Source organism: Capra hircus, chromosome 12, assembly GCF_001704415.2.
Source record: "Capra hircus breed San Clemente chromosome 12, ASM170441v1, whole genome shotgun sequence".
Taxonomy (NCBI): domain Eukaryota; kingdom Metazoa; phylum Chordata; class Mammalia; order Artiodactyla; family Bovidae; genus Capra; species Capra hircus.
The window spans coordinates 61,492,112-61,564,200 of NC_030819.1; the positions used below are offsets into that span (position 1 = coordinate 61,492,112).

The 72,089-nt window shown below is 39.2% G+C and overlaps 1 protein-coding gene across 2 annotated transcripts; it reads right to left on the reverse strand.

Annotated features, from left to right (window-relative positions):
- On the reverse strand, window positions 469-33,923 carry SPG20 (spastic paraplegia 20 (Troyer syndrome)). 2 transcript variants are annotated; one of them, XM_005687509.3, is made up of 9 exons: window positions 33,785-33,923; window positions 24,215-25,026; window positions 16,366-16,563; window positions 13,889-14,044; window positions 10,750-10,873; window positions 10,025-10,219; window positions 8,956-9,114; window positions 8,788-8,878; window positions 469-2,118 (listed from the first exon to the last, which is right to left on the reverse strand). In XM_005687509.3, exons 2-9 carry the CDS (start codon window positions 25,022-25,024, stop codon window positions 1,845-1,847), a joined length of 2,007 nt encoding a protein of 668 aa, XP_005687566.2. In that variant the 5' UTR covers window positions 25,025-25,026; window positions 33,785-33,923; the 3' UTR covers window positions 469-1,844. The 2 variants fall into 2 exon arrangements, with proteins under 2 accessions (XP_005687566.2, XP_017912147.1); XM_018056658.1 differs by lacking the exon at window positions 33,785-33,923 and adding an exon at window positions 33,461-33,661 and having other exon boundaries at window positions 1,227-2,118.

The following is a 72,089-nucleotide window of genomic DNA, read 5'->3' on the forward strand; positions in this document are numbered from 1 at the left end:
TGTCTGCCTCTAATGCTGCTTCCAGCATCACCACACGCTTCCATCTTCACGTAAAAACCCACTCCTCTGATACGCCATCTTGGGTGTGACACCATCTACTTTGCCCCTTGCTTCACCCAGACTTACTAGTCACACCTGTCTACTGACTGACTAAAAAGGTAATCTTTCCACCGTCAAGTCTTTCTTCACCCTTCAGTTTGCAACTCTCAGCACTTTAATTTCCACCCCACTTACACAGTTACAGACTGAATCCTGTCATCAGTGTGGTTTTGGTTCAAAAGCCTTAATTTAAAAATGGCTGTTTATCTGAAACAGCAACCCACAAACAAGTGAACAGTATAGAATGAAGCGAAAGGGACAACTAGGTTTCTGTTGACAATCCAGCTTTGCTGACCTCTGCTTTAAGATAATTTTTTAAACTGGCTCCATTAATTGTCATTCCATTTCTTAAATAAGGCAGAGACTGACTGAAAGCTACTTACTAATTCAACTTTATTTCCATTTCAACTAGAACATTATCCTTGACCCCAGGAAAAGGCTCCAATTCTGTGTTTCTGAAATACAAGCCCATGAATACATGTGAGGCCGAGGAAATCAAAGACAGTTTATTCACAAAGTGCACTCTTTAGTTTCAAAGTCTAAGGAAGTAAATAGCAATTGGAGATTCAGAAATATCAGGAAGGACTATAGTATGAAAACCATCTTTTAAAATCAAGAAACAAAAATAAAATGCCATTAGCTATTTTAATTACATGTTTGTAGCTTACAGGTCTGTGAATATCCTGTCTTCTACCAAAGTGGACACCATTATGCCATTGTCGATGGAAAAATGCCTAAAGTCTTCACATTCTTTACCTGAATTATGAAAAAATCTTTCTAATAATTTAATTCATTGGTTTTTTAGTATATACAGTTTTAATCACCGAATCCCAAAATAAAAAATTTTCATACATTAACTCAACTGTTTATATTTTAGTTTTCACTAAATTTTAGCCTTTTGGAAAAACTTGCAATGGCAGTGATTACATTTTTGTCTAACTGAACTGATAATAATCACTTTGAATTGTTATAATACCAACCACAGTCCCAAATTTCCTAGGCTCCTAATAGATCAGTAACAGGATAAATCTAGAAGACTTAATTCTAGAAGACTTAAAAATCTGTTTGTAATCATTTAAAATCAAAAAGACTGTCCCATTTTCTAACAGAGATAAGCTATCAAATTATTTTATAGAAACTCATTTTAATTTTCATGATTAGTCTATTCCTTGTTTTGAAAAAGTCTTTTAAATGTTATGCAAGAATTCTTTTCATTTAGGATCACAGTTTTTGTTTAGCTTACATACTGACAATTCTGACAAGCACCCTAAAAAAAAATCCACAATTAGTGCAAAAAGAGGAAACATTTTAAGTCATTCCTTCCCAGTACACACAGAACTAAGGTTACTAACTGCCAATTTTATGTATATGTGAATATATATAATAATTTCCTACTTCATTTTCTGAAAGACAGCAAATACAAAAATAGTTTAACAATAGGTTTAATGAGGTTTATAGCACATCTATTATTAGTCTTATTTTAACTGCAAAAATATTTTAGCCACATTTAGAAAAAAATAAATTCACAGAGAATGTTAACTATATTTCTAAAGATCAGATGCAAGAATACTGATTCTTTTCCACAGAAGTAGAATACATGAAATAAAGCTTATGAAATAGTCACTTTGTAGGAATGAATACATTTTTAAAATCCTGGTTAGCCTGTGAGGATTACCACATTAGCATATTTAACAAAACTGCATCCGTCTGTAAGGCTTTGGTATAGGCAATGCATAGCACCTCCATCACTTATCTTTCTTCTTTGCTCCATTCTCCTCTGGTCCCTCTTTCTGCTCATCTTTCTCCCCTTTCAGGTTTGCACTTGCTCCTCCTCCTGGATTTTCCCCCTTAGAATTATCAATGATTTTATAGTCCTCAAGCAGTGTGTGTCCTGTTTGTTTTGCAGTTTTCTTCACCATTGCTTTGATGCCAATGTTGTCAATATTATAGGCAGTTACACCAACATTGATAGCAGAATCTACTGCGTTGTGCGTAGCTTCTCCTGCAGTATGTCCATATCTTTAAAAGAAAGATAGAGAAAGCACAACAAAATTACAAATATAAATCAAAGTCTTCTGAATTACTGTTAAATAGGTCATGTGATTCATATGTTATCCTTGGAAGCAAAATCAAAGATTATGTTTCAATTTGATTAATAACGTAAAACAGTAAAAAATAAAATCACACTGTGCCAACACTATTTTCTCCTTCAGTAAAAATAATATGAAAATAAACTGAGGCTGAGATTAATGCAATGAAGACTGTTTATGCTGAAGAACAGAACGTAAATTTTAATAAAGGTTGTTAATCAGACATTATTTCCTTTTTTCTCTCTTTCTGGAAATATAAATTTTAACTGAAACAACTATCAGTTCAGTTGCTCAGTCGTGTCTGACGCTTTGCGACCTCATGAATCGCAGCACACCAGGCCTCCCTGTCCATCACCAACTCCCAGAGTTCACTCAAACTCATGTCCATCGAGTCAGTGATGCCATCCAGCCATCTCATCCTCTGTCGTCCCCTTCTCCTCCTGCCCTCAATCCCTCCCAGCATCAGTCTTTTCCAATGAGTCAACTCTTTGTATGAGGTGGCCAAAGCATTGGAGTTTCAGCTTTAGCATCATTCCTTCCAAAGAAATCCCAGGGCTGATCTTCCGAACGGACTGGTTGAATCTCCTTGCAGTCCAGGGATCCTGTCCATAGGTTTCCCCAAATAGAGGACTGCTTTAACAACAAACTAGAACAAAAAGGCAAAATTTTACAGTCTTTTTTCCAGAACATACTGAAGTTTCCTAGATGCTTTGTGACCAGTATCTGGACATTTTTTCTTATACTGGATCAGACCTCCAAATTAACAAGTCCTCTATTACTACTAGCCAGGCCTTCTGGTTTGTGACCCTATTGGTTTATTCATGTTTTCTGTTTTATTCCAACTTCAGTGCTAAAAATATGCAATAATCTTATAATTCTTCTGAATATTTCATTCAGAAAGTTAATCAGAACCAGAGCACAGCAGAGCCTACAATCTGTCAAACCTTATGTCTGTACCACTCTTGATTGGGGCTTTTGCAACAGTCACCCAATGGAAAAGCTCCTGACTGCTTTCTGCCAGTCCCTGCTGCTTTGCAACCCCTCGTAATTCCACAGAATTGCTGATGTTGCAAAAGACATGGGGCCTTCTCACACTCAATTAAGCCTCAGTCACAAATACAGTCATCACGTGGCAATGGCTCAGGCTCAATGAAAAGAAAGGGGCGGAGGCAGTTTCAGCACTGGAAGGGTGCCCAAAACTCTTGGTTGAGCAGGTCCCTCTCAGGGCCTCTCTCTCCAGGCCTGGGTTAACTGCAGTCAAGTGACATGATGACTAAGAATGTGGCCATGTTAGTGTTTGGAGAAAACTACTAAACTGGGAGTCAGGAAATTAAGATTCTAATATCAAATGGGCCAACAATTAGCCACGTGACCCAGGTGAAGTCCCCACCTCTTTGTACCTCATAAAATTTCCTCTCCTTTATCTTATGAGATATGTATGTGAAAGCACTTTGAAAATTCCACAGGACTAAAGATATTTTTAAAGACCCTACAGAACAGTTTTTCAGAAGTTGTGTTTATTTTTTAAATATCTCCTCACTCATCACCTCTGCTTCTCAACATGCTCAGGAGCCAGGATTCCTGGCACACATCCCTTTCTCCTCTCTTGCCTTAGTACCTGTTCAGTTCTTCTCTTTATTCAGACTTAAACTACATTGTTAAAGACTCCTAGAAAGCCTATCTCTGGCCAAAAAAAAAAAAAAAAAGCTTATATTTTATTCTTCCTGTTAAAAAAGTTAACTATAATTAGCTAATTGAATTACATTTTATATACTGAATACTACCAATTTAACAAAAATAAAAAATGAATATAAAGAATGCTCTAAATAAGTCAATGGGATTCAGATGTCAATTTGAATGAGACTTTTCAGGAATTTCTCCAATGTATTCAGTAACATATAGCAAAATAGCACCCTGGCAGTGATTCCAGATTTCACTCATTAGAGCAAAATATCATCACAACTTTCTAATAAATCTGCCTAAAATTCAATTTACATGCAACCTTCAAAGTTATTCTTAAAAATGTTAACCTTAAATATTTAAAACATTGAAAATATCTTCTTAATAGTTCTCAAATACAGATGGGTTACAAGCAACCTTATAGGTGAAGCTAAGCAGTTTAAACTTTATCTTGAAATCAGTAGGAACGGTATGACCAAATTTGCATTTCAGACGGATCTATCACAGGTTGCATTGTGAACTGTAAGGGTTTAAGACTGAGGAACCAGTTAGGAAACAAGTTTTGAGCTGGATGAAAAATGATGAAAATCTATTCTAAGGTAATGTTAATGAGGCTGGAGCTAAAGGGATTAAAAAAAAAAAAGACTTGTGGACTGAATGGCTGCAGTGGTATGCAGCTGGGATGTATGAGCCTGTAGATTAAAAGTTAAGAGGAAATACAGATCTAAGAGTTGCTGAGATATAGGTGATAATTGTGGCCATGGGGGGGCGGGTAGTGATGGTGGTGTGTGTGGGGTGTGTGTGTGTGTATGTGTGTGTATGTGATATTCACAAAGAGCAGAAAAGGGAGTACAGAGTAAAACCATAGGTAGACAGAACCAATATTTAAGAAATGAGTGTGGAAGACAACCACCCTAAGAAGTATCTGTAAGACAAAACTGAAAGGTGGGAAATGACAATACTGTTAGGAGATGTGTAGACAGCTGACCCACTAGTCTCAGTAAGTATTAAATCTTGGATAAAGATCAATCCGGAAGAAAGGCTACAGTAAGCATGTGATTTGACTTTATCCACACACACACACACAAACACCTGTGGAAAAAAATCTCAAGACATAAGAAAGAACACATCTTTCAACCTACAGGTAACTAAAAATGCAAGGCTAACATGGCACACATCAAAATCTGAAGCCAAAATGATAAGACAGAATTAATGATGAGTCAAAACCAAAATCAACGAAGTACAATTAAGCCAGAATAAATGTAAAGTTTTTATTTAGGTACAAATATCAACTATATAAAAATAAGGCAAAGGTTCAGATTGTAAAACAATTATAATTCAGTCAAGAAAAACAAGTTTGATATGGGTCAATAAAGTAACAGCTACTATAAAGACATAGCCTTTGTCTTCTATTCCAAATTTATCACATGCTAAATATGACCAAAACAAGGGAGACAACCCCACTGTATTCAAGCTGGTTACGATACCTCTAGAATATTAGATTCAACTCTGGGTTCCATATTTTGAGAACAACATTCATGAAGGAAAGATCTGGAAACCATACTATATATGGAATTGTTAAACTGGGAGTATTTAGTAGAAAAGAAAAAATAAGCGAAAGACATAATGATATTTGAGTATTTATACAGTTACCATATTGAAAAGACAAGACTGATCCTACACAACTCCTGAGTAGATGTGATATAGAGTTTTATGGATAATATGACATCTGCTAAAGGGGATACCTTCAAATGGATTTGAACTTGTCCCTTCACCCAGTGAAAATTTAAGGGAAACTTTAATTAAAATTTACTAAATAAATCAGTTAAATATTACATCTTAAAAGAGTTAATTTGCTACAGGAAAATATTTTTACTAAGCTTATTCTTCACAAATATATGTTCTAAGATAAAATATTACTGAGGGGGAAACAAAAATGTACCTAACTTACTAAAGTTATATTATTTTCCTCTAAACAATTTAAAGTGGAAAAAAGGAACTTAAAGGTGAAAGTTAGAAGCTATGTAGAAGAGTGATGAATTATTTAATAGATACTATACTGCAATTAGGTATAGTAGATTTAAAGTTACTCAATTGCTTTTTCCTTATTCCTGTAGGTCTTCTTGCTCCTAAATCTATATAACAAAAGTAGTAATATAACTGACAAAAAATAGTCTTAACAAATTTTTCTTATACATTTACCTCAAAAAATTAGTAGGAGTGTATTTAATCATATAGGTCATTAGGTTGGAGAAGGCAATGGCACCCCACTCCAGTGCTCTTGCCTGGAAAACCCCATGGACACAGGAGCCTGGTGGGCTGCAGTCCATGGGGTTGCTATGAGTTGGACACGACTGAGTGACTTCACTTTCACTTTTCACCTTCATGCATTGGAGAAGGAAATGGCAACCCACTCCAGTGTTTTTGCCTGGAGAATCCCAGAGACAAGGGAGCCTGGTGGGCTGCCGTCTATGGGGTCACACAGAGTCGGACACAACTGAAGCGACTTAGCAGCAGTAGCAGCAGGTCATTAGGTAAGTCATTCATAATGAATGAACACAGTCCTGAATCAGATCAAAACCATAAAAGGCATGGAGAATATACTTATCTAATACAACCTGCCTTTAAATATACCTAAATTTTTTAAAAAAGTAATTCTTTGTATTCGTTTATATTACAAGAAACCTGATATGGAAATTTATATAACATATTTTTCTCCTAGGCATAGTGCAAATAATTAATGCAGATTTGAAACAACTACTTGGGAAAGTAATTTCTCATAGGCAATAAGAATACACATGTTCAAAAAATATTAAGTTTTCTTCATTATACCATCATCAGTTGGATTAGAGTAGAAAAATACAAATGTTCCATGTATCAAATAGCTTTCATAGTATAAACAGGTATAAATTCATAAATGTAAACAAATATAAATTTATGTCAATTATGGAGAACTAAACTAAATGGCAGAACTAGATTTTCCAATTCTTCAGTGATAAATATGATTGAATTATTACTGGTTTAATACCTGCAGTTTCTTCTCCTAAAAGGCAATTTCTACTTCTGGGCAAGATTATTCTTAAGTGAGAAAACAGTATTACTTGGACAAAACCTGTTATTTCCCACTGTCCCTCCCATCTTTCCAAGTTTCTAATTAAGTTACTGCTAACACTAAGGTATCCTGATAATTGGAAATACAAATCTAATTAAATCCTCACCTGCTTCTTTTCTGAATAAAAGAACTGAATCTTTGGAGGAAAGGATAAAACTAGCAATATACACCATAACAGAAATAAATTAGCTCCAAACCACAGTAAAAATACTCTAATATCACATTAAGTTCTCCTCACTAAGGACAAGAAATACAAAATCTACACCAAAACCTTGTACTCCTTGGTCTAGGTGAATTTCAAACTTTTTAAAAGACTCAACTTAATTCAAGTACTTAGGTACATTTTTTTTTTTAAGGAGTACGAAATGGACAAATGCAATAAAGCAATTCCTACTTACTCATGTGACCACCTACTTAGCCATGCTAGCACATAATAATCTAAAAATAATCCACTTTTGGTCTAAAAGACACCTGAGTTTCTCCTTCGCTTGTAACAAAAAAAGAAGCCATTTTTCTAATGATGACTAATCCATTAAAAGTAACCTAAAAGGCATAACAAAAAGAGTATTATATTAGAGGTCAATGCCAAGAGTAGCAAGAAGTCAGCTGGGAGACTTGGGTTTTACATTTCCATCAAAATTTCAGATCTACTCTGCATCTGCTTTTCCAAATCCTCTGGTAAAACTGACCCTCCTTGATGACATGCCATGTTACTTTTACTCAAAGGTATGTTTGCCCTGGACTGAGCAGACCAAACCAACTTAGGCTGGAAATTAAGTTAGTAATTTACTCGTTAGCTAATTTACTATGATGGGAGGGAGTCTAAACATATTGATGTAGTGCTGGAAAAGAATTCCAGATACTAAACTCACACAGATATCCCATCAAGGAGAGCGGTGGCCCGGCACTGCATGAAAAAGACCTGGCTTACATCTCAGCTCTACCACTTACTAGGGTGCAATTCTTAATCAGGTATTTAACGCTCTATGGTTTTGGTTTCTTCATTTATAAAATGGAGATAACAGCATTAAAAATTAAACACTACATATGGAAAGCACTGAACACAATGTCTGATGCAGAAGTATGAACTTGAATGCTGTCAGTGAGTAAATAATTAACACATAACCAAGAGCTGAGAACACGATTAATTTTTTCTTCTAAATAAACATTAACTATTAAGATCTAAACAAACTCAAAGTTAAAAAAAGCAACTCAAGTCCTTCATACTAAATTTGAGTTTAGCCTTCTAGTACTTATAAAGACAGAATAAAAAGCTAAAATCCTGTTTTTAAGTCTCATCTTTAATACCACTTATCAGATGAACTTGGATAAATAATTCCAGTTCTATGTTTGTTCATTTCTTAATGGCATGTCATACCATCTGTCTGTTCCAATACCTATGCACAGTGGTACATTCAAATAAGATGTGAAAATTTAATATTCTTTGTATATAGAAGGGGCTAGTACTAACAAAGTGTAATACTTTAAATATAATTCAACTTTTCCCCACCAAAATCACAGACAAGAACATGATGGCATATAGAACTCCAGGCATTAAAAATAACATGAATCTATTCTTTCCATTGATGATGAACAAATATAACAATTAGTAATACAAGGCAAAGTCACAGTAATACTATTGATTTCTAGAATCTTTATTCTTCTATTTAGAAATAGCAAGTGGAAAAAAAACCTGTTTTATCAGATATTTAATAAAAAAAAAGCTATACAATCATTTTAATTATCCCCAGAGTTTAACAAATGCTATAAGAGATCTCATTATTAAAATGATAAAATTCAACTTACTTGTATCTGACAGTTTGTACAGTTTCCGCTGAAACATTGTTAACAATGCATTTAGCTGCACATTCCAATCCTTGCCAGACAGTTGAGAATCCTGAAAATACATTCAAAAGTAAGTAAAACCAACCCTTGGCAAACAGACCTTCCTAAGTTTTCAGAGTTTTATGTTACCTTGAACACTACTTGCTGCTACAACCATAGCGCCATCCAGGGTAGATTTTCCATTTCGGTCTTTTTTAAGAGATTCTGGAACAAGTTTGCTTCCGTGCTTCTTGACGTGTGGAGCTAATTCCTTCCCAACACAATTTGCCACAGTACAAACTCCATCAACTAATATAATCATTTAAAAGAAAAAAAACTTAGAAAAACATGTATTTTCCCCTTGATTTTACCATTCTCACTAAGCAAAATTCTTTCATGAATATCTAAAGTTGTTTCATTGTATAATGTTACCATTCCTATTTTAAAAGGATGAAAACAAGGCTGGTTATTTTTTTAAACAAAGGCTAATGTTTGGTTTAAGGATGTGTTTGCAGAGCTTCAGTTCAGTTCAGTTCAGTTGCTCAGTCCTGTCTGACTCTGCGAGCCCATGAATCACAGCACACCAGGCCTCCCTGTCCATCACCAACTCTGCGTCTTAAATATAATGTTTCATCACTTTGCTTAGAAGAGAATCATTCACCTTTTCTATTTGCAATGCAAGACTGGTAGATCCAACTATCATGTTTTCCAGCTAAGCGAATTTGTACTTTTTCTCCCTATCAGCAAATACTCAACTGAAATAGTAATAAAGTATTTAAGTGTACATAAAAGTAAACACACCAAAACTCTGATTCAAATGCAGTGACTTGTCCTTCAAAGCATGTGTCATACTCCAGGATGGTAAATACACTTGGCAAATACATTCCCTTTCAAAGGCACAGATGCTCTGCTCTCCAACCCATCAAAGTAACCTTTAACCAGTGCTTCTCAAGCTTTAATAAGCAAATAAGAATCACTGAGACAGCTTGTGAACTGGAAATACCCAATCAGTAGGTGTATCAGTGCCTGATGTACTTCTAAGACTGTCAGGTGGGTGCTGCTGATCTACAGATCCCACCACAAGTAGCAACGTAAAACTGCTTTGTGCGAATTCTTTACCCTCAAAGTTAAACCATCTAAATGAGATTAGATTAATCTGGACTAAAAGAAGATTTTTAATTTAAGTAAAAAGTAGTAAAGGAATCTAAAGTCACTTTACCCAGAAACTGACTGACTTTGGCTGCTCCTCCAGTCGCCTGCTTTGCCATGTAAAGTCCCTTGGTCACAGCTGGACTAACTTCCACAGGCTTTTCTTCTGGTTGAATCCGTTCTCGAAGTTTAGATGCTCCTTTCTGGATGGCTTTGCCAGTAAACTCAGCACCTTTGACCAAACCCCAACTCACCCAGGAAGCACCTTTTAAAGGGAAAAATAACTGGATAAAATTAGGACTGATCATCTGGGTTCGATCCCTGGTTTGGGAAGATCCCCTGGAGAAGGAAAAGGCTACCCGCTCGAGTTTTCTGGCCTTGAGAATTCCGTGGACTGTGCAGTCCATGGGGTCACAAAGAGTTGGACACAACTGAGTGACTTTCAATTTCATACTTTCATTGTATACATTTAATACCTATACCAAGATTAAGAGGGGATTTCCAAGCGGAAAGGAAAATAACTGATTTTATGTTTAGGGTTATTCTGAAAGCTTCGGATTTCTTGAAGCTTTTCACTACCAATTCTCCCAAGAGTAAAAAAAGAGAAAAATAAACCAAGAACTTACACCAATATGACAAAATGCAACATTCGAAGAGATAAGTTCTATTTTTGAGTATTTATAAACTGATCATTTAAAACCAGAAGATAAAACAGTATCTTTCCAAGTATTCTCTAATGGGACCCACCCAAAAGCTTCACATCATAAGCAAAAAAAGTTATCATTACTGTAATACCTGACAAAATGTTGTGAGCCACTTTCTCACTCCATTCAGGTAACTCCTTCGCTTTTTCTTCTGAAACTGGCTCGCAGGGTACCATGTGACTCAGATTAACTTCTTCACTTGAAGTACCTTTGGTCTAAATGGTAAAAATGTTTCAAGAAGTGAAAATAATAAAAACTAAGATGAAGGAAAACCATAAGCATTTTGTAATAAAATACTAAGCCAATAAATACTAATGAATGAAAGTATTTCCAGCCAACCTAATTATTAGTACATTTTAGTACATAAAACACAATACCCACAACCACCATGAAGCTGAAAACTGTTCTGGTCTTATGTTAGGTCCCACTGGTAAGTAAGATTTAAATACCAACATACCTCCAATACAGCATTTATCAGATTATATTTAAATTGATTTTTTTCTTTCCTTGACTAGACCGAGTTCCTTCAGAGGGCTATCATTCCCCTAAATACCCATACTCATACAGTCCTCAGTAAGGTTAAAAGATGTGTTAAATAACTCAATCAGTAATGAAGAATGCATCCAAATGAACTAGTTTTGATAGACTTCCAGTAAAAGCAAATAAAAATACATAAACACAGAATCTGCCATTCCATTTGAATGGAAACAGGAAACACAGAAATACTTGCTAATTCAATGGCTAGGGCCAACACTCAAAATGTCAAAGCTAAATTTATTTTTTCATTATAAATACTTAGCAGTAGGCTAACTCAGACCTCATAATATTATAAAACAACTTGAAACTCAAAATTTTACCCAACAGAAATATAACCTGATTTAAAATATAAAACATTAAAAACAAAAACTCCTACATGTAGGGAAAAGCTACTCATAAATAAAACCTAAAGACAAAATGAACAAAATACTTGCAAGCTCTATCTTTGACAATGGGCCAATGTCCATAATATATAAAGAGTTCTTAGAAATTGAGAAGGACTGGCAACCCAGTAATAAAAATGGACATGCCTAGACATCACAGAGGGAGAAGGCAATGGCACCCCACTCCAGTACTCTTGCCTGGAAAATCCCATGGATGGAGGAGCCTGGTGGGGTCGCTAAGAGTCAGACATGACTGAGAGACTTCACTTTCACTTTTCAATTTCATGCATTGGAGAAGGAAATGGCAACCCACTCCAGTATTCTTGCCTGGAGAATCCCAGGGACGGGGAGCCTGGTGGGCTGCTGTCTATGGAGTCGCACAGAGTCGGACATGACTGAAGCAACTTAGCAGCAGCAGCAGCAGACATCGCAGAGAAAGGATATGACTAGACACCACACAGAAAACAAAACTCGAACTACCCTTATACCTCTGCTCAACTTTACTCACAAAAAGAGCAATGCAAATTAATATATTCCAGTATATTTCTCTCATCATTGCACTGCCAAAATACAGAAAGCACAACCATCCACTCTGCTAGCAGCCTGTGGGGAGACAGGTGTTCATTTACCCCTGGTAGCATCTGAACTGTGTAATCCTTAGGAAGGGTAATGCAGCAAGATCTATCAAAATCACAAATGCATTTATCTGTTGACAAAGTAACCCCACCTCTAAGAAACTGATGAATTACCTACAGATGTATGAGTCAATAGCTCTACAAAGTTATTCACTGATGCACTGTTTGTAATAGCAAACAACCACATCAAATACCTCTCAATAAGAGGCTGATTAAATAAACTGTGATCTATTCATACAATGAAATACAATGTAAAAAAGACTGAGGAAGTTCTAGGACACTCTATATGATGCCACCTTTTGTATAAGAAAGAGAGAGAAATAATAACAGATTTTGTTTGCTTTTATCTACCTCAAAAAACCCAGAAAAGAAACAGAAGACACTAATAAAATTACCTACAATGGCAGAAGGAAGGTGTAGAAAGGGATGAAGGTGGAAGTAAAGCTTTTCAAAGGTATCTACCATCTTATGTAATTTGATTTTTTTAAATCAAAAAATTAAATTAAAAAAAATGAACTTCTAACTTCCATTTTGAATGCCCATGTCCTCATAAAGCTGGTCTAAGATGCTCAACATAACCCATAGTGACAGTTGGTGTGTGAAAGTACAATATTCATGTGACATTCATTAATTCCAAAGACAATTACCAAGCACTTATGAGTTACAACAATGAACAGTGCCAAATTGTTTACAATTCAATACTCACACAACGGTACTTTCCTTCCTCATAGGTTTGCTTACTTCACCTCAGGACTCATCTCAGCCATAATGACCTCCAGGAGGAGCCTCCTCAGTCGCTTCCCACACCACACATCTTCTTGGAAGGTACAACTGAGCCTTCTATACAACTTGTGTACTTTCATCTAACCATCACGTTGGGTAGAAATTCTCTCTTTGCTAATCTATCCTCCCCACTAGATGGTAAATATTTGAGATGAGGAATTTCAACTTTTTTCCATTATACTCAGTTTTCTCAGTTCAGTTGCTCAGTCATGTCCGACTCTTTGCTACCCCATGAATCGCAGCACACCAGGCCTCCCTGTCCATCGCCAACTCCTGGAGTTCACCCAAACTCATGTGCGTTGAGTCGGTGATGCCATCCAGCCATCTCATCCTCTGTCGTCTCCTTCTCCTCCTGCTCCCAACCCCTCCCAGCAGCTTTCTAGCACTCAATAAATACTTACTGACCTCTAATCCAAATTCAACATTTGGTAAATAACACAGAATCTAAGAAATGAATGAAAAAAATGCTAAATATTTATTTTTTAAAGCCCATTTTCTCTGTTCTGCTGACTACATGAAGAAATAAGGAACTGAATAAAAATGGCAATATAAGGAAAAGGATACCTAGACCCAAGATCTTGGTGTATATAGGAAGGTAGAAGATAATACAAAACAAAAAAGCATATTCATCATTAATGTGAATATAAAAATCTTTCCAATAGTTGAAAAAGATGTATCTTCCAAACACAGACTATCGTTTAAGACAGTTTAAATGAATACTTGGAAAGGGAAACATTAATACTGATTCTAATGACTTGACCAGTGATCACTCCGTTATCTGCAAGCTGCTCTGCTTTAGTAAATGGGGATCTTATAAATAATTTAAACTGGTGAAAGGTACCTTTAGGCTAGAACACACCCTCATACCTTGTTGATTTTTCACTTTACTTACCTTTTTCCCTCGTTTTCCCTTATGACGCACATCTTTATTGCCCGGGTCCAGCTGTCTCAAGTCAGTGCCGCTGGCTTCCTTCAACTGGTCAGAGGCAGATCCTGATCCTCCAGGAATCTGGAATTCATTTTCTCCTTCTGCCCGGTCCCAGTTGGTCTAGGAATAAAGGACTCAGTTTAGTTCAAATTCACATTTCTTCTGCTATGGTATACATCATGCTGCAGTAATATACTTATTCAAATGACAGTGTTTTACAACTACTTTTGCTAGTCTTTCTCTATATTTTTATCTCATCACCAAATCTCAAACCTTTTTGAGTTCTCTGGTTCACAGGACAGGCCTAAAGTAAATTTCAAAAGACAAGAAGGTATGCGAGATAAACTTATAGCAGTTGCTGGTATAAGTGACCACAAAATCAGATGCAGACACATTTGAATTTAGTTAAATAATAAATAAGTTTTAGGAAACACATATAGGACTAAATGAGTTTAAAGGAACTCATATCCGGTTTAATTACTCTGCATTGTTGGAAGGCTGCTTTTGTTCTTTTTTCACTTCTGCACTCAACACTGAAGGTAATCTACTTACATACACTTTGCTGAATGAATGCTTAAGAGTAAAGACAAGTCAAAAGTATAGCGAGTAACTAAGCTATTTTTTTTACTGTTGGGGAGTTCTAGGACAATACAGAAAACTAAAAATAACATGCAACTGAAAAATAAAACTGAACAGAGGACACAAACAACTAAACTAAAGGTCAGTTTAATTTCTTGCCTAGAGCTTGGTAATACAAGTCAAATGAATGTAGGGGTGAAGAGCAACAGCTCCATAAAAAGTCTGGATCACTTAAGAATGTCACTGTCTTCACCTAGGAAACAGCAAAGCTTAGATTTGAACCCATACCCATTTGACCACAGTGCTGTCTTTGTAAACTTTCCTGAGCATACTGAGGCTACACGCACTTCCGTATGGGGGTCACAGGTTTTGTTTGCCTACCTTACTGGCATTTTAGTTCATACTGGTCATCAGGTCACTCTCATATACAGTTCTTACAATCTAAAGTTGAGATGACTCTCTGACCTATCTCATACCTGGTGATCTGCTCCCATCACCTTTGCCCTTAAATGTCTGATATAGGTATGGACTGAAGATATATTCTACTTTCTGAGATAAAAGGAACAGATCTTTCATAACTGAACTCAAAACTATTTTGTGAAATCCTCCCTGACCTCCTTTCACTTTTTTACATCATCGATTACACTATACTGTTGTTATTTAATGGACTATTAACATGCTCAAGAATAGAAGCTGTTATATATGTCTTTTTATAGCCCTCTCTATTCTTTCTTACCATCCCATCATTTAACACAGAACCAGGTTAAATAATTTTAAATATCTGTTGATGGAAGGAGAAAATAAAAGGTTTTCTATATATACTATATATATATCTATTACCAGGCTATCAATCTTCTTCAAACTCTAATAACTGTCAATATGCACAATCAAAAATGGTTTCCTCCCTTGTCCTACATTAGGATGGGCAAGAACACTTAAAGAAAATATCTCCATTATACTCTATTTCAACTTCCTAAAACAGATCAGTATTGGGCAGAGAAAACGGGTTAAATGAGGCAAGTTCACAGGATGACCAACCACTTTTTAAATCACATTTTGCCTTCATTCATAAGAACAAAGACAATTTCCTCGGATAAAACCTAGTCCTCATACCCCTAAAACGTCTAACACTATCCATCTGCTAATGCTGAAATTAACTTCCCTGGTGGCTCAGACAGTAAAGCATCTGCCTGCAACACAGGAGACCCTGGTTTGATCCCTGGGTCAGGAAGATCTCCTGGAAAAGGAAATGGTAACCCACTCTAGTACTCTTGCCTGGAAAATCCCATGGAACGAGGAGCCTTGTAGGCTACAGTTCATGGCGTCGCAAAGAGTCGGACACAACTGAGCGACTTTACTATCAATGCTGAATTACCTCCACTTCACCACTGAGTCCCATTTTTGGGCTCTTTGAGCCCAATTTTCCAACTGAGAAGTAAGACAGTGGTCATAACAAGAGCTAATACCCACACTACTTGCTAGCACTGATATAAGTGTCTTAAGGCATTAACTTTTAATCTTCATCATAGCCCAATAAAGTGGATGTTATTATCTTTATTTTATGATAAAGAAACTAAAGCATAGGGAAGATCAACATTCAGGTAACATTCAGATATAGATTAACTTGAATTAGACAGCTATTAAGTTCAAGAGTTCAAATTCAAACCGAGACAATTTGATTTCAGAGACCACCATAATCACTATTTACAGCCAATTCCCAATGTGTAGTAAATATTTGTGAAGACACAAGCAAATTATGTACTATTTCCTACCGATCAAACTGGAGCTTATTACAATTTCTTTGAAAGCAGGAGTGATTATGTTAAAGTAGGTTTTCATCCTGAAGGTGTCACACAAGTTACCTGGAGCCGAAGGTCAGACATTTGTCTTAATAGATCCTCGAAGAGTTCTCTGTCATCTTCTGGTAATTCAGATGACAAGACGACCCCCACAAAGCATCCTGATGCTTGTAACATCGTATCAGGAAACATGTAGGCACCTACAGTACATTTAAGAACTGGAGACCTATCAGGAACTAGAGGATACAACCAGTCACAAACCTGAAAGGATTAATTGAAAATAAATCAATTAACAAAACAAGGTTTTCACTGAGGTTTTAAATATTGTTTCACTAGCAAACACACACTTGAAGGTTTGACATGCATTTTATAAGGCTTTGTAGAACCATCGGCATCAACAAACCCCCAATAAAAATCAATCATTTGCTAGTCTGATCCCCCTGCGAAACACAGGAACTGTGCTAAAAATCTTACTGCTCCTCTAATTAAACAGTCTTAAAACCAGTGCCCTGAAATAGCCCCCACTGTTAACCGATAATGAGTCTAGCTTTAAATAAATAATGGTCAAAGTAAATTAACCTTTTATTATTAAACATCCTTTTGTGGAAATTAAGTAAAATCAAACTGTTTCTAAGTACTCCACATATATTTACTGATTTAATCCTCAAAACAATTCCATGAAGTTGGTGTCATTTTTTTTGTTTGTTTGCCACTGTTCTTTTATTATTTATTTTTTAAATTTTTACTTTAATTTACAATACTGTATTGGTTTTGCCATACATCAACATGAATCCGCCACGGGTGTACACGTGTTCCGAATCCAGAACCCCCCTCCCACCTGCCTCCCCATACTGGGTCATCCCAGTGCACCAGCCCCAAGCATCCTGTATCCTGCATCAAACCTAGACTGGCGATTCGTTTCTTATATGATATTATACATGTTTCAACGCCATTCTTCCAAATCATCCCACCCTCTCCCTCTCCCACAGAATCCAAAAGACTGTTCTATACATCTGCGTCTCTTTTGCTGTCTCGCATACAGGGTTATCATTACCATCTTTCTAAATTCCATATATATGCATTAGTATATTATATTGGTGTTTTTCTTTCTGACTTACCTCACTGCGTATAGTAGGCTCCAGTTTCATCCACCTCATTAGAACTGATTCAAATGTATTCTTTTTAATGGCTGAGTAATACTCCATTGTGTATATGTACCAGAGCTTGCTTATCCATTTATCTACTGATGGACATCTAGGCTACTTCCATGTCCTGGCTATTATAAACAGTGCTGCGATGAACACTGGGGTAAACGTGTCTCTTTCAATTCTGGTTTTCTCAGTGTGTATGCCCAGAAGTGGGACTGCTGGGTTATAAGGCAGCTCTATTTCCAGTTTTTTAAGGAATCTCCACACTGTTCTCCATAGTGGCTGTACTAGTTTGCATTCCCACCAACAATGCAAGAGGGTTCTCTTTTCTCCACACCCTCTCCAGCATTTATTGCTTGAAGACTTTTGGATTGCAGCCATTCTGACTGGTGTGAAATGGTACCTCATTGTGGTTTTCATTTGCATTTCTCTGATAATGAGTGATGTTGAGCATTTTTTCATATGTTTGTTAGCCATCTGTATGTCTTCTTTGGAGAAATGTCTATTTAGTTCTTTGGCCTATTTTTTGATTGGGTCGTTTATTTTTCTGGAATTGAGCTGCAGGAGCTGCTTATGTATTTTTGAGATTAGTTGTTTGTCAGTTGCTTCATTTGCTATTATTTTCTCCCATTCCAAAGGCTGTCTTTGCACCTTGCTTATAGTTTCCTTTGTTGTGCAGAAGCTTTTCATTTTAAGTAGATACAATTTGTTTATTTTTGCTTTTATTTCCAGTATTCTGGGAGGTGGGTCATAGAGGATCCTGCTATGATTTATGTCGGAGAGTGTTTTGCCTATGTTCTCCTCTAGGAGTTTTATAGTTTCTGGAATTATGTTTAGATCTTTAATCCATTTTGAGTTTATTTTTGTGTACGGTGTTAGAAAGTGTTCTAGTTTCATTCTTTTACAAGTGGTTGACCAGTTTTCCCAGCACCACTTGTTAAAGAGATTGTCTTTAATCCATTGTATACTCCTGCCTCCTTTGTCGAAGATAAGGTGTCCATAGGTATGTGGATTTATCCCTGGGCTTTCTATTTTGTTCCATTGATCTATATTTCTATCTTTGTGCCACTACCATACTGTCTTGATGACTGTGGCTTTGTAGTAGAGCCTGAAGTCAGGCAGGTTGATTCCTCCAGTTCCATTCTTCTTTCTCAAGATTGCTTTGGCTATTCGAGGTTTTTTGTATTTCCATACAAATTGTGAAATTATTTGTTCTAGCTCTGTGAAAAATACCGCTGGTAGCTTCATAGGGATTGCATTCAATCTGTAGATTGCTTTGGGTAGTATACTCATTTTCACTATATTGATTCTTCCGATCCATGAACATGGTATATTTCTCCATCTATTAGTGTCCTCTTGGATTTCTTTCACCAGTGTTTTATAGTTTTCTATATATAGGTCTTTAGTTTCTTTAGGTAGATATATTCCTAAGTATTTTATTCTTTTCGTTGCAATGGTGAATGGAATTGTTTCCTTAATTTCTTTTTCTACTTTCTCATTATAAGTGAATAGGAATGAAAGGGATTTCCGTGTGTTGATTTTATATCCTGCAACTTTACTATATTCATTGATTAGCTCTAGTAATTTTCTGGTGGAGTCTTTAGGGTTTTCTATGTAGAGGATCTGCAAACAGTGAGAGGTTTACTTCCTCTTTTCCAATTTGGATTCCTTTTATTTTTTTTTCTGCTCTGATTACTATGGCCAAAACTTCCAGAACTATGTTGAATAGTAGCAGTGAAAGTGGGCACCCTTGTCTTGTTCCTGACTTTAGGGGAAATGCTTTCAAATTTTCACCATTGAGGATAATGTTTGCTGTGGGTTTGTCATATATAGCTTTTATTATGTTGAGGTAAAGTTATGACCAACCTAGATAGCATATCCAAAAGCAGAGATATTACTTTGCTGACTAAGGTCTGTCTAGTCAAGGCTATAGTTTTTCCAGTAGTCATGTATGGATGTGAGAGTTGGACTGTGAAGAAGGCTGAGCACCAAAGAATTGATGTGTTTGAACTGTGGTGTTGGAGAAGACTCTTGAGAGTCCCTTGGACTGCAAGGAGATCCAACCAGTCCATTCTAAAGGAGATCAGCCCTGGGTGTTCTTTGGAAGGAATGATGCTAAAGCTGAAACTCCAGTACTCTGGCCACCTCATGCAAAGAGTTGACTCACTGGAAAAGACTCTGATGCTGGGAGGGATTGGGGGCAGGAGGAGAAGGGGACGAGAGAGGATGAGATGGCTGGATGGCATCACTGACTCGATGAACGTGAATCTGAGTGAACTTCAGGAGTTGGTGATGGACAGGGAGGCCTGGCCTGCTGCAATTCATGGGGTCGCAAAGAGTCAGACACGACTGAGCGACTGAACTGAACTGATGTTCCTTCTATTCTTGCTTTCTGGAGAGTTTTTATCATAAATGGATGTTGAATTTTGTCAAAGGCTTTCTCTGCATCTATTGAGATAATCATATGGCTTTTATTTTTCAATTTGTTACTGTGGTGAATTACACTGATTGATTTGCGGATATTGAAGAATCCTTGCATCCCTGGGATAAAGCCCACTTGGTCACGGTGTATGATCTTTTTCATGTGTTGTTGGATTCTGATTGCTAGAATTTTGTTAAGAATTTTTGCATCTATGTTCATCAGTGATATTGGCCTGTAGTTTTCTTTTTTGTGGCATCTTTGTCAGGTTTTGGTATTAGGGTGATGGTGGCCTCATAGGATGAGTTCGGAAGTTTACCTTCCTCTGCAATTTTCTGGAAGAGTTTGAGGAGGACAGGTGTTAGCTCTTCTCGAAATTTTTGGTAGAATTCAGCTGTGAAGCCGTCTGGACCTGGGCTTTTGTTTGCTGGAAGATTTCTGATTACAGTTTCAAAATTCGTGCTTGTGATGGGTCTGTTAGGATCTTCTACTTCTTCCTGGTTCAGTTTTGGAAAGTTGTACTTTTCTAAGAATCTGTCCATTTCTTCCACGTTGTCCATTTTATTGGCATATAATTGCTGATAGTAGTCTCTTATGATCCTTTGTATTTCTGTGTTGTCTGTTGTGATCTCTCCATTTTCTTTTCTAATTTTATTGATTTGATTTTTCTCCCTTTGTTTCTTGATGAGTCTGGCTAATGGTTTGTCAATTTTATTTATCCTTTCAAAGAACCAGCTTTTGGCTTTGTTGATTTTTGCTATGGTCTCTTTTGTTTCTTTTGCATTTATTTCTGCCCTAATTTTTAAGATTTCTTTCCTTCTACTAACTCTGGGGTTCTCCATTTCTTCCTTTTCTAGTTGCTTTAGGTGCAGAGTTAGGTTATTTATTTGACTTTTTTCTTATCTCTTGAGGTACGCCTGTATTGCTATGAACTTTCCCTTTAGCACTGCTTTTATAGTGTCCCACAGGTTTGGGGTTGTTGTGTTTTCATTTTCATTCGTCTCTGTGCACATCTTGATTTCTTTTTTGATTTCTTCTGTGATTTGTTGGTTATTCAGCACTGTGTTGTTCAGCCTCCATATGCTGGAATTTTAAATAGTTTTTCTCCTGTAATTGAGATCTAATCTTAATGCATTATGATCAGAAAAGATGCTTGGAATGATTTCAATTTTTTTGAATTTACTAAGGCTAGATTTATGGCCCAGGATGTGATTTATCCTGGAGAAGGTTCCGTGAGCACTTGAGAAAAAGGTGAAATTCATTGGGGTGAAATGTCCTATAGATATCAATTAGGTCTAACTGGTCTATTGTATCATTTAAAGTTTGTGTTTCTTTGTTAATTTTCTGTTTAGTTGATCTATCCATAGATGTGAGTGGGGTATTAACGTCTCCCACTATTATTGTGTTATTGTTAATTTCCCCTTTCACACTTGTTAGCATTTGTCTTACATATTGCGGTGGTTAGTGTCATTTTAACCACAAGAAAATTGAGGCACTGAGAGGTTAATTAAGTTGCTCAGAGTCAACAACCAAAAAGTGAAGCTAGGGTTTAAACACATGCTATCTGCCGCTGGAGAAGCTAAACAATTATTTTAATTAGAAACACAGTTGGTTTTTTTTTTACTAAGTCCAATCTGATCTGATAGAGCAAGAACATTAAGTTAGATTTATGGATTCACTATCTATTGTGAAGTTAAACCAAAAGCTGCCCAGCAACATCATACGGGGAGGTCAGATTTTCAACTAAGACTTAAACTCACCGCCTGGAGATCTAAATTCAGAAGAAATTAAGTTTAAATCAGAATATCCAAATGTATTAATTTCCATTATTTTTTGAGTGACCAGAATATAATTTTGCCCCTCATCAAGATATTCTCTAATATTAAGAAACTTGGAAGAACAATTATTATCAAATATTGTGTGATGTATATGAGTCAAAGAGATGAACAATTTCATATAAACAATGGAAAATTCTGGTGTACTATCACATCTCTGACCAACAGAACACAAATATGTAGAGAGAAAGTGTACAAGTCTGACTCCTAGAAAAGTGCTTAACATTTTCAAATTCTTATTTTAGTGGATTCTTTTAGTCATTTCAAAAGCCACACTCCAGCTTTCATAAACATCAAACTTCAGACAAGTTACAATAAAACTGAAGGCTGTATTTTCCTAAGTATGATATATAACCATCTCTAGTATGTGAAATGACTTCAAGTAATGTACAAACTATTTAAATTTGAGTAGCTACATATTTCAATATGTATTAGGGAAAAATACAACATCTTTTCCTCAATTTCACAGTTGTTATTGCTTAGGATAAAGTTAAAACTGAGACATTTAAAAAATATGAATAACAGGTGGTATATTTAACAAAAAAAAAAGTTGTAATGGTTACACTTAAATGATGAAAGTTAGAGAAAGGTTTCTTTTACTGTGTCATTATTTCTCTAAGATAAACTACATTCTGGTCACCTTGACTGAAATGGAGTATCCTCAAATCTTCTCAAATAAAACTTATAGACCTTTCTCAGGGCAGAGTATTACAGACTGGTGAGCTAACCCACCACAGGCTGACTTCTCCCAGTTTCACTTTCACAGAACAATTTCATATCCAAGTTCCATATGAATTGACTACAAATCTGACAGGTTTAAAAAGTATATTAAAAATAAATTCAAGAGAAAATTAGTTTTTAGAAGCCACAGAATTCTAGTCTGCCAATTTTAAATTAATTTCTAATTTCCTAAATAAAGCAATAGTGATTTCTAAGCACAAAAAATTCAGTAAACACGTGGCAGCTCTCTTTTAGGACACTGTTATAAATAACTGAATACATGTAAATGAGAGTCCCTTAAAAAGACTCAAATTTTGGGTACAATTTTACTTTTTTATTTAGGACTCAAAATAGAAGATACTAGAAAAACAGAATTAAATGTACAGAACAAATTTTTACTAAAGGACAAGTCATTTTAATGGTTGAACTCATGTAATCAATAGAATGTTTCAAATAGTCATTCCCTGCACCTCCAGTAGCCCAGGACCCAAAGGTTTTTTAAATTCCACTCTTACAATCCCACTTTATTACCAGTTCAGCAGAAAATATTTTATCTTTTATCAAACCCCTCAGAAGCAATAAGCTTACTCTTTTCAACCTTAAGGCTTCTTCTTAAAAAATAACTTATGATTCACACTATTCTTCCTGTTTATTAATGAAATCTTCCTTCCAACAACGCTCCCAGGTATCTCCTTCATACACTCCTAGTAAATCTCCAACTATCCGTAAACAACCTTTAAGTGGACTTCATAAAGTAAAAGCTGCATAAGAATTGAAAATATAACATATAATCAAAGAAAACAAATGTAGATAACTAGTACTGTAGCTAAACCACATCACCTGGACTTGTGAAAGCACCTGCCTTGCTCAGTCATCTCCCTGCCATGCAGATCCTTTTGTTATATCCAATGAATACTGAATCTGTACTTCCAGAAACCCATCTCCCCATACTAAAACAGACTGATACTGGACCATCACCTTCAGAATACCTCAGGAATTCCATAACAGTGTCCTAACCTCAACCTTTATTTAGCAACAGTCTTTGCTCTTGGACCAAGGTGTATCCTGGTAAATGTATATGCTTGGAAAGTTAGAATTGCTTCTCAGATGATCATCATCAGAGTCTATACTTGTAGACCATGGTTTCTTAACCTTGGTATGACTGACATTTTCAGTTATTTTTTTTAATTGATAAGAGCTATCCTATTTAATGTTTAGCAGTATGCCTGGCCTCTACCCACCATATATGCCAGGAGCAACAGCACACACCCCAGTCCCAGCTGTGACAACCAAAAATGTCCCCACGACTGTCAAAATATCCCAGGGTGTGTGGAGACGGCAGGGGTGGTTCCTACTAGTTGAGAACCACTGTTCCAGACACCAGGCTGCATCTAGCCCCGTTTGGCCCCTTAGTGGGGGCTTGACAACATTTGTGGAAATTTACAGTTACACATGCACACAAGAGTTACACAAATCCCTTTTGAAATTAAACTTATTAGGGTTGGTTCTTGTTCAGATAAAAAACTAGGAGGATGAATATCCCAATCTCCTTCAGGCCCTGTCATCACAAATTTAATACTAAAACAAGACTTTATATATAAAGAAAAAGAAATGTTATCAAATACAAACACAGATGCTGAAGGAGCATAAATTTCATGAATTTAAAAAGGAACTAGAAATTATAGTAACCTTTTTGCATTCACTGTCTTGGACACATCATAAATATTATCAAATAAAAGCAGTATGTTATACACATATTTCAAATTTGTTTACCTCTTTCTTTGGCTTACCTGGAGAAATCCAGGAGGACGATTTAGAAAGGTATCGAGAGAATTATCCAAGAACCTCACGATTCGAAGGTACCCAGGATACGAAGGTGCACTAACCTCCCCTGCGGGATTTACAAAGAAAATTTGTACTCCGTTTGGTATCAAAATCAACTCATCTGCATCCAGCCCTAAGGTCTCAAGAGGAGGTGGCTGAGAGTGATTCCTATAGAAGTTCTCCCCAACTGATGAGAACTCCCCAGATTCTGTTCCATAAGATACAGTGTAGTGACCCTCAGCAGCCTGAGGAGTGTAAGCAGGGGGTGCTTCGGACGGATGACTCTGACACGGCAAGGACAAAGTAGCAGGTGTACTACTCGATTCTGCACTTGCAGCTGAAGTGCTTCCATTTACTTCACTGTGTTGAGGAAGTGAACTAAAGCACTGAGGCTCTGGCGACTTTTCAGACACGTCTTTAGGTGGAAATTCTGGATACAACTTGGGCACCTCCTGAAGATCATTCCGTAGAGAAGTGGCAAGACCCTTCTCTAGAATTTCCAACCTGGTACGTACATTCTGTAGCGTTTCTTTCATTTTCTGTTGCATCTGCCTAGCAGACTCCCACTCAGGACCTGTGTACTCAGGATCCGTTGATGAAATGCTGATTCCTCTAAGCAGGTGTCCTATTCCTTGCTTATAGTAGTTCTTGGCTTCTTCCTTTTGACCTAATTCATCTGTATTCAGTCCTTTATTAACAAATACAAAGGCTTTCTTGTATGCTTCCTTGATGATCTTAATTTCAATAGGTTCTCTATCCTGGGGTTTTTGTTCCATTTCTGCAAAACAGGAAATATATTTTTAATTACCTTATTTAGATATTTGTTTACTTATTTAGCATCAATTCCTCCCACCTGAATATACTTCAGAGGACTGGAGCCTTGCTTGTCTTTGTTCAAGGATGTATTTCCTAAGCCTATTTAGATGTGACATACAGAAAATACTCAATATGTATTTGTTGAATGGATGAATATTGCTCTTGCTCCTAACTATCTTTTTAATTAAAAATGTAAGAGAACAAGCCAGAATATAGCTACTGAATAATTTTCTTGTTCCAGTTTCTTAGAAGAAAGAAAAGTTTCCTCTATCTTTTAGGTTGGAACAAAAAAGTCTCATTCTAAAACTCATTATACTTCTGGATTACAGTAGCTAATTAAAAATGAAGTTGAATTACATACTGGAGAGGACAGAAATGAGGGGGGGAAAATGTATCTGAATGAAGCTTTACAGTTACCTTACTTTCATTTAAAGATGGCAGGTTTCTCACATGCAGTTAGCCCTTTTCCCTCCCCAAACTCCATTAAAGTGACTCACAAGATTATTTAAAAGGCATAACCATTCCTTTCAATGAGAAAGAGGCATGAACAGATACTTCACAAATGACCATGTGAAAAGACATTCAACACATGATTCCTTCATGGAAATGAAACTAAAACCCAAAACATGACTACAGCTGACCCTTGAACAGTATGGATCCACTTATACATAGATTATTTTCAATAAATGCAGTACTGCATTTTCATTTTATGGCTCTTTAATTAAGTGTAGGGAAAAGTTTGTGTTTGATTAGAGTCATCACAACACGTGGAATCAAAAGAAAGAGGGTCTGTATCCTGATTCAATCCAAAGTGTTTCAGTTTTCTGCCCTTGTTATTTATCAATTCCTTTGTCTGAGGCAGAGACAGTAATACAGAGATTTTTAACTATGTGGTGATTGGCTCCTCTAATCCCATTGTTCAAGGTCAACTATATATACTTATCAGGTGGCTAAAATTGAATACTGGCAAATGTTAGAGAAGACGGAAACTGACTCTCATATACTTTGCTGGTGTGAGTGAAAAATGGTACAGCCACTATGGAAGTCTGGCATTTCTATCTAAGGTACGTTCACCCACTCTATGATCCAGCAATTCCACTTAGAGGTATATAACCAAGAGAAATGAATAAATACACACCAAAAATATGTACAATAATATTCAGAGCAGCTTTATTCACAAAAGCCAAAATCTTGAAACAATCCAAATGCCCACCCACAGGAGAAGGGATAAACAGTGGCATGTTCATATTTTGCAGTAATACACAGGATTTTTTTTTAAATTGATGCCTGCAATGCAGATGACTCACCAAGTCTTTACACAAAAGAAGTTACATACAAAAGATTTCATACTGAGACTTACTATCCTGTATGATTTTGAGCAACAGGCAAAACTAGTCTTTGATGACAGAAACAAAAATAATGATTACAGGTGCTGGTATAGACTTGAAAGGGACACAAGGGGACGACCTTATAGCATATGGAAATGCTCTCTATCTGGATCTGAGTGGTGATTACATGGGTGCATGCAGATATTAAAAATCTGTAAATTTAAGATAAATGCTCTATATTTCACATTATATCCATTAATAAAACAAATAACAAAGACAAAACTCACAAAAAGGGAGGACGGAGGGAGTCAACAGTGCTTCGTTTCTGAAAGAGGTAACAGACACAGCAACTCAGGAAACAGATCTGAGAAAGCGGAGGCCTACACTGTCAATCAAGAAACCAGAGAAGCAGCCCCACATGTATTTCATGGTAGAACCTCCAAAAGGCACAGGGACTGATGGGATTCAGTCCTCCTTTGGAAGAGAGAGTAGAGGACTGAATAAGGGACGGAGTCAAAGCTAATTTACAAAGTAGACCCTCAGATCTCTCCTAACCAAGCCCTAGAACACTATTTCTCTCCAGCCCAGAAAGAAGAGTGGGTGCTTTAATTCAAAAGAGCATAAAAGAAAATACCTAATGTGTTCTTAAGTTTTCAGAAGAGATCTATATTAACTGTGGAAGGACTCAGGGTTTAATCAGCAATAAGTACACAGTAAACTAAGGAAATAAAAATCAAGACAATTATTAACTCCAAGCAAAACAAGATGCTGAGCTAGGAAGAAAAGTAATCAATGTACTGAATGTTTCAATTTTGATTAATATCATAATAATATAAATAATGAATCCTGATACAAGCCAAATTATAATACAACCATCTTGAGAAGATGGGAAGATGAATGGATAGAAAGTTTATGTGCCTGTGGTACAGCATGGGAGACCTAAAATTTCATCTTTCCTACTAGAAAGTTAACGGACAATGAATGCCTAACGCCTAACACTGAAAAATAAAGTAACAATATAAGCATCCTGTTTATTACAGATTCAGACAGAAAGACCAGAAGTGGTAAGAAAATGGATACAAGCTTTGGGAGTAAGGGATGAGCCCAGGGTGGTGGGATCTCTGATTTTCACTGCAAGCCTTATAAAAATATTTAATTCCTTATACGTGCAGCATAAAAACAATTACTAATTTTAAAAAATTAAACTAAAGCTTTAGAGCAGCACTGTCCAACAGAATTATAAATGTTAACTACATATGTAATTTAAAACTTTCTAATAGCCACATTTAAAAAGTAAAAACTTCAGTGATAGCATTTTATCAAAAAAATCCAAAATATTATTTTACCATGTACCCAATATAAAAATTATTAATGAGATAGTTTTCCTTATTTTTGGCATCAAGTCTTCAAAACCTAGTGTGTATTTTACACGAGGCATATCTCAATTTCAACTACGTTCATCTCAAGCCCTCAATACCCACGTGTCTACTACAGACACTGTGGTTTTATTTTCCTGTGATTTCAGTAAAAATTATAATGATAGGATAATTTAAAGGACTTAAGGCTCTTTTAGCAACCATTTGCACTATAAAGGCATCACCAAACTAGCCTAACCATACTTTCTAACCTGAAAAATAAACCACTGGTCAGTCACATACAGGGACTTCACGGTAGTTGAGAGAGAGAGAGAGGGAGAGAGAGGGAGAGAGAGAGAGGGAGAGAGAGGAGAGGAGAGAGAGAGAGAGAGAGAGAGAGAGAGAGAGAGAGTGTGTGTGTGTGTGTGTGTACATTTATGTATATCTGTCCCCAATTTAGAAAACATCACATATAATCGACTATAATTAGAGATCTTAGTTGAGAGAGAGAGAGAGAGAGAGTGTGTGTGTGTGTGTGTGTGTGTGTGTGTACATTTATGTATATCTGTCCCCAATTTAGAAAACATCACATATAATCGACTATAATTAGAGATCTTACTTGTCCCACCTTGAATCCCCTGTGAAAACTGACAACCCCACACTGGAATCTGTCTTAAGAACAGAATGCCAGTAGAATGCTTTCTTTCCTCAGACATCATGGGATAGGAATTCTGCATTCCACCTTCCTTAAGATACAAGCAGGCTCAGAGTTCAGAAAGCAAGACAGCAGAGGTTACACAGGCGAGCTGACCCAGGAATTTAACCAGCACTCTTAAGTTTGTTCAAATGACTTGAACAGGGTCTTGAACAACACTGTGACTTGGCATTTTTTGCTCTGTGCTATAGGATACAACATGTTCTTCCCTGATAGCTCAACTGGTAAAAAAAAAATCCACCTGTAATGCAGGAGACCCCGGTTTGATTCCTGGGTTGGGAAGATCCCTTGGAGAAGGGATAGGCTACCCACTCCAGTATTCTTGGGCTTCCCTTGTGGCTCAGCTGGTAAAGAATCCGCCTGCAATGCAGGAGACCTGGGTTCAATCTCTGGGTTGGGAAGATCCCCTGGAGAAGGGAAAGGTTACCCAATCCAGTATTCCGGCCTGGAGAATTCCATGGACTGTAGTCCATGGGGTTGCCAAGAGTCAGACAGGACTGAGTGACTTTCACTTTCACAGGACACCATGACTACCAAGGACACCATTTACAGAGCTTTTAATATGTGCTGGTGACCAAGCTAGATGTTCATTTCATTCAGTCCTTACAAACAACTCTTCAGACATTGTTACTGTTACCAGTACTTTGCAAGGAAGAAAAATGAGGTTTGAAGGCCATAACTGCTTTAGATCACATGTTTCTGAAAGACCTTGGAGCTAAGAATTACTTTCATATTTTTAAAAGGTTATAAAAACAAGGATATGCAACAGAGATTATATGTGGCCCACAAGCCTAAAACATCTTACCATCTACTATCTGGCACTTTACAAAAAGAGTTTACTAACCCATTGCCTTAGATTACAGAGTTAGATAGTCTGACTCCAAAACGAATCCTCTAAATCAGGGTTTCTCAATCTCAGTTGGATTCACATTTTGGGCTGGCAAATTCTTTGTAATCGGAGGCTGTCCTGATCACTGGAGGATGTTTATCCCTATTCTGATCTCTTATCTACTAGGTGCCAGAAGCAGCGACCCCCTCTACCCAGGGCTTCCCTGGTAAAGAATCTGCCTGCCAATGCAAGAGACACAGGTTTGATCCCTGATCTGGGAAGATCCCACTTGAGGCAAAGCAACTGAGCCTATGCTCTAGAGCCTAGGAACCACAACTACTGAAGCCCAAGTGCTTCACAGATGTCACAGCAGAAACTCGAGAAATGCCAGTGAAGCAACAAGGACTCTGCACAGCCAAACATTTAAAAAATAAATAAGTAAAGTTATTTAAAAAAATAATCTCCAGGCATTGCCAAACGTACCCTGGCTGCAAAATCATCCCGTTGACAATCACAGCTCAAATGGTCTTTAAATGAGGGACTGTGTACCCAGGGGAACATGAAGATTTATCAAGGAACATGTAACAACAACATATACGATTTTAAGAAAAAGGCTTTCAGATCCCTCCTGACTAAAACTGACCTATGGGCAACAGACCTGCAGTTTAGCTATCATGCTATTGCTTTTCCTCTTTCAAGCTCCTTTCACAGTCTTCCCAGTTTGCAAAACGTTACCAAATATACCACACTCCTATTTCTGTTTTTACTATGGTATATTTTCCAGCATGCAAAGGCAGAATTCATGGTAGAATGAAACAGCCCAAAAGTCACAGGTGTCAATTTCAATTTTAGGCATGACTCCAACTATTCATCTCCTTAAGATATAAATTTCCACTAAAATTCCATTTTTATATTGAATTATCCTTTATCAAAATCCATCGGGTATTATGCTGTTCAATTACTACTTCTAATAATTCAATCCAGAAGGAAAGTAACTCCTAGAGCTATAGTCAAAGAAAAATTTTAAAACTTAGTTTCAACTTACACAAGTATTTTTATTAAAGACATGTATGACAGAGAATAAAAAGCTTTTGAGTACAAATAAATGACATTAAGAGAATACTCAGGAGTGGGTACAAGTAGAAGTGATTAAAATCAAAATACAATTTCAAGAAAAGGAACCATGTAAAATAGCATATATTTTAAAAACTGATGGTGATATATAAAAAGTGCAATATTATACCCCATGAGATACAGTTAGGAGTGATGAACCAATTTTATATTAAAATGTATCTATACTATGTGGGATACTGCATCCTTTCCAACCACCTGAGACTATAATGCAAAACATTATAAACCAACTTAAACCTATGCAAGTGGAAATGTTTTACACAAATTATTTCGGGGGTTCACAAGTAAATCAAAAACAGTTTAAACCCACTCACTATGATATTATACTGCAAACATGAGACAAACATGGTCTGTGACACTTAGAAGCACCGTAATTTACTACCTTTTATTAAGCTCTCTGGATATGCTTGGCGCTGTTACATGCTCCATTTACTTCTCATATCCTTGGAGGGTTGTTCTGATTTAGAAAATGTTTAACAAATACTCAGCAGCTTGCTCAAGGACTAGTCAATGAGGTGGTAAATGGAAGAGATAGATTCAAAGAGTCAGGTTCAATAGGTATTTGTCAAGAAAATGACCTGTCTGACTCCAAAGCTAAACCTCCTGCTATATGAACAAGTGAGCAGAGTGAAGGAGGTGTGAAGGGTAACTCAAGTGTTTCAGTTACTTAGACTTCAGGCTTAAGTCTTAAAGGGTAGATAGCATTTGAAGACAGAAAGAATGCACAATAAAGGAACCCTAGGTAGAAGCAGTATTACCTTGCAAATGTGTTTATTTAAAAATTTATTTCACACAGTGAGCTGAAAGATTTCCTAAATAATGTGTCACTGGAGGAAGGCGGGGGAGGTGCTATTCACAGGGAAGACAGGTGTGTGTGCACACGTCCGTGTGTGTGTGTGTGTGTGTGTGTTGGGGGGGGTGGTTCCATGGGTCAGCTGCTGCTGAAGAGCCTTCCTTGCTGTCTTCTTCACTTTGAAGAGGGAAATTATATATATATATATGGCAGTGACAGCCTGGAGATCTAACGGATGAAATGTACTTGGTAATCTCATCACAGAAAGAAGAAACTTTCTACTAAAATATTACATTTTTATTCTGTGGTTGTTACAGGATTTGCTTTTTCTCAGTACTCTCTGAGAAGATGCATTTCACAGAAAACAGGACTATACGATGGTGACTTAAAACAAAGAAGTCTATCCTACCCCTAACCATAGTCAAGTGCTCATCAAGTGTCTTAAAAAGATAAAAACTATTGTTACATGACTTCACACTTTAATTTTTAAAGTTGAGAACAGAAAGTCTTTGAAACGTCAATCAAATATAAAACAATATCTACACCACTACATTCATCTTCAATCACAAATCAAAACCTGGCTCCAGATACCAATGGCGCATTTAACTTATTTTTCAAACGTTCTAATAAAAGTAAAATGCATTTATTTGATAAAACTGTGTGTGTGTGTGTGTGTGTGGGCGCAAGTGCGCTTTAAAAAAACACTAGGAGCAAAGAAGTTCAATTCTGAACCAAACACTTTGTCTTTATTAGTTCAATCTCATAAACACTTGGAGAAGGCAATGACACTCCACTCCAGTACTCTTGCCTGGAAAATCCCATGGGTGGAGGAGCCTGGTAGGCTGCCATCCATGGTGTCGCGAAGAGTCAGACACAACTGAGTGACTTCACTTTCACTTTTCACTTTCATCCATTGGAGAAGGAAATGGCAACCCACTCTAGTGTTCTTGCCTGGAGAATCCCAGGGGCGGGGGAGCCTGGTGGGCTGCCATCTATGGGGTCACACAGAGTCGGGCATGACCGAAGTGACTTAGCAGCAGCAGCATAAGCCACTAAAAGTAGTAACAATCATGCTAACAATCAATATCACAAGAAGTCTTTTAATAATATAACCATTCATCTCCCGAGAAGGAGAAGCAGCAGAAGCTGTTGGGATGCCCACCCATCTGGCCCTTTACAAAATAAAACCAAGCTAACAAACAAAAGGAGCAGAAACTTTCCCCAAATATCTATCTGTAACTGCGTTCTGTAGCAACTCCCCCTATTTTCACTTGCTAGAGGAACTATATATAGTGACATTTCACAAAGCCTCCCAGATAAGAGAGAGCACAAGAGAGAAGAGCTTCTTATTCCAAATACTTTTCACATAAAGTCACCAACTTAAGTCTGCTAATGTAAAAGACAGAGAAACAAAAAGTACCTCCACTTATAAGGGCCTTCTCATTACTTTTGCTTTAGGAAATTTCAAAGAAAATTGTTGAATTCCCAAACATTTAAGGCCACGCATTTCAGAGGCAACAATGAAGACAAGCTAATTAAATTACAGTACAATAAAGCAAATCTCGAGCATCCTCAAGAGACAGAGTAAAGCAATTTATTTACAATTAAGAGAGTGGAGAACTGGGCCAACCCTACAGTAACGCAATAATGCCGTGTCACGAAACTGCGCATTCGAAGAGCAACTTTCTCCAGCCAGAGAAATTAAGTCGGAGGGATCTTCTGCAGTGCTCAGTACCCCACCCCGCCCCCCGCCAAAACACGAACAACTATTTTCGAAGGAGTAAAATCGAGAGCTACCCACCCCCATGTGGCTGACTTTCTGTAAAGAAAGGTTTCGGAACTTTCACTAAGCTGTAAGCGCCGGGTGAGGGTGAATAATCAGTAAACAGCGGGGGTGGGGAAGCCAGAATGGTCCACAGATGCTCCGGGAGGACCGCCACCCGAGGGGGCCAGGCGGCGCCCTCCAACCCAACAGTAAATAGGGAGGGGGCGTAGCGAGCTCGAAGGTTCCGTAGGTACACGAGGTGAGGGTTAACTAAGAACTTCTCCAACGAATCCCTCCCAAAACCGCTCCCTTCCACGAAAGTTCCATCTCTGAGACCTGGATGGGGGCCCGAGGCCTTCTAGGCCCTTCCCGCCCGCCCAGCGCGCCGCGGGCCCGGGGCGCCGACGCCACCCGCCCGCCTTTGCGGGGGTGGGGTCCGCGCAGGGGCGACTCCTTCCCTCCCTCCGGCCGCCGCCCCACCTGTGCCTGCCAGACCGCCCGGCCCTTCGGCCGCAGCGCAGAGTCTGCTCCCTTAGACGCGGTGCCGCCGCCGCCGGCCCCCAGCGCTTCGCGCGGACTGGCCCGCGCGTCCCGGAGCCCCGCACGCCGGGGCTGACAAAGCCTGAGGAGGCGCGCGCTGCGGAGCGCACCACGTCACGGCCGCGCCGCCCCGCCCGCCGGCGCGGCTCCCGCGTGACCCGAGCGCGCGGCCCCCGCAGCTCGGCCCTCACGTGACGCCCACGCGGGCCCGCTGCCGCGCGGACTCGTCCCCGCCCTCTCTGCCTCAGATTTGTCCGCTCAGACCTTCTAAATGGCCTCTGGGGCGACGTCAGTCCACTTGGAACGTCTGAGTCACCGTAAAACTCTAGGAGGAGAAAAAGATAAAGGGCCGAAGGCCGGAGGAGAACCACTTGAGCCAGGGACTCAGCGCGGACTCCCGAACTAGGGTCTGCCGGCCACGTCGACGGTCCGGCGCTTGCGCAGTCTCAGTCTCTGGCGGACCCCAGGCCGGGAGGGAGTGGTCCAGAGCGGTGGGCGTTGAGGGTTGATGGTTAGGGGGAGCCGTGTGTGCAAAAAGTTTGTAGCAACAGCATGGTTAAAAAAAAAAGAAAAAGAAAATGTTAAGTTCGTGACGCCTAAGGTTAAATAGCAAATGTGCTGATTCCATTTATGTTTATGGAAAGTCAAAAGGGGAAAATCAAAGTAAACATATGCTTCTTTAGAAGTTATTTAAAGTTAATAAGATAGTTTCCGTGCGTGGACAGGGAATGTTGCCTGATTTTCCAGTTCTGCAAGGATCAAGCCAGTGCAGCCGGCCCTGCCCCCGCGCATGAGCCCCAGGCGAGTTTAGGATGGAGAAAAACACAACAGCAGGTCTGTGCTTAAGTTACTGGTATAGATAGTGAAGATACCTATCTAAAGATTAATGAACCCAGACTCTTGCATCTTCTGATATAGAGAAAGGGACTGAGATCATGAACTTTAGATAATCTGTTCCTTGTGATTAGCAGTAATCTTTTGAAGTTCCACTTTTTTTCCCCTTAAGGGGAAAACACTCCACAAAACTACATATTCTGGTTTCTCTCTGATTCTTCAGAGCAGTTCTTCAAAATTATCTAAGAGGTTGTCTCCAGGGCAATAGTCTTTAGTAAGAGCCTAGTATAAAACTTAAATCTTGAAACTTTTAGATTGTATGTTTGTCTTCTGTCTGCAGATGGCAGATTTTACAGTCTTGAATAGACTTGCCTTAAAAAACTATATATATATATATATATATATATAGTACCCTGAGCTCATAAGACTAGCTAAGTGACTTGTTTGAGAATGGCAGTGACTTAATTCCAGATGAATTGTTACTCCGTTCAGTCAAAATTGGGCTTCCCTTATGGCTCAGCTGGTAAAGAATCTGCCCGCAATGCGGGAGACCTGGGTTCGATCCCTAGGTTGGGAAGATCCCAGGGAAAGGCTACCCACTCCAGTATTCTGGCCTGGAGAATTCCATCACAAAGAATTGGACACCACTGAGCGACTTTCACTTTCTTTCAGTCAAAATTAATGATGGGAAATATTGGATGACTATTGTAGGAGGCTCTTAAGTTTAAAATTTGGTAGTTCCATTTGGTATTAATAGTTCTCTGAAATCTCAGAAAGATAGCCATCCATCCCAAAGAGAAAAACCTATGGGGGGGGGGGGCGGGCGGGGTATGCATTAATACAGTGGGTTTAAATGATTTTTCTCTTATACACCTTAAAAAGAATTCTGAAAAACTGTGACTAGGAACCGTCTCCCTCATTTTTGATCAAGCATCAAAAATTTTCATCTCCCTTAAAGAGTTTCCCTGGTGGCTCAGAGGTTAAAGCATCTGCCTCCAATTTGGGAGACCCGGGTTCGATCCCTGGGCCAGGAAGATCCCCTGGAGAGGGAAATGGCAATCCACTCCAGTATTCTTGCCTGGAGAAGCCTAGTAGGTTACAGTCCACGGGGTCGCAAAGAGTCGGACATGGCTGAGCGACTTCACCTCACCTTCACCTAAAGAGTTGTAAAGAATACAAATTGTTTTCTAGTAAGTTGACATCCTAAAATAAGAGATACATAACTTTTAATTGTAGCCAGTAGAGCCTAAATACCAGATAGTTTTATATCATCATCAATTTTTAAAACTATATAGACAAGCATTTCTTTAATAGGAGAAAATGTTACACCATTCCTTTTCTTCTTTTTATTTATTTATTTAGCTGCACCAGGTCCTAGTTGTAGATCCTGTAGATCTCAGACAGGATCTTTTGTTGTGGCTCATGGGATCTAGTTCCCTGACCAGGGATCAAACCTGTGCCCCCTGATTTGGGAGCACAGAGAGTTAGCCGCTGAACCACTAGGGAAATACCCATTCCTTTTTGCCTTAAACTCATATTTCCATGGGGCTTCCCCAGTGATTCAGAGGATAAAGCATCTGCCTGCAATGCAGGAGACCCAGGTTCGATCCCTGGGTTGGGAAGATCCCATGGAGAAGGAAATGGCAACTCACTCCAGTATTCTTGCCTGGAGAATCCCATGGACGGAGAAGCCTGGCGAGCTACAGTCCACCGGGTCGCAAAGACTCGGACATGACTGAGCGACTTCACTTTCTTTCACTATCATGTTTCCATATCACTTGATGAAATTTTACCCTGATATTTATTCTGGTTATCCCCAAAATATAAGCAATAAAAAGAAAAAAAAAAGTTAAATTGTATGTCATCAAAATTAAGACAATTTGCTCTTCAAAAGGCACCATCAAGAAATCAAAAGTACAACCTACAGACTGAGAATATATTTTCGAATCATCATATCTTACTTGTATTTCAAGCATATGAAAGTTATTAGGTTAGTTATAACCTAATAATCAACAAGCTAAGTAATAAAATTTTAAGTGGGCAAAGATTTGAATAGGTATTTCTCCAAAGATATACAAATGTCCATGAAAAGATTCTCAATGTCATTAGTCTTTCAGGAAATGCAAGTCAGACATAATGAGATGCTGTTACTTACTCACTAGAATGGTAGTAATAAAAAGACACTAACTAGTGTCCTACAAAAATGTGGAGAAATTCAAACCTCATGCATTACTAGTAGCAATGTAAAACGATGCAGTCATTTTTTGAAAAAGTTTGTCTCTTAAAAGGTTATACATAGACTTACTGTTACTATCGGAGAAGGCAATGGCAGCCCACTCCAGTACTCTTGCCTGGAAAATCCCATGGGCAGAGGAGCCTGATAGGCTGCCTCTCCATGGGGTCGCAAAGTGTCGGGCACAACTTCACTTTCACTTTTCACTTTCATGCATTGGAGAAGGAAATGGCAACCCACTCCAGTGTTCTTGCCTGGAGAATCCCAGGGATGGGGGAGCCTGGTGGGCTGCCGTCTGTGGGGTCGCACAGAGTCAGACACGATTGAAGGGACTTAGCAGCAGCAGCAGCAACCATTACTATATGACCTAGAAACTCCTCTTATAGGTGAAATTCTATAGACATATGTTTTCATTTTACTTGGTTCAAAATATTGGGAGATGCTGCTGTTATAAAACTCTTTCCACACTTACATATTTATTAATAGTGTGTTTAGGTGGCTAGAGTTTCTCAGTTTTCATATCTATAAATATTAAAATTGAAATAGGATGTTGAATTCTGTCTAGTTCTGGAAATAGTTTACATATAATACAAACAATAATATAAATACTTGTGCACACATACAAAGTACACAAGAGGACTTGACAGAAATGTTCATAGCAACCTTATTTAAAACAGCCCCAAAGTGAAACAACCCAGATGTCAATCAACTGATGAACTGATCTTTGAAAATGCAGTATATCACTACAATGAAATATTCTATTCCCAAAGTTTCCACAACATGGATGACCCTCAAAAACATTATGCTCAGTGAAAGAAGCCAGACATGAACATAAATTTCTTTTTCAATGATTTTTCTTTGAAAGGCAAATATAAAGAGGCAAAAAGTAGATTTATTGGTTGCCGAGGGCTGGGCTTGGTAATGGAATTGACTGTAAATGGACAGGTGGTTTTTCCTTTAGGGTGATGAAGATGTTCTAAAATTAGATTGTGATGATGGTTGTACAGCTCTGTAAGTACAATGAAATTCACTTGAATTGCATATTTAAAATGAGTGAATTTTATGATATTTAAATTATATATGAAACAGTTTAAAATTATCTCCTGGGGAATTTCCTGGTGATCCAGTGGTTAGGACTTCACATTCTCACTGCTGAGGGCTTGGGTTCAGTCCCTGGTTGGGGAACTAAGATTCCACAAGCTGCAGGGTGCAGCCAGAAAAAAAATAACAACTCCCTGATTGACTATTACAATTATTTATATTATATGTATTATACATGTGGATAAACATTTATTGAACAAAGAGTATATATTTATTGGAAATATACCCTGATAAGGTGATAGAGACTTCTTCAATTAATTCATTTATTTGTGGATGACTATCATTTATTTTTAGAATGGGACAGGATTTAGCATCAATTCTATCCTAATTTTAATATTTAAAAATGTAAAGCTTGAGAAACTGCCTGCATAAACAAAATAAAATTAACAGAAGGAATTTTATAACAGCATCGTCATTTAGTTCTTTAAACTATCTAATCTTATGCCACATATCACTATGATACATTATGCAAATCTGTATTTTACTCCAATGGATCCTTATTCCGTTTTTTTAAATTAAAAAACTGAAAATCACTTGACAGCCAAAATATCTGTCTCCAAGTAATAATAGTTATTTACCTCCTCAGTTTCTGGGAAGAACAGCAAAAAGACTTTATTAACACAGACCATCTGGTACCACTGAGGTCCCAGTATCCTTAGTAATGCCACATTCAAGGGAGTGCCTGAACACCTCTAGTGGTGGCTGGGCACAAGGGGGGAACCCCCACGTCACTGCCACACTCACTCAGAACTCAGCTTCAGCAACAGGTAACTGGGGCAGGAGGAACGCTGGTGCCCCTGACCCTCCTAGACAGAGAGCCCCCCACTGCCAGGTGTGGGGAGAGGGAGCCCACACCTAGCAGTGGCGTGGGAAGCACTCCTAGGTCTGGGAAGTGGGAGAGTAAAGGGTGGGAGGGCAGAGGGAAGGAGGGAGTGACTCTTGATTTAAATACCACAAACTCTCTCTGTTCTTGTGATTTCAGATCTTTGGGGGGAGTGGTCTGCAGAGTGTCTTATGCTGTTAAGGCAGCATTGACACTCTCAATAAGGTGGGTTTTAATTGCCTTACTGAAAATCCACAAAAACTAAACATATTAAAGTTTTTCTGTGTTTTATCCTGTATAACTTGATTAATTTTGTAGCCCTTTAAACATTGCCAGTCTATTTTAAGTGATCACCATATGTGGGTTATTTGGTTAACTATTAAGGTCCTTTATTTGCACAGGCTATTTGCACAGGCTTCTTCCAAGGCAGCACTTGAAATGTGCTCACCTGTATGTTTTACTAAAATTTGCAGAAAGAAAAAAGATTTTAGTCACAATCAGTTAAGATCACTGACTTCCCTTCCTGTCCTTGGTGTTTACATGACTGCAGCACATTTGAGATCTAGGGCTTCCCTGGTAGCTCAGAATCTACCCACAATTAAGGAGACCTGGGTTTCATCCATGGGTCCCTAGAGAAGGGAATAGCTATCTACTCCAGTATTCTTGCCTGGAGAATTCCATGGACTGGTAGGCTACAGTCAATGGGGTCTCAAAGAGTTGGACACAACTGAGCAACTTACACTTTCACTTTCAAGGAGAAGTGGAGTTGGTGGTGGTTGTTGTTGTTGAGTCACTCAGTTGTGTCCAACTCTTTGAGACCCCATGGACTGCAGCACTCCAGGCTTTCCTAGCCTTCATCATCTCCGAGAGCTTGCTCAAACTCATGTCCATTGAGTCAGTGATGCCATCCAACCATCTTATACTCTGCTGTCCCCTTCTCCTGCATTCAGCCTTTTCCAGCATCAGGGTCTTTTCTAATGAGTTGGTTCTTCCCATCAGGTGGCCAAAGTATTGGAGTTTCAGCTTCAACATCAGTCTTTCCAATGAATATTCAGGACTGATTTCCTTTGAGATGGACTGGTTTGATCTCCTTGCAGTCCAAGGGCCTCTCAAGAGTCTTCTCCGACACCACAGTTCAAAAGCATCACTTCTTTGGCGCTCAGCTTTCTTCACAGTCCAACTCTCACATCCATACATGACTACTAGAAAAACCATATCATTGACTAGACAGACCTTTGTTGGCAAAGTAATGTCTCTGCTTTTTAATATGCTGTCTAGGTTGGTCATAACTTTCCTTCCAAGGAGTAAGCATCTTTTAATTCCATGGCTGCAATCACCATCTGCAATAAAAATAAAGTTAGCCACTGTTTCCATTGTTTCCCCATCTATCTGCCATGAAGTGATGGGACCGGATGCCATAATCTTCGTTTTCTCAATGTTGAGCTTTAACCCAACTTTTTCACTCTCCTCTTTCACTTTCATCAAGAGGATCTTTAGTTCCTCTTTGTTTTCTGACATAAGTGTAGTGTCATCTACATATCTGAGGTTATTACTATTTCTCCCGGCAATCTTGATTCCAGCTTCTGCTTCTTCCAGCCCAGCATTTCTCATAATGTACTCTGCATATAAGTTAAATAAGCAGGGTGATAATATACAGCCTTGACATATACCTTTCCAATTTGGAACCAGTCTGTTGTTCCATGTCTGGTTCTAACTGTTGCTTCTTGATCTGCATACAGGTTTCACAGGAGGCAGTTAAGGTGGTCTGGTAGTCCCATCTCTTTAGGAATTTTCCACACTTTGTAGTGATCCACACAATCAAAGGCTTTAGCACTGTCAATGTTGTGCATTCAATTATGAGATATGTTTATAGTTGCTTCTGTGTGTGATTGTGTTATTGTTAGCCATCCTGCTGTAGCACTGACTTTCAGGAAAATTCCTATTCTGCTGGCTTATCTGTTGCCATTTAACATAAAGATGCCAGCTAAGGGTAGTCATGTATGGATGTGAGAGTTGGACTGTGAAGAAGGCTGAGCGCCGAAGAATTGATGCTTTTGAACTGTGGTGTTGGAGAAGACACTTGAGAGTCCCTTGGTCTGCAAGGAGATCCAACCAGTCCATTCTGAAGGAGATCAGCCCTGGGATTTCTTTGGAAGGAATGATGCTTAAGCTGAAACTCCAGTACTTTGGCCACCTCATGCAAAGAGTTGACTCATTGGAAAAGACTCTGATGCTGGGAGGGATTGGGGGCAGGAGGAGAAGGGGACAACAGAGGATGAGATGGCTGGATGGCATCACTGACTCGATGAACGTGAATCTGAGTAAACTCTGGGAGTTGGTGATGGACAGGGAGGCCAAGCGTGCTGCGCGATTCATGGGGTCGCAAAGAGTCGGACACGACTGAGCTACTGAACTGAACTGAAGGGTCATATTGCTCTATGAACGTGTCCTACAGTACACAGCATCAAAAGACTGATGGAAGAGGAACACCATTTGAAATATATGGGGCTAGAAGCAAATCTATTTCAAATGATTCCAGTCATCAGACAGGAAAGGATGCCTGCATGGGTGTGTGCTCAGTCATGTCCGACTCTGCCACATCATGGACTGTAGCCCACCAGGCTCCTCTATCTATGGAATTTTCCAGGCAAGACTACTGAAGTGGGTTGCCATTTCCTTCTCTAGAGGATCTTTAGTTGGTTTCTTTAGCAAATACATAAATATCTTTATAAAAGAACCTATTAATTAAGCTACAGAAAACAATTCTTTTAACATTTCTTACTAACTTGATTTGGCTTTGCTCTGATCAAGTTGATAATTTTTATATTATAAAGAGGTTAATGAATGCTCAGTAAAGTACCTTATTTTCTATATATTTATATGTATAAATCGGAGAAGGCGATGGCACCCCACTCCGGTACTCTTGCCTGGAAAATCCAATGGACGGAGGAGCCTGGTAGGCTGCAGTCCATGGGGTTGAGAAGAGTCAGACATGGCTGAGCAACTTCGCTTTCACTTTTCATTTTCATGCATTGGAGAAGGAAACGGCAACCCACTCCAGTGTTCTTGCCTGGAGAATCCCAGGGACGGGGGAGCCTGGTGGGCTGCAGTCTATGGTGTTGCACAGAGTCGGACACAACTGAAGCAACTTAGCAGCAGCAGCAGGAGCATGTGTATAAATATATGTCTCTGTTAAAAAGCAGAGACATTGCTTTACTCTCAAAGGTCCATATAGTCAAAGCTATGGTTTTTGCAGTAGTCATATATGGATGTTGAGAGTTGGACCATAAAGAACGTTGAGTGCCGAAGAATTGATATCTTGGAAAAACTCAAAGAACTGATGCCTTCGAACTGTGGTGCTGGAGAAGACTCTTGAGAGTCCCTTGGACAGGAAGGAGATCCAACCAGTCAGTCCTAAAGGAAATCAGTCCTGAATATTCACTGGAAGGATGGATGTTGAAGTTGAAGCTCCAATACTTTGGCCACTTGATGCAAAGAGCTGACTCATTGGAAAAGACCCCAATTCTGGGGAAGACTGAAGGCAGGAGGAGAAGGGGACAACAGAGGATGAGATGGCTGGATGGCATCAATGACTCAGTGGACAGGAGTTTGAGCAAACTCTGGGAGATGATGAAGGACAGGGAAGCCTGGCGGGCTACAGTCCATGGGGTCACAAAGAGTCGGACATGACTGAATGACTAAACAATAAAATATGCATAATAGGGTGGGGGTTAACACAAGACACTAGAGTTCTTACTCTGCAGGGCTTCAGTAAGCCACTTAGAGAGGCTTCCCAAGTGGTTCAGAGGTATAATGCAGGAGATGCAAGTTCCATCTCTCGGTGGGAATATCCCCTGGAGGAGGTCATGGCAACCTCCTCCAGTATTCTTGCCTGGAGAATTCCATGGACAGAGGAGCCTGGTGGCCTACCTAGGGTCCATAGGTTTGCAAAGAGTCAGACATGACTGAAGCTACTGAGCAAGTACACATGAGTTCCTAAGGACACAGGCAAATAAGAGACAAATAAATGAAAGAATACGTATAGCATTTTGTAATACTGTTACTAGATTAGAAATGAGCAGAGACTGGCAGCAAGTGAAGAATGAGAAGCAGTGCACATTCAGAAGAGACGAGAAGGCAAGCAACCCAGTGGACTGACAAAAAAACTCAAAAGAAAAAAATTCACCTCATATTGCATTTGATTCTGTTTTGATTTGTGATCAAGAAACCTAAATTTCCTGAATCCTTAGTGTCGTTTGCCAAAAAAGGAAAGAAAGAAACAAAATGCATTGTGCTTGTTTTTGTTTAATTTGAACTAAAAATTTTGGGAAATTTCTCTAAAATTTCAATATCCATCTTGCTTACACTGTCCAGAACAAGACAACTATACAATTGATGCTGAACAGAACTAAATTAAGGAAGGAATAATCTCAGAAACAGAAGTGTCCTGCAGACTGAGAATGCCTTGGGAGTGTCTGGACATTTGGATGAGAGCGTCGGATTTTCTACAAGAGGTGGAGATGGAGGCTCAAAGGAAATGTCAGCCCCCTTCAGTCTAAGACCATCAAGGATATATACGAAGTGTAAACTTCTATTTAAACACTGCTTGTCTTTTTGTAGGAGAAACCTGTGCGTGGAATGTGAGAGAACCCCTTGATAAAACAGTGAAGTTGTGTCATTTTCTGCATAGCAAAAATGGTGGTTATATTTAAGTACTCCACGTACATGTGTAAAGGTCTTCCAAGTTCTGTGTAATTAGGGATAACAAGCATAAAGGGAAGAGGGTATCTTTAGTGCTGGTTGGCTAGCTGTATGTTAGCCCCTTCTCCTTCTTGAGTATATCACCTATGGGGAAGCTGAGAAGAAAAATGTGTGATGACTCAAAACCGATATAGTTCCATGTATTCTGGCATCTAGTATTACTGCTAAAAGTCTAGAAAGCTTATCATCTTGGTGATTTTCAAAAAAATTTTTGAATGAGGCTTAAAACTTCTAATCCAGTTCTGAGAATATAAATACAGTTGTTAAAAAAAAAAAGAACAGGAAATAAATATGGTATACAGTGTCATTAACTATATACAGAGTTTTGTTTAAATGTCACAAAATGTCATGCTAGTGTCCATTATTTGTTCTCATATCTTATTCAAGATTCTGCATTGTATTCAGTTGCATTGAGTAGCATGCAACAAATTCTGGTAAATTCTCTTTTCATTTTTATACCGTTACTATACATTTCTATACTGTTCTAATTTTCCTTATTATGGCTTCATAAATACACTCATCATTCAAAAGTGGACATTTAATTTCCAAATGCCTGGAGTTTTAAAATTATCTTTCATATTAATTTTCTCATTTAAATGTTTTCTTCTCTGCAATCACCCCCTCTTTGTTTTTTCAGTCTTCTAACCAACCAGTCCATTTTGAAGGAGATCAACCCTGGGATTTCTTTGGAAGGAATGATGCTAAAGCTGAAACTCCAGTACTTTGGCTACCTCATGCGAAGAGTTGACTCATTGGAAAAGACTCATGCTGGGAGGGATTGGGGGTAGGAGGAGAAGGGGACGACAGAGGATGAGATGGCTGGATGGCATCACTGACTCGATGGACGTGAGTCGGAGTCACGCTGGGAGTTGGTGATGGACAGGGAGGCCTGGCCTGCTGCGATTCATGGGGTCGCAAAAGAGTCGGACATGACTGAGCGACTGAACTGAACTGCACTGAACTTTATTGAGACTTTCAATGACTAAGTCAAAGATCTCTCTTGGTAAATGCCACATTGCACTTGAGAATATGTGAGCTGTTTTCAAATATATTTTGATATTGATTTCTACCATAATTCCACAGTGTTAAGAGAATAGACTCTGACTTTAGTACCTTTAGACCATGCAATTTTTGCACCTTGTTTTATGTCCCTGGATATGTTCCAGTGCCTCCTAGTTTATAGTATATGGCACTTGAATAGAATTTGTATCCTACTCTTCTGTGAAAACTGTATAAATCTTAATTATGTTGAATTGGTTTAAAATTTTAAAAAAACTGTGCAATGAGTTGCTACTAAAATCCACTGAACACCAGGAATTCATTATTGGACATCCTTGATTGTCTTGGGGGGATTCCCCTTATAGAACAGCTAAGTCTTTTCTGGCAATATTCAGGCAATTTGAATGGAAAGATCTAGGTCCAGAAATTCCATCCTCAGCGCTTTAATTACTTGGGGCAGATCCATCCTAGCCTGATTGTCCCCAAAACTGATGTTACAGCAGATGACACAATACTGGACACAGATTTGAATGCATCAGTTCACAGAGAGTTCAGAAAAAAAGATGCTATTCATGGGGGGAAAAAAGGTCTACTATTTTATGAAATTTTGTAAAAATACACCAAGGATTACATTTTACAGTTAAAAACTTGAAACAATTCTATCCAGAAATTCTTTCTTTATTGTTCAATCATATTTATTTCCTGAACAGCCTGTGTTTCTTAGTCTTTTTTGCATGTTTGGATTTCTAACTGGTGATGTTGCTTTAAAAATAAAGTTTCTTTTCCTAAAGTAATGCAAACTTTAAACAATATTCATCTTCCTATAATACAGCTGCAATGACTTGGTGTCATAATTAATATGTGAAGATAAGAAATCCAATAAATTTGGATTATTTTTTTTCCTACAGTCCCAGTTTTTCTGGAACACTTATTACCAACAACAAAGTTATTGGCTTTTACAAAATCATATTCTGGATAGAAGGTGATCTTGAGGATGCTTATTTCTTTTAAAGAGCCAGTTCTGCCATCCAAAACATTTCTTTAGTTTAATTTGCATATAGACAAGTCCCTGTGTTGTCAGCTCACAGCATAACTAAGCATCACTGATCTTTATTTAGTCACAAGGCTTGATTGTAACAGCAGGGTGCTTCTTAGGCAGTTCTAAAGTAACAGAAATTAAAATCCGAACAAAATCACGTTTAAACCAGTCCATAGAGAACTGTGTATATATATTAAGCCTACTCTCAGAGTCTATAAATTACTCCTTCAGAGTAATTTAAGAGTTTTTGGAATTTGATTAACTCAAATAAAAAGTTTCTGTTAAATTTTTTGAAAAAATAAATTTGGGGCTATAGTAATAAATATCTTTTTTGTGTAGACCAATTCTGTGGAAGGTCCTCTACTGGCCATTTTACCTACTTCACTTTATTTCACCTTCTATGAACCAGGAATAAGAAGGCAACTGTCAGATGAAGAAATGGAAGCTCAGAAGGTTTATATAATATATTCTAAACCACACAGCAAGTACCTGACAAAGCCAAGATTCCCAAAGATTGTTGTCAGAATTATTTTGTTGAAATTGACATTTTCTACTACCATATTTCAGTATGAGTAGTTTCCTTATTATATCTTTGAATTCCCCCAAACAGTATGGAATGAGGTTTATTAACATTCAGTAATATGATCTAAATCTCAAGGCTAGTAAGTGGTAGACTACAATTGAAACTGGAAGTTTTGACTTTAAAATGTTAGCATTTCTGGGACCTTCCTGGTGGTCCAGTGGCTAAGACTCTGAGCTCCGAATGCAGTGGGTCCAGGTTTGCTCCCTGGTCAAGGAACTAGATCCCACATGCAACAACTAAGAGTTCTCGTGCCACAACTAAAAGATCCTGCAAGCTGCAAATAAGACCCGGGGCAGCCAAATGAGTAAATGAAAATAAATATATATATTTTAAAAGTTAGCATTTTCTACTATAAGGTAGTGTCTCGTTGGTTATCTAATTCCCAAGAACATATTTTGGAAGAATCTGAAACATCCTAGTAAAGAAAATTTTACCAAGACTAGAAACTCAGGGGTTTCTTCAATTTAGTTCCAAAAATAAACATAGAATCATGAACTATCAAATATGCTTATGCTTGAATCCTTGCCAGTCTTACCTACTACCTACATAAACAGAGGCAATTTACGCTGAAAGCTTCAGTTCTCACCTTTACATAACTGGGATAACAATAACTACTTTGGAGGACTGTCCTGGCCAGTAAGAAAGATAATGTATGCCACACTCTGTACCCTACAAAGAGGCCGCAGTTTGGAGTGGTTAAGAGCTCACACCCTAAAACCAGCTATGCGAGTTCAACCTCTGAGTCCCCACGTCAGCTCTGTGATCTTGGGCAAATTTACTTTACCCACCTGTATCACCATTTTCTCACAAGTAAAATGAGGTAATGGTAATAACTACTTTATGAGTTACTGTGTGTAAAGTGCTTAGGAAAAAAATGGTTCCATTAAATTAAATGTGCCTGGCATATTATAAGCACTATTTAAGATGTTGTTAAATTTTTAAAATACTTTGAACATAATAGATGCTGAATAAATGGTAGCTACTTTACTTGGCAGTTACTTGGGTGATTTTAATATTATATATATATATACACATATGTATGGCTGTGAGAGTTGGACTGTGAAGAAAGCTGAGCACCGAAGAACTGATGCTTTTGAACTTTGGTGCTAGAGAAGTCTCTTGAAAGTCCCTTGTACTGCAATGAGATCCAACCAGTCCATCCTAAAGGAGACCAGTCCTGAATATTCATTGGAAGGACTGATGCTGAAGCTGAAGTTCCAATACTATGGCCACCTGATGTGAAGAACTGACTCATTGGGAAAGCCCCTGATGCTGGGAAAGATTGAAGGCAGGAGGAGAAGGGGAAAAGGGAGGACGAGATGGTTGGACGGCATCACCGACTCGATGGACGTGAGTTTGGGCAAGCTCTGGGAGTTGGTGATGGGCAGGGAAGCCTGGCGTGCTGCAGTCCATGGGGTCGCAGAGTCGGGCATGACTGAGTGACTGAACTGAACTGAGTTCCCTGGAGTTTGGGAGTGGAGAGGAGATATGGAGGAAAAGGGATTAAGCATAGTTTTCAGATTGGGGATTAACCAACTGGCTGTGCCTCCAGGTGCCATTACTGAGATAGGAGACACTGGAAAAGGACTGCACGTAAGAGAACTACCAACTGTTTAGTGCTTCCCAGGAACCTCACACTGTGCTGGCACTTTACATATATATTATGCCGTTTCCATCTCCGAGCCATCCTGTGGGTACCACTCTCCATTTCATAGATCTGTGAAAATCTTTGAAGAAATATGCTGTGCCATGTAGGCAAGTGAATCAACTTGTCAAATGAAAAAAGTTTTTTTTTTTTTTTTAACATAAAGTGGCAAGAGTACAGCCCACCTCCTCCCGTTGCCCTTAAGTTCTGAAATTTCACATCTATATTTGTATTGTTGTGTTGGAACAGACTACTTTCAACCCAAAGTGACCCTTTTCCTATTATCCCCTGAAGTCCTTTATTTAATACCTTCATAGACAAAGAACATTTTGAGATGTCATGCAGTCTGTAAAAGTTCACTAACAACTTGGAAATCTATAATTAGATTACTCTGCCCAGAAATATCATGCTGCTGCTGCTAACTCGCGTCAGTCGTGTCTGCCTCTGTGCGACCCCATGACAGCAGCCCACCAGGCTCCACCATCCCTGGGATTCTCCAGGCAAGAACACTGGAGTGGGGTGCCATTACCTTCTCCAATGCATGAAAGTGAAAAGTGAAAGTGAAGTCGCTCAGTCCTGTCCAACTCTTCGAGACCCCATGGACAGTAGCCTACCAGGCCCCTCCGTCCACGGGATTTTCCAGGCAAGAGTACTGGAGTGCGTTGCCATTGCCTTCTCCAAGAAATGTCATGAGAGTTGCTGTATTTCTCTAATACTTACTTTAGGCACAGACACACTAACATGGAGCTAAAATGCATGTGTCTGTATGTGTGTTAGTTGCTCAGTCATGTCCAACTTTTTGTGACCCCATGGACTGTAGCCTGCCAGGTTCCCCAGTCCATGGGATTCTCCAGGCAAGAATACTGGAGTGGGTTGCCATGCCCTTCTCCAGGAGATCTTCCCAACCCAGGGATCCAACCGAGTCTCTGGCATTGCAGACAGTCTTTACCATTTGAGCAACTTAGGAAGCAATATTGCATATTCACTTAGTAATGTTGCATATTATCAGCTTCAATAATATAACTGGTTTCAACTGAAAGCAAATAAAAGTATGTTTATACTCCAGTCTTTTGAATAATGCATGCCATCTGCATTATCTCAAACTTCTGGAAAAAAATGTGTTAAACTAAGCATAACCTCAAATGGTCAAAAGAATTTGTCTTTTAAAGGGAGATATTTCTTAATTTTCTGACAACAACAAAATAATACAAGTCCTGAATCATATAACCCTTGATGTTTTTTAAAAAAAAGCCACACCAGAGGAAATTTTAATTCATTTTTAAATTTTACTATAGTGCAAACATTGGGTTGTTGTTGTTGTTCAGTCACTAAGTCACGTCTGACTCTTTGTGACCACATGGACTGTAGCACGCCAGGCTTCCCTTTCCTTCACTGTCACCGAGTTTGCTGTGTAGAACCATACACAAGCACTGATACAAGCCCTTTAATATGGCTCCACCTAATAGTTCACAAAGAGCACAGTTCATACAATTTTGTTCCTAGACAATTTAAAAACTAATCTTATTCCACTGCTTTTTTGCATATGTGAGGTTATTCTTCCATGGTGGCAGGAAGTACCCTCTTTACTAATTTTCTATTGATGATTATGAATGTGGTGGAAGGGCAGGATTGGCTGGACCAGAGCTTTGAATTCTTCAGCTTGCACAGCTTGAACTCTCAACTGCAAAGCCTTCCTCTGAAGGCTTTAAAAAAACCAGATTGAGATTCCATAGGTCTGAGGAGGGGCCCTGAGATTCTGCATTTCTGGCAGGTCCCCAGGGAATGCCAATGTTGCTGGTCCACAGACCACATTTTGAAAGCACAGCACTATATCAAACAATCCTTACATCCCCAAGGATCTGTGAGAGTAGGACACATCCACAGATGATTCAGGGCTTCCCAGATGGTGCAGTAATAAATAATCCGCCTGCCAGTGCAGGAGACACAAGAGATGCAGGTTCAATCCCTGCATTAGGAAGATCCCCTGGAAAATGGCAACCCACTTCAGCATTCTTGCTTGAAAAATTCTGTGAACAGAGGAGGCCAACAGGCTAGAGTCCATGTGTTCGCAGAGCTGGGCACAACTGAGCGACAGCACATACGAAAGATTATTAATGATTCTATTTTTCTGAAAGCAACAACAACCCCAAAGAAAAACTAGCTGAGTTTACTTTTTCTTTGTTAATTTTTCTATGGAAGTGTTTCTATTTCTTAATATCTGGGAATAAACCAAGTGTTGGGTTGAACAGGTGTTTTTCTCTCTCTCTTAGATCCACTCCCTTCTAGAATTTTCCCCTCTAGTCTTCTCTGCCTCTACCAGATTCTTTTCTTTTTGTTCCTATAAAGACTTAGGGTTATTGTTGACCTGAGACAGACTGTAGCAGGAATGTCACAGTTGTTTTAGCTTGTGCAGTTGGTTGCATTCTTTAGAACTTAGCCTGAAATGAGATCGCTGCTCAAGAAAGCCATAAAATAGTGTCAGCACACAATATCTTATTCCAAATTATCCAACAACTTTGGATCAGCCTTATCTATTAATAAGTCTTTCCTGATGGCTCAGATGGTAAAGCGTCTGCCTGCAATGCGAGAGACTGGGGTTTGATCCCTGGGTTGGGAAGATCCCTTGGAGAAGGAAATGGCAACCCACTCCAGGACTCTTGCCTGGAAAATTCCATGGACCGAGGAGCCTGGTAGTCTACAGTCCATGGGGTCTCAAAGAGTCAGACACGACTGAGCCTCTTCTGCTGCTGCTACTGCTGCTAAGTCACTTCAGTCATGTCCGACTCTGTGTGACCCCATAGACGGCAGCCCACAAGGCTCCCCCGTCCCTGGGATTCTCCAGGCAAGAAAGTATGTCCGTCACTATCTGCAATGAATCTGTTGCAGTCAAGGCTCTTTTTTTAACTTTTTCTCATTTTGAAACAAAAACAAAGAAGATGCAAAAATAGTGATTTCATGGACTCTTTACCTAAGTTTCCCCTGTGATAAAATTTTGCATAACCATAATGCATGATCAAAAATGAAATTTACACCAGTACAGTACTATTAACTCAACTTCGGACCTTAATTGGATTTCACCAGTTTTTATATGCACTCTTTTTGTAGGGGAGGGCTGCTGCTGCTAAGTCACTTCAGTCGTGTCCGACTTTGGGCGACCCCATAGACGGCAGCCCACCAAGCTCCCCCATCCCTGGGATTCTCCAGGCAAGAACACTGGAGTGGGTTGCCATTTCCTTCTCCAATGCGTGAAAGTGAAGTTGCTCAGTTGTGTCCGACCCTCAGCGAGCCCGTGGTGGAGGGCAGTGCACAGTATTTTGAAATTATATAGATTTGTGTAACTACCACAACAATGTGACTCATTCTTAAAGATTGGTGTCTCCCAGGATTCTGTTCTGAGCCCTCTTCAATTTTCATTCTACACATGCTCCCTGGACCTTCTCATCCATAATTGTGAGGTTAACTATTTTTTTGTATTTGGATAATTTTCAAATTGACATCCTCTCTCTTGAGCACTCTGGGTTTCCCCGGTGGCTCAGTGGTAAAGAATCTGCCTGCCGATGCAGGAGACACAGGTTTGATTCCCACAGGTCTGGGTCAAGAAGATCCCTTGGAGAAGGAAATGGCAACTCACTCTTGCATTCTTACCTGAAAAATCCCCATGGACAGAGGAGCCAGGCATGCTACAGTCCATAGGGTCACAGAGTCAGACACAACTTAGAGCCTGGACAACAACTCTTGAGCTCTCTAACTAACCATTTCACGACCTACTTCCTTCTGTACACTCACTGAATATTTTATCTTCACTTTAAATTTCAACATATCCAAAACTAAACCAGTATTCCTTCATTTTAAAACTAAATAGTCTCTCTATGGGAAATTAGCATGCTGCAGCCCAAGCCAGAATACTCAGGGATCATCCTAGATACACCCACCATCCATATTCCACCTCCACATAATCGAAGCAGCTGACACTCCTATGGAAAGTACCATGTGTCACACACTCAGCACAGATTAGCTCATTTCACCCTGAATGCAATGCTAAGCCTTGTCAGAAACGGCTCCAAGTTTCCCGAGGCCTGAAACTTGTATGGCTTTAGGGGTTGTAAAGAAAAAAAGAATTCATTTGAATCAGTTCTGATGAGATGGATGAAACTGGAGCCAATTATACAGAGTGAAGTAAGCCAGAAAGAAAAACACCAATACAGTATACTAACACATATATATGGAATTTAGGAAGATGGCAATGACGACCCTGTATGCAAGACAGGAAAAAAGACACAGATGTGTATAATGGACTTTTGGACTCAGAGGGAGAGGGAGAGGGTGGGATGATTTGGGAGAATAGGAATTCTAACATGTATACTATCATGTAAGAATTGAATCGCCAGTCCATGTCTGACGCAGGATGCAGCATGCTTGGGGCTGATGCATGGGGATGACCCAGAGAGATGTTGTGGGGAGGGAGGTGGGAGGGGGGTTCATGTTTGGGAACGCATGTAAGAATTAAAGATTTTAAAATTTAAAAAATAAAAAATAAAATTAAAAAAAAATAAAGAAAGAAAAAGAACAGAAAAGTACAAGTACCAAAAAAAAAAAAAAAAACCTGAAACACAGAGCAACGTGGATGAAACCTGAAGACAGACATTATTATAGAAGTGAAATAAGCCAGTCTCAGAAGGACAAATACTACATAATTCCACTTCTATGAGATTCCAAAACAGTCAAATTCATAGTCAGACAATAGAATGATGTTTACAAGGGGCTGGCAGAAGGGGAAATGGGGAGTTGTTAATCAACAAGTAGTTTAAATTATGCAAGATGAGCAAATTCTAAAGATCTACTTAAGACATTGTGCCCATGATTAACAGTACTGTGTTGTACACTTAAAATTTTGCTAAAAGGATAGATCTTATGTCAAGCGCTCTTACCACAAGAAAATAAAATTTAAAAAAAAAAAAGGAAATCACAATAACCAACATTAGTACTTCTAACAGTGAAGAGTCCTGAAAACTGACCTTTGTTAGTTTCACGATGCATCCCCCTGTAAGGCAGCTGCTATTCTTATTTCCATTGTACAGGAGGCACAGGAAGGGTAAACATTTAACTTGACCAGAGTCCTCCTGCCATGGGAGGTCCTGTGATCTCCCAAACACTAAGCAGCCCCCCTTCAGTTCATTCTCCGTGCTGACTCTAAATGGATCTGTGCATGGGACCCGGTCTGATTGGGAGCTGTACCTAGTTCCCTGTTACCATTTTTTTACCTATTTCTTCTGACTTTTTATTTATTCATTAAGATTTTTTAAAGTCTTTACTGAAGGCTCCTGCTTTCTGTGTTTTTTTTTGGCCCCAAGGCATGTGGGATCTTAGCTCCCCGACCAGGTATCAAACCCACACCCCCTGCATTAGAAGGTGAAGTCAACGACTAGACTGCTAGGGAAGTCCCTCCCTATTACCTTTTGCGGACACGATGTCCCAACTGTCTCTTGCAGGTGATGCTGAACTGCTAGTGACTCTCTCCACTCTCCAAGCTTTCAACCCCTTTCCACTCACCTTTCCTGCTCCCAGGACTGTTGTCTTACTGTCCTCTTAACTACCTATCAATGCTCTTGATCATTTTTTCCAAAGCAGAAATAGTATTACTAGTTATTTTTAGCTTATAGGGTAATACGTAGTTAAATTAAAAATATATACAGATAAATGCAAAAAAAAAAAGCACAAGAAATTAAATAGGAACCACCAGACCACCACCTCATTATCTGAGAAGAACCATTATAAATAATTTAGTGTATACACTTTCCATTTTCCCTGCACATTAGTGTTTGTGTGTGTGTATGTGTGTGTACACTATCCTATAAAACTGGGATATGTTACTGTGACATTATAATTCTTTTCCATCTTTATCAATCTGCCAGTTCTCCCCACAAATTTTTTTTGTTGTTGTCTTAATAGAAACATTGATCACTAAGAAAGCCAAGCATCTCTTCAAGTGTTTCTTCTCCCAAGAATTGCTATCAATATCTACCCACTTTTTACCTCTTCAGCACCAGAATCTAGCACAAGCCTGCAATAGAATAGGTGGCTGATGAATATTTGTGGAATGAGTGGACTAAAGACACATCACCTCACTTTACAGTGCCCAGTGTTTTGGAGGTGAAGTCTCATCCTCTGATTTCTTTACTCCCTGCACAGGATCAACAGCCAAACCTTGTGAATTCTACTTTTGAAATGTCTTTAAACCTCCCACAACCACCGCCCTAGTTCAGACTACTGTCATTTCTTACCAGGATTTTTGCAATAGCCTCCTCTGTCTAGTCTCTCTAACCCATTTCTTTCTCCAACTATGACCAGAGTTTTCTAAAACATAATTTGTTCATTTCATTCTTTTACTTAAAAGGTTTAATATTGCCTGGAGAATAAATCTAAACTCTTTACAAAGGCATCCAAGACCTTCCATAAAATCTGGTCAGACTTTCCATCTCAGCCTCAGCCCTCTTCCCTTCCTCTCTTCCCATCTGTGTTCCAGCCATATCACACTTTCAGCTGTTCTAGGATAGACTTTGCAGTCCACCATTCTTTGCTTTTCAGATCTATTTCAAATGTCAGAAATACTGTGGAAGCTCATCCTATCCCTCCACCAGAATTATCACACTGCACCCACACCACCACCGCCACGAACACCCTTGTCTTGCATACCTCTATACTTCCTCATTGTTTTATATCTCTCTATTCTAACTTCCTGCCTGCATGGGAATTCTGGATTAGCAATTTTAAAGCATCTGTCAAATATCTGAGTATCTATTATGTGTAAAGTTCTGATCCCATTTATGATACTCAATTTCCAGCTAAAATTTGGAATGCAGCTGAGTTCCAAAAATAAATTAGCTATAAAAGGCTGAAAACTTACATGGACTTTGGAAGGCCCCACAGGGTCCTGCTTTATTCAATCTCCACCCCCCGCCACCTTTTTTTTTTTTTTTAATACTTTAATCCTGAGGGGACCAGGGGTGGGACAAGAAAAAGAATGCAATCTTGGATAAAGAGCCTAAACTCTGTAAGGGAACTCATAAACTCTGTAAGGGAACTTGGTTTTAGGACTCAGTTTCAAAAACATTACCTCCCCACAATCTTTATGATTCTCATCCAAGATATTTTACTTGTCTTTATTTTTAAGAATTTGCCCATAGAAAGTTATGTCTGACTGTCTGCATCCCCGTGGACTGCAGCACGCCAGGCTTCCCTGTCCTTCACTGCCTTCAGGAGTTTGCTCAAATTCATTTCCATTGAGTTGGTGATGCTATCTAACCATTTCATCCTCTGCCACCCTCTTCTTCTTTTGCCATCAGTCTTTCCCAGAATCAGGGTCTTTTCCAGTGAGTCAGCTCTTTGCATCAGATGGCCAAAGTATCATTTTAAGATCACTGGTTGTTATTTACTGACGCCACTTTCATTTTTATTATTCCCTCCATTCATGGATCAAAACAAGCAAACAATTAAAGGTTATTATCTTCTAAGATTTTAAACACACATGCACACAAACACACTATGGGTGGTACAACATGGAAATGAAAGCCCCACCAAGATTTAACTCTGCTGCTGTTGCCAAGTCACTTCAGTCGTGTCTGACTGTGCGACCCCGTGGACTGCAGCCTACCAGGCTCCTCCATCCATGGGATTTTCCAGGCAAGAGTACTGGAGTGGGGGTGCCATTGCCTTCTCTGAAGATTTAACTCTAGTGGTTCTCAAACTTTAGCAAGTATTGGAATAATCTACCTAGCGAGGTAAAGAAGAGCCCCAGAATGAATGTCTCTAAAAAGTCTCAGGTGATACTGATCGAGGTACCAGTCCAGCTGATCCAGGACCACACATTTAGAACCATTGTTACTGAGCACAATCACCTTAGAGACAGTCCCTGCATCTGTTCTCTTCAAATCCCTTAAAGTCATGATGTGCCTCAGGCAATCTTTCCTCCCTTCTATTTCTCAGTTGTCAGAAAGTCCTGAGGATGGTAGTGTTTTCCTTCATGTCAAAACACTTTCCACCTATTTCTAATCCATTGCCTACTAATTTCTCTGTTTCCTTGACTGTTTCCTTGAAAGGATTTCAAGCCACTGTAAAGCCTGCATTTTAACATCTAACATGAAACTTTTTATGAACTATCATAAAAGCATGAAATATCAATAACCTCAGATATGCAGATGACACCACCCTTATGGCAGAAAGCCAAGAAGAACTAAAGAGCCTCTTGATGAAAGTGAAAGAGGAGAGTGAAAAAGTTGGCTTAAAACTCAACATTCAGCAAGCTAAGATCATGGCATCTGGTCCATCACTTTATGGCAAATAGATGGGGAAACAGTGGAAACAGTGACAGACTTTATTTTGGGGGGCTCCAAAATCACTGCAGATGGTGACTGCAGCCATGAAATTAAAAGACACTTGCTCCTTGGAAGAAAAGTTATAACCAACTTAGACAGCATATTAAAAAGCAGAGACATTACTTTGCCAACAAAGGTCTATCTAGTCAAAGTTATGGTTTCTCCAGTAGTCATGTATGGGTGTAAGAGTTGGACTACAAATAAAACTGAGTGATGAAGAATTGATGCTTTTGAACTGTGGTGTGGAGAAGACTCTTGAGAGTCCCTTGGACTGCAAGGAGATCCAACCAGTCAATCCTAAAGGAAATCAGTCCTGAATATTCACTGTAAGGACTGATGCTAAAGCTGAAACTCCAATACTTGGGCCACCTGATGCAAAGAACTGACTCATTTGAAAAGACCCTGATTCTGGGAAATATTGAAGGCAGGAGGAAATGGGGATGACAGAGTATAATATGGTTGGATGGCATCACCAACTCAGTGGACATGAGTTTGAGTAAACTCCAGGAGTTGGTGATGGATAGGGAGGCCTGTTGTGCTGCAGTCCATGGTGTTGTAAACAGTTGGACATGATGGAGCAAATGAACTGAACTGAACTGATGAAACATTTCCTTTGTTTTGCTTTATTTTTTTCAGCAGATCAAGAACTACCACTAGTGCATATGCCTTTTTAATCCCTCAGCCACTGTGGTCTGAAACTCTTTGCAAGAACTTTTGTGCTGCCCGGAACAGGAAATGAATGGAAGGACAAGAGGACATTCAAGTTAGGGCAGTAAGGCAGCATGTGTGCAGTGATTCAGTGTGTGCTCCTACAGGTACAGGGTCTATACCAAGTCTCCATCTTTGCTTTAAGCAGGATAGGAGCCCAAGATTGTAGAAGGAAGGAGTCTAAAAAATTTATTTTGTGGTATTTGGATAGACCACTACTGCTAAGTCACTTCAGTCGTGTCCGACTCTGTGCGACCCCATAGACGGCAGCCCACCAGGCTCCCCTGTCCCTGGGATTCTCCAGGCAAGAACACTGGAGTGGGTTGCCATTTCCTTCTCCAATGCATGAAAGTGAAAAGTGAAAGTGAAGTTGCCCAGTCGCATCCGACTCCTCACAACCCCATGGACTGCAGCCTACCAGGCTCCTCCATCCATGGGATTTTCCAGGCAAGAGTACTGGCATGGGTTGCCATTGCCTTCTCCAATTGGGGTAGACAGTCTTTATTTAAAAAGAAGCATTTTATGTCTACAGGATTAACTACAGGAAATATCCTTCAGTTAATGCTTCTTCTTTTCATTTTTTTGGCTGTACCATAAGGGATGTGGGATCTTAGTTCTCCAACCAGGGATCAAAACCGTGCCTCCTGAAGCGGAAGTGCAGAGTCTTAACTGCTGGACTACCAGGGAAGCCCTGATATTTCTTTAGAATCAATGTGATCTCAGATCTTCTGTCTTCTAAGATCTAGAGAATAAATTACCCTGGCAAGTTTGTGGTATAGCACAGGAGACGGAAGAAGGGATGTTGATTTGCATAAAATAAAATTCATAACTTTACCAAAAAAGTACTTAGATGGCTTAATTTCTTAAAAGGCTGATACCATATGCTAGAGATTTTAGTACGTACTCTATTCATTTACCATCTGCCAATATAAGGAGTCAAGCCCGATGTCTTGTTAGAGTGAGTGAGTGAGTGAAGTCACTCAGTTGTGTCTGACTCGTTGCGACCCCATGGACTGTAGCTCACCAGGCTCCTCCGTCCATGGGATTCTCCAGGCAGGAATACTTTAAAGAAGATAACTCTAGAGTCTTATTTAGCGACCCTTTTCAAGATGATGAAGCAAGGCCCACTGCTTTGTTATGTGCTCCTTTCTTCCATACCCGCCGTCCCCCCGCACTCCCCACCAACCAGTCCATGAAGAGGAGGAGGCCAGTGGGAGCAGAGAGAGCAGAGGGTTTTCCAAGTTCAGGTCACCCAGTGGACCTCCCAGGCACTGAAACATTTCTTTCCCATTCATGGTGGTTGATGACATATTTAAAAAATTGCATGTGTGTTTGTAGTACATGGTGATGGTGGTGGTGGTGGTGGTGTTTGTGTGTGTGTGTGTGTGTGTGTGTGTGTGTGTGTGTGTGTGTGGGTGGGTGGGTGGGTGGGTGGGTAAGGGTCACTATGCTTCAGGACTTGACCATCTTAGATGTTGCCCTCTATCTCACGGTTTCAAAATTATTTTCCTCTAAATGTTTCTGAATTAAAACTTTCTGTCAAATTTAATCTACTCAGTAGAACTTCAAACTTCCCTTTAGAATGGTTTAAATCTGTCAAATAATTTCTTTTTCAAAGCTTCTCACTTCATGACATCCTTGACACCACATTTCCAGAAACATTTATCATATCTCACTGAAGAGATTCCAATGTCACACAAAACTTATTCAACACATCGCTTTGACTTTAGAGGCTATGTTGTGAATTATTACTGTACTCAGAAAGGATACTATTACTCCATGACTTCTGTTAGTAAAGACTGACCTAAATATTTATTTTTCTAGATTTCTTATATTTTATTTTATGCTTTAATTAGATTGAGGTACTAGAGTGGCCATTCCTTTTCTAAGTGTGAATATCCTCATTTCTATTGCCATTTATAACACAAAAATCGATGCTTCCTATTTATTCACCTTGGCCAGGGGCATTATTTATTTACATAACTGATAATGTTATATGACCCTTGTAAACTAATCTGTATCAGGGTCTTATTGTTCTAAATTTTGCTTTCCGTTTAACTGCAATCTTGAGCTAATACAGATGTTTGTTTTTAGCTTTTCATTAGGTCCTGTTTGAACCCTGTGTGATAGCACCACTTCTCTGAGGAGCTTCTAAGAATTGGATCCCTTCAAGACTGAAACTGCTGTTCTCATCACTTTGCTAAATCTAGATTCAACCTTTGTTTTTCCTTTGGTGATTTGTGACGTGTTGTGTACATGCACTACGGAGTTACTGAGACTCTTGAGAGTCCCTTGGACTGCAAGGAGATCAAACCAGTCAATCTTGAAAGAAATCAGTCCTGAATACTCACTGGAAGGACTGATGCTGAAACTGAAATTCCAATACTTTGGCCACCTGATGTGAAGAACTGACTCATTAGAAAAGACCCTGATGTTGGGAAAGACTGAAGGCAGGAGGAGAAGGGGACGACAGAGGATGAGATGGTTGGATGTCATCACCGACTTGATGGACATGAGTTTGAGCAAGCTCCAGGAGTTGGTTGGTGATGGACAGGGAGGCCTGGCATGCTGCAATCCATGGTGTCGTAGAGTTGGACACGACTGAGCGACTGAACTGAACTGTGATGTAGTTGTGTACATGTACTACAGAGTTGCTGAGACAGTGAATGTAAAGGATTGGCCTCTAAGCTATGACTGCCAGAGGAGCCAGGAAAGGGCTGGGGAGACAACAGCTGTCAAGCGCTTGCTTTGCCTTTACCGCTTATGGAAAAAAAAGAAAAAGCCTCTCGGGTTACCTCCCTTCTCCTGAAATATCCTGTAAGTCCCCTCACCCACAAACCCAGACTTGTACTCAGGTTTCTAACCAGATGCTTGGTGACCAATGTACCTCAACAGCTGTAGCCCCAGGGACATAAGACAAATTCTTTTGAAAGGGAGCCAAACCAGTGTTAACCAGAGTAGCCTTTCTAAACAGAAATATGTTATTATTAATGTCCATGAAACTTATTTTACCCAGTTCATCCTATAATCTCAAGTCTGTGAGTAAATACTAATAACGATGATAATAAGGATGAGGAAGTCAATGATGATGACTTAATTCCTACACATCAAGAGATCCACATTGCTTATTTTTAGAACAAAGACACATTCCAGAGGCAGAATTCAGTAGTAAGGAAATTTTAAAGAGTGCCTATATTCTTTGCTTTTATTCACTGAAGAGGCTTGGAGGGATATAATTCAGAACCCAGGGCAGGATCTTTTAGTAGCGCCTTCCTCCAGGGCTTCCCTGGTGGTTCAGACGGTAAAGAATCTGCCTGCAGATGACTGGCGTTTGACCCCTGGGCCAGGCAGATCCCCTGGAGGAGGGCATGGCAACCCACTCCAGTATTCTTGCCTGGAGAATTCCATGGACAGAGAAGCCTGATGGGCTACAGACCATGGGGTCATAAAGAGTCAGACATGATAGAGCAAGAACACACAACATAATCCTCCAGTTTTCCTGGGCCCAGTATCTCTCCTGTGTCAATGTTCTAAAACTATCCCTCTAGCTCTGCCTTTCACTGAACCCTTTTCTCTTCTTTCCTGCTCCTATTGTAGTAGGCACCTTGATTTCTATTCCAGCAATCCGGAAAAAAAAAAAAAGTCTTCTGTCAGCAGACGAGAGGAGACACCTGGGCAGGCATTGTTTTTATTGGATTACTGGCTGGACTGGGTTTCAGAAGTGGAGAACTAGGAAAGGTATTCTACTTAATAATTTTGAGAGTTAATAATTATTGCTGTAGCACAACAGCTGCCCTTTATCATGCTATTACCACATCGCTACCATGTGTCAGAGGCTGTATTTGTGTTTTATCATTTAAGTCTCACTAGGAGAAGGAAATGGCAACCCACTCCAGTGTTCTTGCCTGGAGAATCCCAGGGACAGGGGAACCTGGTGGGCTGCCATCTATGGGGTCGCACAGAGTTGGACACAACTGAAGCGACTTAGCAGCAGCAGCCTCGTTACAAAGAAGAGATGTCTGAGCTTCCTAAAAAAATAATTAATATCCCCACAGAGCGTTGCCTAAATGCAGTCAAATCAAGATCTGAATTCAACCTTTATTCCTCCAAAGTTTATGCATCTGCCACTAGTCACTATGCCTGTTACCTTAAAGAATTAATTCAAAGGGAAACAAATCATTCATATACGTCATTTAGATTAAATACCGGTCAAAGTGTCAAGGTACAAAACTCTGATTAAGTAAATTATTATCCAGCAACTTAACAGACCTATGTAGCCATTGAAACTTTGATTAAAAAAAATTTTTAAATGACATTTAGAACACATATAATTATAACCATTTAAAACTAAGCACACACAGAATTAAAATTCATGAAAGTTATAAAGATGAAAAATATGTCTCTTAAAGGGAAGGGAAGTGGGTTATTTATTTTCTCTAAGATTATTTAAATTTACAGGACTTTTGTTTGTCTTTGGAAATAAAAGATTGTCATACCTCAGACTGTACGATTTCGCTGACTATAAGTTTTGCAAACTCAAATTCAAGCTGGCAAAGCTAAATTCCCACTGTTTTGGAAGATTAAGAGAATTCACAATTTTATCTCCTTATTTCTAACAAAATAGTACTTGACAGTAGCATAATCTAAAGCAAAACAAAAAAACCCCCAAATTCCTGTCCTTCTGCCCTGCAGGGGGCACTGTGGGCTTGATAACATTGAAGAGGCCTGGCGCCAGTTCCGAGCAAAGTGGTAAATTATTAGAGTCTGACCTCAGCCCACCTTCAGGCCCATTCCTCTGATGTCAGACTCTAGTTCCCTGTCCCCTTGACCACTCTGATAGTTATCCTAGTAGAAAAGGTTGGTATCATTTCAAGTGTGACTTCTCCCTGGGAGATTTGTGTTAATTTCAAAGCCTCACTCTCCAAGGGAAATGGAGACCCTTACTTAGCTAAATGGAACACAGGCATTGTTAGGAATGCTGGAAAGATACACTTAAGGCCAGGCTTACTCTGCTGGCCCATATCAACTTCTTTGCTGGTGTTAAGACAGTCTTCCTGAGGGTTGTATCCTCAGAGGAAAATGTTCTTTTTTCTTTTTAATAGCAATTCTGCTGTTTATAACTTTCACAAAAGATGATGTTCAAAAGAGAGACTTTCCAGAGTATATAAAATAACTTTCTGTGCTCATATATCAATTCATGCATGTTTTCTGAGGAAGTACCTCTTTTTTTCTGAAGCTGCATGTGGAGTCTCTTAACTAGACAACTGGTATGAAAGTTCAAGATTCAACAACTCTACCATCCTCTTGGGAAGATCTATTTTCAGTTTTTGTCTTTCATAATTCATCACAGGATGCCTCACTGGACTCCAAAAGTCAGGCTTCGTTAGGACTCTGAGCTTCTGGCAGCCAAGGTATCCTGTGTCCTGGGTATGGACTTCTGGCTGATGGTGTGGATTCAAGAAGGCATAAGCAGAAACATTTCATCCTCTGCTATTCTCCTTCTTTTATTGCATTTTTATGCCCATCATATTTAAGAAGGTGCCTAATATCAAGGAGTCAACAATCCCATTCTCTCATCTCATTGTTTGTACCTTTTATTTCATTCATGTATCAGACTATGTACAGAGCCCTCTGGCATGGTTCCAGGTCAGCAGTTCCTAGCAGGCTATTCAAGGAAGAAACTCCTTTTCTATTCATGCACTCATGCATGCATTCCAGAACACTACTGAGTGTCTACCATGGGTCCAGGACGGTTCTAGAGACTGTGGTTACAGTGGCAAACCTATGGAGGTGAGTCAGAGAGTCTCTGTATTTCCTTTTTATCCTTGGAGTTTATATTTGATTTCTTTTTGAGTTAGTTTTCATCCCAAAACATTAATCTCCGGAAGTTGTTTGAGGATGGTCAACAAGGCCAGACACAGTGGGGACCTCTTCCACACTCAGTCCAAACAGTCCTATTTCTCTCCTAAAAACAAACAGAATTATCTGGCTGTGCTGGGTCTCAGTTGTAGCATGTGGGACCTAGTTCCCTGATCAGGGATTGAACCCAGGCCCCCTGCATTTGGAGTGTAGAGTCTTATCCACTGAACCACCACAGAAGACCCCTATTTCTCTTTTTTAAGAGGTTTCTCTGACTCCTGAGACAATGTTCCACATCTATCCTGAATAATGACCATCAGTTCAGTTCAGTCATTCAGTTGTGTCCGACTCTTTCCGACCTCATGGACTGCAGCACGCCAGGCTTCCTGGTCCATCACCAACTCCCAGAGCCTACTCAAACTCATGTCCATCGAGTCAGTGATGCCATCCAACCATCTCATCCTCTGTTGTTTCTTTCTCCTGCCTTCAATCTTTCCCAGCATCAGGGTCTTTTCCAATGAGTTGATTCTTAGCATCAGGTGGTCAAAGTATTGGAGTTTCAGCTTTAGCATCAGTCCTTCCAATGAATATTTAGGACTGATTTCCTTTAGGATGGACTGGTTGGATCTCCTTGCAGTCCAAGGGACTCTCAAGAGTCTTTGCCAACACCAGAGTTCAAAAGCATCCATGCTTCAGTGCTCTGCTTTCTTTACCATCCAAATCTCACATCCATATGTGACTACTGGTAAAACCATAGCTTTGACTAGATGGACCTTTATTGGCAAAGTAACATCTCTGCTTTTAATATGCTATCTAGGTTGGTCATAGCTTTTCTTCCAAGGAGCAAGCATCCTTTAATTCCATGGCTGCAGTCACCATCTGCAGTGACTTTGGAGCCCCCCAAAATAAAGTCTGTCACTGTTTCCATTGTTTCCCCATCTATTCGCCATGAAGTGATGGGACTGGATGCCATGATCTTAGTTTTCTGAATGTTGACTTTTAAGCCAACTTTTTCACTCTCCTCTTTCACTTTCACAAAGATGCTCTTTAGTTCTTCTTGGCTTTCTGCCATAAGGGTGGTGTCATCTGCATATCTGAGATTATTGATATTTCTCCCAGCAATCTTGATTCCAGCTTGTGTTTCAGCCAACCTGGCATTTCTAATGATGTACTTTGCATATAAGTTAAATAAGCAGGGTGACAATATACAGCCTTGTACTCCTCTGCCGATTTGGAACCAATTTGCTGTGCCATGTCCAGTTCTAACTGTTGCTTCCTGACATGCAAACAGGTTTCTCAGGAGGCAGGTCAGGTGGTCTGGTATTCCCATCTCTTTAAGAATTTTCCACAGTTTGTTGTTATCCACAGTCAAAGGCTTTTTATTGTGTAGTCAATAAAGCAAAATAAATGTTTTTCTGGAACTCTTGCTTTTTCCATGATGCAGCAGATGTTGGCAATTTGATCTCTGGTTTCTCTGCTTTTGCTAAATCCAGCATGAACATCTGGAAGTTCATGGTTCACCTACTGTTGAAGCCTGCCTTAGAGAATTTTGAGCATTACTTTGTTAGTGTGTGAGATGAGCACAAATGTGGGGTAGTTTGAGCATTCTTTGGCATTGCCTTTCTTTGGGATTGGAATGAAAACTGACCTTTTCCAGTCCTGTGGCCACTGCTGAGTTTTCCAGATTTGCTGGCATATTGAGTGTAGCACTTTCACAGCATCATCTTTCAGGATTTGAAATAGCTCAACTGGAATTCCATCACCTCCACTAGCTTTGTTCGTAGTGATGCTTCCTAAGGCCCACTTGACTTTACATTCCAGGATGTCTGGCTCTAGGTGAGTGATCACACCATCGTGGTTATCTGAGTCATGAAGATCTTTTTGTATAGTTCTTCTGTATATTCTTGCCACCTCTTCTTAATATTTTCTGCTTCTGTTAGGTCCATACCATTTCTGTCCTTTATTGTACTCATCTTTATATGAAATATTCCCTTGGTATCTCTAATTTTCTTCAAGAGATCTCTAGTCTTTCCCATTCTATTGTTTTCCTCTATTTCTTTGCATTGATTGCTGAGGAAGGTTTTCTTATCTCTCCTTGCTATTCTTTGGAACTCTGCATTCAGATGCTTATATCTTTCCTTTTCTCGTTTGCCTTGTGCTTCTCTTCTTTTCTCAGCTATTTGTAAGGCCTCGTCAGACAACCATTTTGCCTTTTTGTATTTCTTTTCCTTGGGGATGGTCTTGATCCTGCCTCCAGTACAGTGTCACAAACCTCTGTCCATAATTCTTCAGGCACTCTGTCTATCAGATCTAATCTCTTGAATCTATTTGTCACTTTCACTGTATAATCATAAGGGATTTGATTTAGGTCATACCTGAATGGCCTAGTGGTTTTCCCTACTTTCTTCAATTTAAGTCTGAATTTGGCAATAAGGAGTTCATGATCTGAGCCACAGTGAGCGCCCGGTCTTGTTTTTGCTGGCTGTATAGAAGAGCTTCTCCATCTTTGGCTGCAAAGAATATAATCATTCTGATTTCGGTAGTGACCATCTGGTGTTTTGTGGGGGAAAAAAAAATCACTTCTTTAAACTAATACAATGTATCTGTCGCCTAAAATAGAATTGGCTGCTACTTCTCTTTCTGAAGGGCTATCAGGAAACCTAAGTAATCACTAGAATTCTGAAATTTGAATACATATAATCTTTTAACTGTGGCTTATGTGACTCATACAGCATTAGAGAAATTAGCTTGACAGTCTTCCTTGCAGAAAAAATTCAATTTTCTTTTGGTCTCAGTTGCATAAACTGGAAATTTGCTGAAGGGATTTTAGCAAAAGGCAAATCTATCATTATCACATTAGGATTTAATAGAGACAAAAATGGGACCATTAGTTAGAAACTACAGCATAGAGTATATTTTAGCTGTTTATACTTTCAGTGAAACTATGTTAAACAAGAAAATCCCTACTGGAAATAAGATTTTAGAGTAGCAGGATAATTTCAGGATCTATTCATTCCATCCCACTTGAGGGGTTTTTTTTTCTTTAATTTTTTAATGAAATTCTAATCGTTATTAATATGGAAATGCTAATTAGTCTAGGAGTAATTTAAAATTTGCCCAAGCCCAAAGAGATTGCCTATTTGGCAACTTAAAAAGAAGAAATTTTCCTTTGTAGCTATTCATTTGTTTCCCTGGTGGCTCAGACAGTAAAGCGTAAGCCTGCAATGAGGAAGACCCAGGTTTGATCCCTGGGTTGGGAAGATCCCCTGGGGAAGGAAATGGCAACCCACTCCAGGACTCTTACCTGGAAAATTCCATGGATGGAGGAGCCTGGTGGGCTACAGTCCATGGGGTCGCAAAGTGTCAGACACGACTAAGCAACTTCATTTTTCTTTAGTTTGCAAAGATATCTTGCATTCTTGTCAGGAAAATACTGAGACTTGATAGAAGATCAACTTTGATGATATAAGCAGTATATAGTACTACTATAGTAGTACTTTAAGTAATACTACTAGTACTACTATACTAAGTACTAGTAGGGTACTAGTACTGGAGGTAAAGAATAGCTCAGCTGGTAAAGAATCGGCCTGCAAGGCAGGAGGCCCCGGTTTGATTCCTGGGTCAGGAAGATCCCTTGGAGAAGGGATAGGCTACCTACTCCAGTATTCTTGGGCTTCCCTGGGGACTCCTTTGGTAAAGAATCTGCCTGCAATGCGGGAGACCTGGGTTTGATCCCTGGGTTGGGAAGATCCCCTGGAGAAAGGAAAAGCTTCAGTATTCTCCATTTCAGTATTCTGGCCTGGAGAATTCCATGAGCTGTATAGTCCATGGGGTTGCAAAGAGTTGGACACAACTGAGTGACTTTCACTCACACTTCACTTGATGATATAAAAACGTTGAGATTTTTCTGCAAAACAGTGATCATATAAGCACCATAGGCACTGGGTACCAGGAATATCAATCCTACCCTAGCACTGAAAACACTTAACAGGAACATTTCATAGCTTTATAGGTTAACATGTTGCTGCTACAACAAATTATCACAAATACAGTGGCTTGAAACAGCACACATTTATTATCTCACAGTTTTGGAACTCAAAAGTCCAAAATGAGGCTTATAGGGCTAAAATCAAGGTCTCCACAGGGCTGGTTCCTTCTGGTACTTCCAGGGGACAGTCCACTCCTTGCCTCTTGTAGTTTTTAGAGGCTTCCCACATGCCTTGGCTCCTAGTCATTTCCTCCCAATCACTCCAGTGATCATCATCTTCTGGTTTCTCTTATAAGGAACTCTGTGATTCCACTGGGCTCACCCAGATAAATCCAGGATAATCTCTCCACCTCAAAATCTTTACCTTAACCATATTCATGAGGTCCTTATACCATGTAAGGTCTCTTTTACTATTCACAGGTTCTAGGGATTATGCTGTGGGCATCTTTGGAGCATTATTCAGCCTACCACATTTGCAGGTCTCATATTAAATCCCAGTCTATTTAAGTCCGAGAACATCTCAAATGGAGAATAAATGAAATGAAGACATTTTGTAAACTCTAGAAAGATGATACCCATATTAATAATTAATGCCATATATCTAGTTCTGTGGGTCTAGGAAAATCTCACCCTAATCAGAAGAGCTTCATTACTCTTTATTTTTCAGCTTTACTGAGATATGACTGACATGAACAACATAATTATTTGACATAGGGATACTTTATAAACCTATGGCAGAAAGCAAAGAGGAACCAAAGAACCTCTTGATGAAGGTGAAAGAGGAGAGTGAAAAAGCTGGCTTAAAACTCAACATTCAAAAAACGAAGATCATGGCGTCTGGTCCCATCACTTCATGGCAAATAGATGGGGAAACAATGGAAACAGTGACAAGACTTTATTTTCTTGGGCTCCAGAATCACTGCAGATAGTAACTGCAGCTATGAAATTAAAAGACACTTGCTCCTAGGAAGAAAAGCTATGACAAACCTAGACAGCATATTAAAAAGCAGAGACACTACTTTGCCAACAAAGGTCTGCATAGTCAAAGCTATGATTTTTCCAGTAGTCATGTATGGGTGTGAGAGTTGGACTGTGAAGAAAGCTGAGCGCCGAAGAATTGATGCTTTTGAACTGTGGTGTTGGAGAAGGCTCTTGAGAGTCCCTTGGACTACAAGGAGATCAAACCAGTCTGTCCTAAAGGAAATCAGTCCTGAATGTTCATTGGAAGGGCTGATGCTGAAGCTGAAGCTCCAATGCTTTGGCCAACTGATGTGAGGAGCCAGTTCATTAGAAAAGACCCTGATGCTGGGAAAGACTGAAGGCGGGAGGAGAAGGGGACAACAGAGGATGAGATGGTTGGATGGCATCACCGACTCAACAGACATGAGTGTGAGCAAGCTCCGGCAGATGGTGATGGACAGGGAAGCCTGACTGAACAACAACATACTTCACAAGCAGGTTAATTTACACATCCATTGCCTCATATAACTGCATTTTGGGGGGTAAGAATGCTTAAAATCTATTCTCTTAGGAAAGTTCAGTTACATAATGCTGTATTATTAACTCAGTCACCATGCTGTACTTTCAATCCCCAGAGCTTATTTATTTTATAACTGAAGGTTTGTACCTTTGACCAGCATTTCCCTATCTCCCCAACTCATCAGTTCTTGGTAACCACCATCCTAGTGACTGTTTCTGTGAGTTCAGCTTTTTTTTTAAAGGTTCCACATTTGTAAGCGAAACAGTACAGTATTTGTCTTTATCTGGCCAGTTTCACTTAAGATAACGTCTGCTAGATTCATTCATGTTGCTGCAAATGGCAGGTTCTGCTCATGCTGCAATTTCTTCTCAGCTGGAGATTCTCCTGAAACTCTTATCAGTTATAATCAAGGATATAAGTTGGGTGGGGGTGGGTCTGTCCTTGATCTTAAAAAGAGAGAAGATAACATCTCCACTGCCCAGAATGCTAGGACAAAGCTGCACAGAGAGTGGGGCTCAATAAATGCTTGCTATCGAATGGAACTTCACACTGCTTGCTCTTAAATCATCTCTGCCTCTCTACAATCAAGCCCTGTCCTATGCGGGAGCCAAGGGATCAGAAGTGAGTAAGAAACCACCAAAAGATGTGGTTGGAGCAGGAAAAATATCCTTTTTCTTCTACTTAAACCACAACATGTTCAGATATCGCAGGAAAAAAAAAATTTGTTCTCACCATTGCAGTATGACAACAGTTCTTAAAATCAATGGCAGTTGACCCAGTTTGGAAATATGAGGGTAGATATTAACCGAATGGAACAAAGGGACTCGTAGGTAAGGGAGTCAGTATTGAAAATGGTATATGGATTGGAGAAGGAATTAAAAGACAATGAAGTATTGACCAGAGGTGAAGCTGCTATTTGCTAATTAATACTATAGCTGTGAAATAAGAAAAGAAATAAAAGAACGTGATAGCAAGTAAGTGATGATTTCAGGATGAAAGACAATAGTGCAGTGATTATGCATGTGTTGGTTTTTACAGAATATCATGCTCATTAACAACTTTAAAAAGTGACAAGATTCAAGTACAGTCCAAAGCTGATAATTGATACTATAAATATCTTGTAACATAACTAAAAAGAAATGTGGATTTAACTATAGAAATGTAATTACACATAAGGATCACAACTTCTTCTGGGAGGTTGACCAATGGTGTTTGAAATGCTTCCAATTATTTTAAAATCTGTTTTTGGCTATAATATGACAAATTTGAGAAAATTTAAAAGTAATATTAAAGTTTTAAGGTATGAGTCAACCGAAATTCTAAAACTGCCTCATTAACATTATTAAAATATGTGGAATGCTAATGTATTTTAGCATTCTATTATTTTAAAGCCCTCAGATCCAAAGCCCATAGATCCAACATACAAGTTTATAAAAATCTCCCAGTGTGTTATAAAATGTCACCATTGGTTCCTTGGGTAAAAGGAAACTAGCTGTTCAATCAATTAAAATTTGAGCATGGTACTTTCCCAATGGCTCAGTGGATAAAGAATCCACCTGCCAGTGAAGGAGATGCAGGGACGAGGATTCAATCCCTCGGTCAGAAAGATCCCCTGGAGAAGGAAATGGCAATCCACTCCAGTATTCTTGCCAGGAAAATCCCAAGGACGGTGGAGCCTGGAGGGCTACAGTCCAAGGGGTCTCAAAAAGTTGGACTCGACTGAATGACTAAGCACTTTAGGAACAGAAATTCAGAGATTCATCTCTTTAAGCTTTTCTTCATGGTGAGTTGGATGTAGCTTGGAGGATCTCAGAGGAGGATGGATGCTTCTTAGGACATTAGATAATCATAACTATTATTGCAATAGAAATATTGCCAAGGAAAAACTTGCTGGTAGGTGAGAATTACCTTGGATGAATCCATAGTCACCAGCTTTCTTAGGCTGAGGAAAATAAATATTACCAGTGGGTTTGAAGTTGAGGGAATTCTCAGGGGTTGATTTATTCAAACCAAAAGTGAGACTCATAAACTTGAAAATTAAGGTATTAATTTATATTGGGAGCAATAACTCAGGATACTTTGGTACCTGCGACTTGTTAAGGGCACTCTGTCCTGGAATCCACTCCAGGGAATAAATATGAAGCTGAGAGCAGAGGTGGAATAAAGGAAATGAGGGGTTGACCAACAATGAATGCTCTATGCAACACTGGAGACAGATCTACCTAGGTATCAGATCCTCTTAATCAACCTGCTGTCATCTCAGGTAGCTGAAGGGCTGTCTGGTCCTTGACACATCACATCTCTAGTCAGCTCATTTGGGTGATGATATATATTTAAAATATTTTGAGGCTGACTGATCTCTTTATCATTTTATTAAATCTCTACATTTTTCATGTTGGATGACCATATTTTCTGATCTCATCTCTAACTTTTTAGACATTTTCTTGGACAGCTCTACAGACTGACATTCAATTGTATCTAGTGTTCAACTGGAAATCCCATCTTATGATTTACCTGCCACACAGATGGCATGAAATATATCTAAAGGAAAATCTAACCATGTAACTGCCCAGCTTAAAAACTCTTCAGTAATTCCCTGCTATTCATCTACTGAAATGGGCTTCCCAGGTGGTGCAGTGGTAAAAAAAAAATCCACCTGCCAATGCAGGACACCCAAGTTTGATCCCTGGGTTGGGAAGATCCCCTGGAGAAAGAAACAGCTACCTGCTCCATTTCCTTGTCTGGAAAATCCTAAAGACAGAGGAGACTGGAGAGCTATAGTCCATGGGGTCACAAAGAGTTGAACATGACCAAGTGACTGAACGTGCACAAAAGCTTCCCAGTTATGGCAGACCAACTGCCTTCTGAGCTGACCCTTGCCTTTCTCACCGGCCCTGTCTTTAGGGGTGGCCCCAGCCCCTCTTTTTTTCATGCCAAGGCCATGTGAAATTTTTTTGCAGTTCCTCTAATATGTTACATGATTTCACTCCAATCCTCTCTGAACACACATGTATCCTCTTGCCTGGAATGCCCTTGATTCCCTTGCTGGCTTGGAAATACATTTTCTATTAAGTTGTCGCCAATCTCCTCAGGTTTCATAATCAATTACTCCCTCTTTTGTTCTCTTAAGGGTCCAGGATATGTTGGTGACAGCATCTCTAACATGGTATTTCCTGTCCTTATTCGTCTATCTGTCCAGACAGTAAGCTGTTTGGTTATTTCCAGTGCCTGGCACAATCCTTGGTGAAAAGCAAGTACTCAATGAATGGTTGCTGAAAGCATGAATAAAAGTCTTACATTTCTAAATTTGCAGCCTACAGTACTGAAAGAGACAAAAAAAAGGGGAGAAAGAAAGGCCACATGTTAAAAATCTTTGAATGATGAAGCCAAGGACTGATCATGTAACAGGAGAAACGAATGTGATGGAGGAGAAATTTATGATGTAGATTAAATGCTTTGATAACCCCGCCAAATGTCATTCCCTAAATTATGTTATAATATTTGTATAGATTTATCCATATTTGCAAATTTCTTTGTTTGCTATTCATTCTTTTATCTCAGTTTTTCCTTGTGGAATAATTTTACGTATTTCTTAAGTAAAGGAAAATGTCTTTCTTTTGTTCACACTCCCGAGTCACATTTTAGCTAGGTAAAGTATTCTACTTTGATGTGACTGTCTCCCAGCATCTTGAGGATATGATATTTTTCACACAATTCTTGCTTCTATTAAGACCTCAGTTGATTGTCAATGCTTCTGTTTTCTCTCATTGTACATTTCTTTCTACTTATCCTATGTGGGATATATCGTGCTTTATTCATCTGATAAACACATGTGTGTGTGTGTGCTTAGTCATTAAATTGTATCTGACTGTTTCCTGCCAGGCTCCTCTGTCCATGGGATTTCCCAGGTAAGAACACTGGAATGGGTTGCCATTTCCTTCTCCAGGGGATCTTCCCAACTCGGCGATAGAACATGTGTCTCCTGCATTGGCAGGCAGATTCTTTTCCGCTGAGCCACCAGGGAAGCCCTAAGATATGTATCATATATATTGAATTCCTTATATGTGTAATATGTATAAGAAATTATATATGTTAAGAAATAATATTAAAATAATTTATTGAGATGAAATTCATACAAAAAATT

Coding starts and splice junctions, on each gene's coding strand:
- SPG20 (XM_005687509.3), bottom strand. CDS start 25,024: ATGGAACAAAAACCCCAGGATAGAGAACCTATTGAAATTAAGATCATC. Junction 10,220..10,749: donor GGCTCACAACATTTTGTCAG/GTATTACAGTAA, acceptor TCCCTTTAAAAG/GTGCTTCCTGGGTGAGTTGG. Junction 9,115..10,024: donor CAAAGTCAGTCAGTTTCTGG/GTAAAGTGACTT, acceptor TGATTATATTAG/TTGATGGAGTTTGTACTGTG.